Genomic DNA, 72089 nt, shown 5'->3' with positions numbered 1-72089 from the left:
TATAATTTGGCACATTTATCTATAGACCTAACTCCGTCACACATTCCAAATTTCATCAAAATTGGACAGATACAGCGTGTTTGGTGCATCAAATACTTCAAATCGGCCGAAAATATATATGGGAGCTATATCCAAATCGGAACCGATTTCGACATTATTTGGCACATTTATCTGTAGACCTAATTCCATCACACATTCCCAATTTTATCAAAATTGGACAGCTACAGCATGTTTGGAGCATCAAATACCTCAAATCGGACGAAAATATATATGGGAGCTATATCCAAATCTGAACCGATTTTCACAAAAAGCTATAGCGTTCTTTATTAGGCTAAAAAATGATCATCCCCAATTTTCAGCCAAATGGAACAATAAATGCGACCAATACGTTGCGAACTGACGGGCGGGCATGCATAAATTGACTCAGAAAGTGATTCTACGCATATCCCTAAAAGGAACTTATGGGTCTATCTCTTTTCCTTAGGCATGTTACATACAAATGCACTAACACATAATACCCATACCACAGGGTGGTGTAGGGTATAAAAAGCGTCAGTCAGCTTTGCCACACAATGAAAATAATTAAGGTTAAAATTTATCCGCGAATAGATTTCAAACTGTTTTTAAGCTTAAATGTTTGCGGAAGAGTTGCACCGAAAGTTGGAAGAAAATTACAATGTGCACAAATTATATCGAATCGGGAACTCCTTTTAAGAGCTATTTTAGTGGAGGGCCGTATGTTACTTACAGATTTAGGTTAATTATCTCAGGAAGTATGCACTTACCCCCGAAAAAATTTTACTGTCTGTGGTTTGTACTCGTAGTATTGGACTGATATAGCCCATATGGATGAGCAAAGCTTAGACCACTGTCAATCAATCCTTTCCTTTTCCTCCTTTCGAGTGGCTTTTTCGACTGTCCGTATGTGGTTAAATATGTACATAAAAATACATTTAAGGAAGTTCATCCTCCCTATGACATTCCCATGTAAAAAAATTTTTAAAATAGTTACTTCTGTCAAAATTTACTGAATAAAGTCATTACTTGGTAATTACTTTTTTTGCTCGGATGTTATTCATGGGGTACTTCTTTTTAAATGCATATATTGTGACCACTTAAATTAATTTTATGATAACTGCCACTTATATTGATAATTTTTACTCCTATATATATGAAGATTTGTCATGAGTAAATATAGATAACCGTTTTCTCTTTGCCCATCCCCTTAAGGGGTAATGGCCACATTTTTTTATTGACTCATTATAAGGGAAAGGGTATTATAAGTTTGTTTTGGTAAAAATTCATGTAATACCGCGAAATATTCGTCGGAGACCCCCAATGTGGTATACCAATCTTCATATCTCGACGAGATAAAGCGATTTTGAGATGTGTGTCCGTCCGTCCGTCTGTCCATTATAAATTGTAAACACGCTCCAGGCCGCAATTATGGACCGATCGTCACGAACTTTTGTACGGAGGTCGGGTTCAGATCAGAATAGATCCCTATTCTTATTGGTGATGATCGTGAAATATTTAGCGGGTGAAATGGACCAAAAACATAATATTTATCCAATTTTCTAGCGGCTCTGTAGGTCTCAATAATAGTCCGATCAACGCGTAATTTTAAATAAGGTAAGAGTATATCACAAAGGAGAAGCCTGCAATTTGAGATGGCGATCGGATAGTATTTAGAGGGTTAAATGGACCAAAACTTTGTTTGAAAATTGTGAAAATTTTTAATATACATCTTATATTTTAATTCCTGGAAGTGACATTCCGGATAAGTGAGATATACTTGAAAGTGGAACGCTTGACCTTTCAACTGATGCCAATTATATTGGTGTGCATGATCAGATAACAGAGTTACAGCCTTATATGTTCCGTTATTTGTTTGTAGTGTAATAATAAACTCGCTAGAAGTCGCAATTATACATCAATAGTCACGAAATTTTGCACCGGGTAAGAGTATAGGTCGAAAAAGATTACTACAATTTTGAATGATGATCTGATATTCTTTAGCGGGTGAAATGGACCATTACTTTTGTATGAAAAATATAAAAATTTTATTTTTGGTCGATATTCTAATTCCTTGAGGACATATATATTTCGCAAAGTAGCCTACATGTGGAAAAAAACTACTGTCCTTTCCTCTGATGTAAATTGCAATAAAGTGTTTGCTAGATAACGGGGCTACTGCCTAATATATGTATAATGGGTGCTGTGTACCAAACCACATTTTTCCCATGCTACATATTGTCTCTCCAAAAGTTTATGTAACACCACGAAATATTCGTCCTAGACCCCTTATTTGGTATGCCAAAATTCATATCTCGACGAGATAAAGCGATTTAGCGATGTGTGTCCGTCCATTAAAAATTGTAAACAAGCTTCAGGCCGCAATTATGGACCGATTGTAACGAATTTTTTTAGGAGGTTGGGTTCGGGCCAGAATAGAAATGATTAGTTTTTGGTGATGATCGTGAAATGTTCAGGGGATAAAATGTGGACCAAAAACAAAATTTTAACCATTTTTGTAGCGGCTCTGTAGGTCAAAATAATAACCCGCAAAATTTTAAACAAAGTTTGAGTTTATGATGAAGAAGAAGCGTACAAACCAACGTGAAGATCAGATAATACTTAGCAGGTTAAATGGACTGAAACTGGTGAAATTAGTAAAAATTTCAATAATGTAGCGGTTAAACAACGGAAGTAGTAGTACTACATAAGTGGGTTTCATTACATTTTAGTTTGTGTGAACTAAATTTTCCTTTCCTGCTACAAAAATGTCTTTGCCATGCTAGATAATTTTTTAGGTTTTGGTCATAAGGCTTATACATTACATCTCTGATATTTGATAATTAAATTTTCACAATCATTGAAAAGAATTTCCGTAGGGAGCGATTGTCCAGGGATAGTGGTATAGGGTATTCCATGGTCGGCTCGGTCCGACTATAGACTTTTCTTACTTGTTTTTTTGTAGTATGGAAGGAAAATGTGGTTCTGTACATACAAACCAAAATATGATGGAACCCAATTGTATGAGACATTAGTTCCGCTATATATTTGCTACATTATTGTAATTCGCGTCAAGAGTCTTGAGCTCTCCCTTTAATTTTTATCTATTTTTCCATATACATATAAGCTATTTTTTCCGAAACTCTTGTATACATAAATAATTTCCCACAACATCCCCGCAGGGATGAGGAATAGCTTTCTCATATCAGTGAGTGCACGCCGGTTCATATTGGCTGAATGATATGGGACATACTTTTTTATCGCCGCGTCCAATGGATCAGAAATCATTTTTCCTGACCAAAGCCCCAATTCTTGTCGTCACTGATTGTAAGGGCCTGTTCATGTATGTCGACAAGAAAATTAATGCGCAAGAAAAACTACCAAATTTGAGTGTGTTTTTCAACTTTGTTTTTTGTTTTGAAGCAAAAGCAAAGGCAATAATATTTCCAAAACTAAAGTTTGGGTTTGGCGAAAATGTGTGCGCATGAAACACATTTTCGTTTCGAAATACATAAACAGGGGGTTAATTTCAATCAGAGTTTCGGAGTCTGAGTCGAAAAAATAACTCGACTCCGGACAATTTTTTTTCTACATAACACTGTGTGTAATTTTTTGAGTCATGTTTTATTAACCATATTCTGACTCCACAGTGTGATAGAACACCAAAAATGGAAAGAACGTGTTTCGCCGTTTTTCCCTATCTCATCAACCTTCGCGGTTATAGGCCTACAAAGGTTTAAGGCTTTGATGTAAAAAGGGACATTTAGTCAGGACCATATCTTCCAAACCGTTAAGAAAATTTAATTCATCTCACAGGCAAATTGTAGCTCTTGTCTTAAAGAACAAAAATTGTGAACACATATAACCCAACAAACTTCATCTGCAAGGTCAAAATCGCCATGGTCAAATTTCTTTTAAAATGTTTCTCAAGTTTTGTTATACAGCTATCAAACCGATCAAATTTGAAGAAAACAACCAACTACAAAAATGTACCTCAGATCTCAATAAACATATTTCTAGAATATACGAACCCTGCAGGAACAGGTCATAATGGTCAAAATAGCAAAATAATTGTGATTTTTATCCTCCTTTCTCGGCTTCTGCTCCATAGATATTAAACCGTTGAAAATTCAAGAAAACAATCAACCGCAATAGTGTAGCAAAGGCTTCAATAAACAACTTTCTGGAATATGCGAAATGTCTATGAACAGTTCTTAATGGTAAAAATAGCAAAAATCTTTTGAAAATATCCAATTTTTATACTTTTTTCTCTGACTCTGGTCCAAAGAAACACAACCGCTCAAAAATTAAGGATACAGTCAGCTACAAAAATGTACCTTAGATTTCAACAAACTAGTTTCTAGAACAAATGAAGATTCTAGGAACGATTCTTCAAGCTCAAAATTAGATTATTTTAGATCATTCTTTCCTGTTCAGGGCCGTAAATAACAAACCTTTCAAATTTCCTATAACCGCGAAAGTTAATGAGATAGGGAAAACGGCGAGAAACGTGTCTTCTCATTTTTGGTGTTCTATCACACTGCGGTGTCAGAATATGGTTAATAATTTTCGTGTTGCACAGTGTAATACAAATATAACATTAAATTCAGGACACCAATTTTTTCCAAAATCATTATTAGTTTCAAAAGAAAGCTATAAGAAAAATTTAAGCAATCGGTATATTATACTAAGTTAGTGGCCGATTCAAAGAAAATTTACTATCTTTTGACTCTAGTCTTTTCATCTCTATTTTAATTACAAAATTCATGTAGAGAATATTTTTTGATCCAATTGATCCTTTAATTTTTTGCAAGCAAAAGTAAAGTTTTATGAGAATCTATTTATAAATGTACATATAACGTCTTCCATATATGCGTTGCGTTTTCATTGCCCTTTATCAGTTTCTCTCTCAAAAACCGTATTTTTATATATTTCATCACATTTCGTATAAGTTATTAACATATGTATGAAATTCGGACGGTTACTATTGGTATGACTTCTTACAACCTGTTTATACCCAAATACCTTTGGTCAGTTCCGCGATGAGGTGCGCAATGGCAATCAGCTATTTTCCCTCCTTCTTTAGATCGATACACAAAAGGTTTTTGCTTCAATGCAGATTTCCTTTATTGTTGACAAAAAAGTATTCCAATTAGGATATGGTGGTGGCGATAGGCACTGGCTTTTACACTTTTATTAAACTTTGTCACTGATTTGAGTCACATTAATTTTCACTTATTGTAATTGCTGCTGTTTTTGCCGGTTGATAGAAGGAAAAGAGAACGAATTGTTTTTCTATAAATGTCAAATTACATGACGACGGAGCTGATCGCTTTATGTAGTTGCCGCCGTCAGCTTTGATCGTAAGGAATATTTTAAGGGCGAAACACAACGATAGCTTTGCCTTTAGTGCTCGTCACCATATCGCCACCCCATTGCCCTATGGGCAATAAAAGTTAGGAGTATTTTAATTCAGTTAACATATGTGAAAGGCTATATAAAGTACATAAGAAAACTTAAACTTATTTCAAAGTATTATGATACTACATACTATACAAGGACTGGATTTCATGAAATGGTACGTTATAATATACTATGAGATAAAGTTAATTTTAAATTCAAATGTAGGTCTCATGTAGTAAACCAAGTCGATAGTAAGGGACTTAAAGAGAAAATAAGTTACGAATGATATTGAGAATAGTTGAGCATAAAATTAGTGTTAATATGAATGAATTCAATAAGGAACAATGTGTACTTCTAATTTATAAATGATGATAATACTTCAGGTTCCATTCGTTGTTAGTTCAAACAAATATTTTGCGACGGCGAGAGTTATACATAACATCTTCCTCTGTCTTCTTCCCCTCTCCGAAAAATACAGGACCAAATGTTGTATGGTGAATCAACGTCTGGCCGGCCCGGCCAATCACGTTACCGGTGAATACCTGGTGGGCTACATCGGCACCTAATATTAAATTATAAGGTTCAGGCTTATTCCAGCTAGGGTCCCCTTTTACACTTTTATTAAACTTTGTCACTGATTTGAGTCACATTAATTTTCACTTATTGTAATTGCTGCTGTTTTTGCCGGTTGATAGAAGGAAAAGAGAACGAATTGTTTTTCTATAAATGTCAAATTACATGACGACGGAGCTGATCGCTTTATGTAGTTGCCGCCGTCAGCTTTGATCGTAAGGAATATTTTAAGGGCGAAACACAACGATAGCTTTGCCTTTAGTGCTCGTCACCATATCGCCACCCCATTGCCCTATGGGCAATAAAAGTTAGGAGTATTTTAATTCAGTTAACATATGTGAAAGGCTATATAAAGTACATAAGAAAACTTAAACTTATTTCAAAGTATTATGATACTACATACTATACAAGGACTGGATTTCATGAAATGGTACGTTATAATATACTATGAGATAAAGTTAATTTTAAATTCAAATGTAGGTCTCATGTAGTAAACCAAGTCGATAGTAAGGGACTTAAAGAGAAAATAAGTTACGAATGATATTGAGAATAGTTGAGCATAAAAGTAGTGTTAATATGAATGAATTCAATAAGGAACAATGTGTACTTCTAATTTATAAATGATGATAATACTTCAGGTTCCATTCGTTGTTAGTTCAAACAAATATTTTGCGACGGCGAGAGTTATACATAACATCTTCCTCTGTCTTCTTCCCCTCTCCGAAAAATACAGGACCAAATGTTGTATGGTGAATCAACGTCTGGCCGGCCCGGCCAATCACGTTACCGGTGAATACCTGGTGGGCTACATCGGCACCTAATATTAAATAATAAGGTTCAGGCTTATTCCAGCTAGGGTCCCCAATAGTAGCACGACCTACAATGGGATGATCCCAGGTCCATATACTCTCGAGTGGGGCTGATGGTGTTTTGCCATACCGAGTATCTTCAACCACACATCTGACGTGCACCTGGTCGCGATCGAATATCCGATGTTGAAGTCGTATTGAGGTGTAGCCGCGCCGAATTTCGCATTGAAAATCTTTGGCTGCATCCATAGTAATGGCTGAGATCTTATGTGAGGGATCAATTACAACCCGAGCCATTTCACACCAGTCGGCTTTAGTGGGGTACAATCGTACCGTTGCGGTCATAGGAATGGTGGTCTCCTCGACATCTAAAACAGCGGGCAAAACTTGGACAGTCACGACGTCCATGGGACTGCGCCAAGCAATTTCTGCAGAGATCGAGCTGCTCTACCTTACGACGTCGTGCGCTTATGCATAAAGCGAGGAACCGGGTGCAGTCGCTTATGGAATGAAACCGAGTGCAGACGGGACACGGGTATTTTTCGTTGAATTTCGACATTCTGTGTGGAGAAAGAAAAATTAATTAACATGAGAGAAACAAGTTTTTCTAATGAGCTACAGAATAAATCTAAAATACGGTTTCTTGTGAGCCACGCGGAAGAAGTATCATTTTATGTACGGGACGAGTAATCAAGCCATTTTGAGTCTTAAGTTCAGCAACTCTCACTCGGTCGTCTGAGCCTCTGAATACTTTCACTACTCGGCCCAAACGCCACTCGTTGGGACACAAAGGCTCGTTTCTTATAACTACCAGGTCATTAAGTTGAAGATCAGGTTGCGGGTTCTTCCACTTATTACGCTTGTTTAATTCCCTTAAATACTCTTCTTTCCAACGTCTACAGAATTCCTGTTGTAAAGCCTTTAACTTTCGCCATCGGTTTATAAGGCTTTCGGCATGCATTAATTCTTCTGGTTCCGCTGGGACTAAAATGGGACCACCGATAAGGAAGTGGCCCGGCGTGAGAGCGGAGAGATCATCGACTTCATCAGACAAAGATGTTAAGGGCCTCGAATTCAAACATGCTTCTATTGTTACGAGAAGAGTGGAGAATTCTTCAAAAGTGTACTTCATCTGGCCACTGACCTTTTTCATGTGCATTTTAAAGCTTTTTACGCCGGCCTCCCACAGTCCACCCATATGTGGAGCCGAGGCCGGAATAAAGTGCCAGGATAACTTTTGGTGACCATATTTTAGAATTGCGCTGTCTTTTATTTCTTTCAACAGAGCCACAAAGTTTGAGTCAATTTGACGAGACGCACCAACGAAATTTCTACCGTTATCAGAGAACATCTGATTTGGACAACCGCGTCAGGACACGAAACGTGCCAAAGCAGCCATAAATGCTGGAGTGGAGAGATCACTCACAGCCTCTAAGTGGATCGCTTTAGTCGAAAAACAAACAAAGAGACACGCATAACCTTTTGTGATACGACAATATCTACCCGTGAAACTTTTTATTTCGAAAGGCCCGGCAAAATCGACCCCAGTATTGGTAAATGGCCTGCTGAAACTGGTTCTTTCCTCGGGCAAGGGTGCCATTATCTGGCCTTGAAACTTTTTCTTATACAAAATACATTCCTTGCAATTTCTGATATGAAATCTAACTAAATTCTTTGCACGCAAAATCCAACATTCAAGGCGAATGGTATTTAAAACCAATCTTGGGCCACCATGCATTACAAGTTTGTGAATAAAGTCAACATACATCCTCGCCAACCGGCTCTTATACGCCAATATAACTGGATGCCTTTCATTATAAGACAGACTAGTAGTGGAACCGAGTCGACCATTTGCTCTAATAACATTGTGTTTGTCTAGAAACGGACTGCGTGATATCAACGGGCTCGTAGATGGAAGCTTTAGATTATTTTTAAGACAATGGAACTCTTCAGGGAAATGACGAATCTGAGACAAGTGAAAGAGTCGACTTCTAGCGAAACTCAATTCATCGGCAGTTAAACGTTTTGATGCAACCTCAACTCCTCCTCCTTTCTTTAACCTATTAAAGTATCGAAAAATGTAGGCAATAACATGGATCGCCGTAGATAGAGAAGAATAGTTTTCCAGCATGTCATATGGAACATCGGGTTTGGAGGATTCATTAGGGGGTTTGGATCTAACAACATGAACTCTAACGGTTTTGGATTCTTCAGACGTTTCAAAGGGTTTGGAGGATACGGGCCACATAGATTTATCTTGAACTAGCCACTCAGGCCCATGCCACCATAAACTATTTTTCTCAAATTCCGAAGGAACCATCCCCCGGGTTGCTAGATCAGCAGGGTTATCTTGTGAAACTACATGGGACCAACTCTTATTACCAACCTTTTCCAATATACGAGCAACCCTATTTGCCACAAATGTCTTCCAGCAACATGGCGGCTTTTTGAGCCACGTTAAAACTATTGTTGAGTCAGACCACAAATGTAAATCGTAAGAACTAGGTTCAAAATTAGGCAACATACTTTCAATTAACTCTGCTAACAACGTAGCCCCACATAGTTCCAACCTTGGTAAAGATGGTTTCTTTATAGGAGCCACTTTCGTCTTTGCAACTAATAAATTAGAACTAACTGTATTTCCTTCTTGAATCCGTATATAAATCGCCGCTGCGTACGCTACCTCTGACGAGTCACAGAACCCATGATACTCAACTTTGCTTTGTGGAGTATAGCAAATCCAACGGGGAATTGAAATTCTGTCTACATCATTGTATTTTGTAATAAAATTCTTCCACTTTTGTAGGGCTATTGTCTTTATATTATCATCCCATTCTATCTTATCCAACCACATATCTTGCATAATGATCTTTGCTCTTATTATGACTGGGGCCAACCAACCCGCAGGATCAAAGAGCCTGGCTATTAGCGACAATACTTCTCGTTTTGTATAAGATTCTTTGCTAGCAATCTTCTCTGTGACAAAATAAAAAATGTCTTCTGAGGCATTCCAGCGTACTCCAAGAGTTTTTGCTGTACTTTTTTCATCGAGACACAAAAAATTTTCACTTAGGAGATGATTTACTGGCAAACCCTCTAGAATATTTGCAGAATTCGTAGTCCATTTTCTCAATTCGAAACCCGCTGTGTCGAGAATTCCTACTAATTGCTTGCGGGCCACTTTAGCTTCAGAGACACTATGAGCTCCTACCAATGCGTCATCTACATACATTGAATTTCGCAGAATACGAGCCCCAACTGGAAAATTGAATTCTTCGTCATCTGCTAGCTTTAACAATGTTCTGAGTGCTAAATATGGTGCACAGTTAACACCAAAAGTGACGGTTTTTAAAACATAATCCGCAATTTCTTCGTTCTCAGATTCTCGGTAGACTATTTTTTGATAGTTAGTATGTTTTGGGTTTATCAAAATTTGTCTGTACATCTTACTAATGTCTGCATTGAAAACAAATTTAAAGAACCTCCATTTCAATACTAGGACCACTAGATCTGTTTGAAGAATAGGACCTACATACAGCATATCATTCAAACTAACTTTATTGGAAGATGGGCTGGACGCGTTGAAAACTACTCTCAATTTCGTTGTTGTACTTTCAGGCTTAAACACGCCATGGTGAGGCAAATAGTATCCTGAGGCATTGACTTCTTCTTTTACTTTCTGCATGTGTCCCAAAGAGATATATTCTTTAATGACATCATCATATAACTTCTTATACTCGGGATTTTTTAACAAAGACTTCTCATTTCTCAGAAACTGACTAATTGCTATGAATCTATTGGGCCCCACATTGTCAACTTGGGATTTAAATGGCAAATCTACCACATATCGACCATTTGCATTTCTTTTAGTCGTAGAAGAATATATAGCCTCACACTTTTTGTCATCTTCTGATAACAGTCGCTTTTGGGACACTTCTTCTAATTCCCAGAACTTGGCTAATTGCTCGTCTATTGACATTTTCCCAGAGTAAGAAACTCTTGTATTAAAGGATTGAATTCTTTTATTAGTTGGACCCGTTACAATCCAACCAAATATTGTCTCCTGAGCCACAAGGGTATCAAATATTCCATGCCTTACTCCTCCTTTCAGTATGCTAGGGTACAAATCTCCACCTAATAATATATCGATCTGACCACTTTTATAAAAATCTGGATCTGCATACTCCAGTTTGGGTAGATTCGACATCACCTGCTCACAAAGAGAATGTGTGGGAATGTCCCCAGTTACATGAGACACAACTAAAGCTTCTACTTTCAGTGAAATATTGGGATTAATCTTCGAACTTATTTCAAAGGACGCCATCTTGTTTGTTCTACTGACAACTTCTCCTCCCAACCCTGTCACCTCAGCTGCTGTAGGGACAGTTGGTAATTTCAAAAGCCTTTGAATTCGTTCAGATATAAAAGACTCGTCAGAACATGGGTCTATCAGTGCTCGAACCCTATAAGTTGAGCCACAGTGACATATATTAACCCATGCAGTAGCTAACATTACCTTTTTTGTTGCTGTTGTATGATGATTTTGCACTGTCACAAGAGTGTTTCGTACTTCTGTGGACTGTATATTATCATTATTAGAAGAATTTGAATGACTTGAGACATGTGGTAGTATTTTCTGTTGATTCTGATTAATCTTCTTGACAAAATCTTTATGCAACAAAATGTGATGTTTTTTCTGGCACTTTGAGCAACCATTTGGACTTGTACAATTTACATACAAATGTCCTATCTTTAAACAATTGAAACAAAATTTAAACTTTCTGAGTGTTGATGCCCTTTCTTTTTGGTCCATTGCAAGAAACTTAATACAAGAACTGATGTGATGAGCTTCCCTACACAGTTTACATTGAGGAACATCAACTTTAGAATGATACGCTTTTTGACTTCTCACTTAAAACACTAGTTTGATGACTTCTATGAGAGACATTTCTTGAGCTATTGGGCCACTGAGCATTCGTGGTTATAATATCTGATACACTTTCTAAAGCGTGAAACCTATCAGTTAAAAACTCATTCATTTCTTTCCACGATGGGACTTCTGTTTTGCTTTTAACAGATTGCTCCCACGGGTTTAAGGTTTGTTCAGGAAGTCTAGAGGAGCACAGAAATACAAAAATTGGATCCCATGAGCCAATATCGATCTCATATAATTTCAAAATTGAAATGCAATTATTCACATCTCTCTGCAATCGTTTTACTTCAGCAGGACATTCAGATTGGCAAGATACCATGTTGAAAAGTTGCCTTAACTGACTATTAATTAAAACACGTTTGTTTTCGTACTGATTTTTTAAGTTTGCCCATGCGATCTCAAAGTTTTCCGCTGTTAGAGCAATATTTCTGTTAATCTCCCTAGCTTCGCCATCAGTTTTCTGAAACAGGTAAAATAATTTTTCAACAGCACTCAGTCCTGTGTTATTTATGAAGATAGCTGTGAACAGGTCTCTAAATGTGGGCCACGTAACATAGTCACCACTAAATATTCCTGTATCACATGGGGGTACATGCACTGAGATTCCCTGCTTTTGAGCCACTGGTGCTGTACTGGCCTCTCTATCTTTAATGGTTTTCTTCGCTGACGAAATAATGTTAACACATTTTATGTATGTTTTGTGAGCATGATTATATTTTGCATGTAACTTTTTCTTTTCTTTTTCCTTAGTTTCTCCTGAGTTAGATTCATAAGATGATTTAAACTTTACCCAAATCATTTCCAATTCATTTCGTTCACAATCCATTCCCTCGATAGTGTATTCCGAAAAGTCTACTTCTTTGAGTCTGGCTTCAAATCTAATTACTTCATCCACAATATCTTCAAGACACTCAGTACTCGTCATTTTAAATTATAATAGAAATGCAAAGCAGACAATAATTTTAAATGAATTCAAGCTAAAGACCTTTTTTACTAACGTCCAGCAAAATTTTCTACTTTCCACTTTGTTGCCAATTTTCTCACAAACGAACCACTTTTACTTGAATTGATTTGTATCGTATTAATTGTAACACTCTGTAGACTTAACTTCCAAGGAAATACCCACTGAAACACAATACAGTTTGCTGTCAACAAGACTTTTATATTTCGAAGCAATCAAATTATCACACTCAAGGGGAAAATATTCTCTTTTTTAATTAAAATTTTTCACCGAGATACAAAAACTTAGGAAGAGACACTGGCTCTATTTTCTGATAGTTGTAATGCTTCCTAGTTCCAATAAAGTTAAAAAACTCTTCTTAAATTGTAAAGTGTACTTTAAGAACCACAGAAATCTCGACGATTGTAAAGTTAAACTGCACACAATACGTTAATCAGTATAGACAAATGCCCATTATGAACAGAAGCAATGGTGTTTATTCTTAAAAACCCAAGGAGAATTAACATAACCTCCAGCTTGGTAGTAAACAATTAAACATACTTTGAAATAAGAGGAACTGTACGACTTGACTGCCAAACTTTAATTTTCACTAAGTCGTTCTTACTATTGGGCAACACAAACATCAACAATATTCCTTCTTTCAACTAAACCAGCACTTCATTACTTATTTCAGCCTCTTTAAGTTGAAAAATGTTAACCAATAAAAACCAGCAATAATTCTTTACAATAAGTCACAATCATTACAATTCAGCACTCATAATTTTATACACGCATTAAGAGACACCATCTGCCATGTACTTCTATTGCACAGTCTAAAATTTTTTCTTTAAAAAAAATTCTTTTTCTTTTCGCCAATTTACGAGCCACTCTAATATACTGGTACATAAACAAAAACAACCAACATTTCTTCTTATGTATGTTAAATAAAGATGGTGACACTTTCAGTTTATATGCTATTGTATATTATCTTTAACAAAGCACTCAATTGCATACGGTTTCTATTTACTTTCCATCAACCGTTTTGTATGTATGTACGTGTGTTGGATACTAAATTAACCTTGAAATTATGTCTTTTCTTTTACATCAACGTATGAGACACCCTTCTCGTGGGGAACACAGTTTATAGTTCAAGAAACACAGGGTAAAAATTGTATGAATACGCACCTTAAATTCTTCTGCCGGTGTTGTAGGCCGAGGACCAATGTTTATACCCAAATACCTTTGGTCAGTTCCGCGATGAGGTGCGCAATGGCAATCAGCTATTTTCCCTCCTTCTTTAGATCGATACACAAAAGGTTTTTGCTTCAATGCAGATTTCCTTTATTGTTGACAAAAAAGTATTCCAATTAGGATATGGTGGTGGCGATAGGCACTGGCTTTTACACTTTTATTAAACTTTGTCACTGATTTGAGTCACATTAATTTTCACTTATTGTAATTGCTGCTGTTTTTGCCGGTTGATAGAAGGAAAAGAGAACGAATTGTTTTTCTATAAATGTCAAATTACATGACGACAGAGCTGATCGCTTTATGTAGTTGCCGCCGTCAGCTTTGATCGTAAGGAATATTTTAAGGGCGAAACACAACGATAGCTTTGCCTTTAGTGCTCGTCACCACAACCTCATATCCATGTATCATATTTTGATGCGCTTTTACATAAAATTAGATAACATATTAATTATTAAGTGATTCTATAAAAATTTAGTAAGGACATAAAAATCTAGTAATTCGTTGATGGATTTCACATTTCAAAATTTATTTGTCCGTTTTTTCTGTTCACAATTTCTAATATTTTTTACAAAATCGTTATACGAAGGACTAGATTTTGATGCTTAAATAAGACAAGTGAGCAAAGGCTTAAGTCGGAAAGGGACTGACTATGTGATGACCTTCACCACTACCCCTGTGCATAAACTTTTAACTCGTAAACATTTCTTATAAGGAGATACTAAAGTGTTCACCTATCTGGCTTTTATACCAAACTAGCAGACCCCGGTCCGCGTTGCTGGCCCGTCGTAATGAGTTTTAATGACAACTTTTTATCGACTTTATGCTTGACAATTCAAAAATAGGTATTTTCTACCTCACTTATTCGGTCCATTGTCAAACCGAGAAGGATTTTAAATTTATCAACAGATTTTGTCTGTAACCTTTCTTTTCTGTTACGGACTTTGTCGGATTTTTCGGCAATTTGTGCATTTTAGGATTTAATATCGTCCATGTCCCTGTTTTTATCCTAAAGCGATCCAATTATAAAAGTTAAAAAAATGGTTAAATCGAATTCTCCCGCTTATTTAGACTTATATGTTTCAGCTTTTCATGGCTGATGGGCCGTTGAACCTCACCATTTAAGTACATATATAGTTTTTCTTGATCGGGGGCGCAACCACCATTGTCTCGAAAACTAATTTGCAACCTGATGCACTCATAACTTTGGCAAATATAGCGATTATAAAATAATAGACCCCGAAATTCGTCTACAAGTATATAGCATTTTGGACCACGGGACATTCCTGAACATTTTCTGAAAATTAGGTTCAGTAGTTTTGGAAAAATAATGTTTTGAAAAGAGTCGGCGTGGTCATCATCGGCGTGGTCATCAGATATAACATATTAAAAAAGTGGGCCTGGTCCGGTATATTGGCTCCAAATATGTACCTAGGGTGCACACAACTTCATTGCCTACCAAAATGTATGCTGAAACAGATATAATTATGAGTGTGGCTTATACATATAGCGTTTAACAGAAAGGCATGGGGAAGGTACCCCAGCTTTTCCGAAATTCATTAAATATACATAACAACGGCAAACATTGAGCTTTTGCTACAAATTTTATGGAAATCCCTTCAGTAGTATTGGAGTTATAACATATTAAAAAAACAGGCGTGGTCGGGCCTATAGGCCCCAAAGAAGTACCTAGATTGTATATTAATCCGTATATTTTTATTACGATACATAGATAATTTTTGCAAATATAAGGTTTTTTTAAATATCGCATAAGGGAAGTACCCCGCCCCCTAGGGAATTCAATAAAATATGTAACCTGTTTTCGGGGGCGTGGTAAACTTTTCTTTCCAAAAAACATAAGTTGCGATATGACAGCATTTGATTTTTATTCATAAAGGTAAGACGTTTTTTTAAATATGCCTCTTCAAAATTCAAGAAAATATGCCTGTAGATTCCCTGACATTTTCAGGAAAATCGGTTCAGTAGTTTTGTAGATGTAACATATTTTAAAAAGTGGGTATGGTCAAGTCTTTGGTTCCTAAAAAAGTAGGTAAGGTCGGAGACACAACCACAATTGTCTCGCAAATTAACTTCTAAATAGAAACATTCGTAATTATTGTAAATATAACATTTTTATATTTGTTGATATTTTTAGCTATTAGGCCTTTGATATTTCAGAGCAAATAAAACAGAAATTTATTGCTTTTTCATCCCGACGTTTCGTCGCTTATTTGGCGACTTTTTCAAGGGAATTCGTCTATTTAAAATAATAAAATTACAAATTACATTATATTACAAAAACACCAAGAAATTGTAAAGAGTTGTACTTACAATAATAATTCACTAGACGCGTTACATTAATTTTATATTGAATAAACATATAAGACAATTAACACGACTTAAAACTATTATTACAGCTCGATTACATTAGTACAATTCCATAACTCGCGCTTATGTTGTCCGTATCTTCTTTTAGGTTCATGGTTCTGTCAATGTTTTGTTGTATCCTTAAGCTTTCAATTAGTATTCTCTTTTTCTCCTTTGTTTCTTTGTCTAATATTTTGACATTGTCAAAGTCAAATGAGTGGCCGGTGTTCAGTCCGTGCTGTGCTAATGCTGTTGTTGCTTTTTGTTTTCCTATGTCCATTTTGTGCTCCCCCATTCTGATACTTAATGCTCTCTTCGTTGTCCCAATGTATATCTTGTTACATTTTTCCTTGATATCTCCTTTGCACTGAATTTGGTAGGGTATAGGGGAAGTACCTCGCCCTTTCCGAAATTCAACTGAATTTGTAGCCTATTTTAAGCGGGGGTCATCTCTGTACATGACAAAAGGAGAAATGACAAAAGGAAATATTTGGAGTTAATGGCTAGCGATGCAGAAGCAGCGGCAGGTGCAAATAATATGAAAGAATTGCATCAAATTATTAATCATATTTCCAATAAAACCGGAAGCCGATCCCATGCCATAAAAGACAAAAATGGTAATCTTTTGACAGACACTGCTGAACAAACACGCAGATGGAGACAACACTTTATGGAAATAAGTAACTGTGGAAACGCGAATAATGCAGAAGGTCCTATGTCGCCAATCGAGGACGCTATAGTGGATAATCGAATATCAACAGAACATCCGAGCGTAGAAGAGATCGCTAGTGTAATTACAAAGTTAAAAACTAACAAATCGCCAGGGGAAGATGGGATACCCCCGGAACTTCTACAGGCCAACCCAATCGCTTCGGCTGAATTATTATTCCCTCATATACTCGAGGCATGGTCCAACGAAACATTTCCCAGCCAGTGGACAAACGGCGCCATTATAAAACTGCACAAAAAAAATGATCGCAAAGACTGTAACAATTGGAGAGGCATCACGCTGCTTAATACAGTCTACAAAATAGTAGCCACAATCATAAACAACAGGCTACACTGGGTGGAAGAATCGCTACGCGACGAACAAGCTGGGTTCAGACCACATCGTAATTGTGTGGACCAGACAAATACATTGCGCATTATTATTGAACAGTCGGTTGAATGGAGATCCCCTCTTTATTTGGTATTCGTCGACTTCAAAAAAGCATTTGACTCTTTACGGCGAAGTGCAATTTGGTCGGCATTAAAGAAAAAGAGGGTACCACAGAAAATAATAAACATTATACAAGCTATGTATACAAACAATAAACTACATGTGCGTCACAACGGAACCACAAGTGATATATTTGAAACAAATACAGGTGTTAAACAAGGTTGTCCGTTATCCCCACTCCTATTCGCCGTAACATTGGATCAAATCATGCTACAACTTGAAACGAAGAAAAGGGGAATCGTCTGGAATTTGCACCGAAAATTAGAGGATCTTGACTTCGCAGATGACATCTGCTTATTATCGCACAAATTCACCGATATGCAAGAAAAACTCAATGAGCTCGTCGAACTGGCCAAAAATGTGGGTCTAGAAATCAACATAGACAAGACAAAAGCAATGCGAGTAAATAACACCACAAATATGCATATTCACATTGAAAACCAACAAATTGAATACGTATCGGTTTTTTGTTACCTTGGTAGCGTAATGGCAGAGGATGGAGGAATCGATGATGATTTAAAAAACCGACTCAACAAAGCGCGCGCCGCTTTCGGTCGGCTAAAGAAAATGTGGCGATCAACACAAATTTCAATGAAGACCAAATTACGAATTTTTAACGCGTGTGTAAAATCCACCCTACTTTATGGTAGCGAAACATGGAAGACTACGTCACATATAATCCAAAGACTTCAGACATTCGTGAACAGATGCCTTCGGATAATTTGTCGCATATTCTGGCCAAACCGAATCACAAACACTGATCTATGGATAATGACAAACGAGGAACCCATAATCCGCCAAATAACAAGAAGAAAATGGAAATGGATAGGCCATACACTACGGAAGCCACAGTACAGCATAGCTAGAATGGCCTTGGAATGGAACCCACAAGGTAGCAGACGTCCTGGGCGACCAAAAAACACGTGGCGAAGAACGGTCCTACATGAAATCGAAAAGCAAAATACAAACTTAGATAATTTAAAACATATTTGTAACGATAAAGTAAGATGGAATTCTTTTGTAGAAGCCCTATGTTCCCAAGTGGAATAAATAAAGGATAAAAAAAAAAAAAAAAAAAAAAAAATCTCTGTACATTCCCTGGCAATTTCAGTTCTTGTAGAAATGATAAAAATTTAAAATTGAAAAAAGTGGGCGTAAAAGTGGGCATGGTCAAATTTTCTTTGCATAAAAACCCAAGTCGAAAATAGGTCCAGCCATTCTCAACTGATGCCATTACCAACGAACGATAGTTGATTTTTATTTATAAAGATTTAAAAGTTTAGACAAATCGCGATTTTCGTGAAAATCCCTTCAGTAGTTTTGTAGATATAACCTAATTAGAAAGTGAGCGTGGTCGGATCTTAAGTCCCAAAATAAGTACGTAAGGGTTGAGACACAATCGCCATTGACTCGCAAATAAATTCCCAAACCGATACATTCGTATTTGTTGCAAATATTGCATTTTTACAAAAATAGAGCATAGGGGAGGTACCCGCCCGATCCGAAAGTCAAAAAATATGTAGCCTATTTTTATCGGGGACCAACCCTGTACATTCGCTGAAAGTTTCAGGAAAATCGATTCAGTAGTTTCGTAGATATAACATATTTAAAAAAGGGCGTTGTCCAGTCTTAATGCCCCAAATAAGTACGTAAGGTCGGAAACACAATCGCCATTGACTCGGAAATTAATTTTCAAAGCGATACAATTGTAATTGTTGCAAATATTGAATTTTTACAAAAATAGGGCATAGGGGAGGTACCCCACCCGATCCGAAATTCAACCAAATATGTAGCCTATTTCAACCGAGGGCCATCACTCTACGTTCCCTGAAAATTTCAGGAAAATCTATTGAGTAGTTTCGTAAATATAACATATTTATAAAAGTGGTCGGAAAAGAGGGCGTGTCCAATTTTTCTTTGCATAAAAACCTAAACTGGACTATGACTAACATTTCCACAAAAAATTATCCAAATCGCTCCAGCCGTTTTCAACTGATTCAATTACCAACAAACGACAATTGAGTTTTATATATAAAGATGACTTACCCCCTGTTTTTGTAAAAAAAATTTATTGTTCTCACACGAATTGTCAAATTTTGTAGATCGATTTACTCGCCTTAGGCCAAATGTGAAACGCTGATTTTTGAATGAGGAATTCTTTACTATATATAGTACACGCCTACGAAGAATTAGGTCTGTATGTCATCTAGGGGCTGAGCTATGGATGCTCAAATTATTACGAATATAGACGAACGAACATAAAATAGTTACAAAAACAGGGGGTTAAAGTAAACTGAACCAAAATAATTAATATTTAATTTTATATGTTACTACTGTCGACACCCACTTGGTACTGATTACCAGCTTTGCTGGTCTTTTTGATTCGCATTTTGCATGTCTTTAATACCTTAAATAGAAGCGTAGGTATTTGTCGTTAAAGTAAAAACTTCAAAATATTAAAATGGCGATAGCTTAGCGCCTTTTGCAATAACTCTGATATTTTACCATAAATACTACATTTTGTATTAATTTAAAGCTCAGATGGCTTAGTTTCGTTATAAAGCTCTCTCCTCCACCTCCGGGACCACCAACCCGATCAAATCTAGTTCCTGCAGGCAGACAAATTTATGTTAGAAATATGTTTGGATCCGGTTGTAAACACATATATGTTTGGATCCAAACATGATATATTTGGATCTAAACAAATATATGTTTGCAACATTTTGTAACATATCTCAATTTGGGTAAAACATATTTTTTATGTTAGAACAACTTTTTCATGGGTGGAGAGAGGATGTTTGTCAACGAGAGTAATAACAGTGCTCTCGCGGCTGCAGAATGCTGTTTTATAATAAAGAGTTGTGTGTATTGTATAATAGAAGACGTAGAAGCGAAGAAGGGGGCTTTGGTGCTTTGATGGCGTGTATGCGTCAAACTCGTATGTTTCTTGTTTTGGTGTTATTAACCAACGTAGCAGGCGAAGAGGATAAGAAGAAATGGTATGAATTATTTAGTTTTTCCTTTCTTCCGTGTTTCAGTTGCCAGCGCAGCGTCAAGACGGTAAAGTGAGTGAATAAATCAGTGTTTTGTGTTTTCCTAAAGAAATTGTGGTTTTAGTAAATTAAATGCCCAATACATTTTATAATTGAATCGAAAAGTTGAATGGAATTATTTTATTGGACAAGGAAGAAATCGCATTTAATATTGGTAAATACACATATATGTATATTTGACATATGGTATATCCATATTTATTTATTACATAATCATTTGATTCCAGATGCCGATTCCCCACTGATGATGTCAACTTTGAGTAAAATTTGTTTTTTTTTTCACAACTAAGGAGAAGCGTTCAACTACGTTTCTATATATATTTCTTTTTAAAAGTGTGACTATTTACAAATTATTTCAATCAGTTTTTCTTTTATTAAAGTGTGTTATGTATTTCTTTGGAATTTTGTATGTACCTATGTGTCTGTTGTTGTTGTGCCTTTCAATAAACAAAAACACCACCATTTGTGTGTATATTATAGAGATATCAAGTGAGTTCTTACTGAGAGCAAGAGAGCATACATTTCAAAGTGTTTTACATTGAAATTTACGCTTCCTTGCTCTCAGTAATCGCCCACTGGTGTATGTGTTTTTTTTTTGTGGCTTTTTGGTTTGTATTTGTTTGCACCCAAACATTTAAATTGTTTGCACCCAAACATATAATTTGTTTGCACCCAAACATATGTTATGTTTGGGACTGTTGCAAACATATATTTGTTTGCTGCAAAATATGTTTGGGACATATGTTAGAGAGGCCGTTTTTTCTGCGTGTGGAGCGGATCGATCTTTCTAGTTCCTTTTGCCAAAAGGAACTAGTTCCTTAATATAGTTCCATAGTTCTAAATAGTTCCGAGAGCGATACAGTTCAGTTAATCTTTCTCTTTCATCGTCCTTTCTGTTTCCTTCTTTCCAAATAGTTCCGAGAGCGATATAGTTCAATCAATCTCTTTCGTTCTTCGTACTTTTTATTTCCTTCGTTCCAAATAGTTCCGAAGTGGTTTAACGAATCTTTCTCTTTCTTTTTGTTTTCATCTTTTGGTGAATGAATTGACATAAAAGTAAATAAATTGCAGCGACGTAACGAGGATGTGATTTACGTTTATTGAAAGAAAGATCGAGGTGCGTGTGCAATTAAATAATGAAAATAAATTATACAAATGAATGGAATTATATGCACGGCTGGAACTATATGAACTAAAGGAACTATACAAATGAAAGAACCGGAACTAGTTCGTTTCGGAACTACACAACTCTAATAAACAGGGTTTCATAGACGGTCATTTGCCACAAAATTTCGTAATATTTTCCAAAAAAAAAAAAAAAAAAATAGAAAGCAAATTAAGTTATGCTCCTAAATATAAAAAATTTACCAAAAACTTTTCGTTATTTTCATGGCAAAAAATCATGAAAAATAGCTTTATTGGGCTTTTCAACTGGGATCGGCAATCGAAACAATCTAAAATATTGGCTTACGTGCAGTTTAAAACCCGAATATGACTTGCTTATAATTTTTACCACATTTAGTCCATATGATTTGTAACGGCCGCCCTGCAAAACCGAAAAAAAAACTTTCTAATTTGAATTTTGTAGCTATTTGTCAATGTAAGATTCAGGAGAAACAAAATAGATACCAATTTTACTTTATATTTATGTTCTGTAGTTGAGAATTATATTTATGAATGCCCGTTCTAAAGAATATGTTAGGACAAAACCTACAGATTAGACTAAATGGGCCAAAACGTAGGAAAAAATTAAAAATTTGTGCACATTTTTTTTTCATTTTTACTGGTATAGGAATTTATGCTTGGAGTCGATTCCGGAGTCTAAGCCGAAATAGTGCAAAAATATTGGTCTGAAGTTGCAATCGTGCCAAAAATACTTGGACTTCGAAACCCTGATTTCTATATGGAATTCGATAGTACTCAAGTTGAAACTAAGGAAATCAAAAAATTAGGTCAAAATATAGGAAAATGTGTACGTGGCGACACATTTCTGTCTTTTTACAATGTTTTATTTAACTTGTGTAATTACACGGGTAAAAATGTCATATATAAAGTTTTTGGATGAAATGGAAAAAAATTTAGGGTTTAAGAGTTCAAAAAAAGAAATTAAAATTTTTGGATCACCCTAATGTACATCCACCTCTGTTCCCGGAAGTCAGCTTCAGACCAAAATACACACCTATTGTTATTGGTGATGAACACCTATTGATATTGGATTGAACGTATATTGAAGTGTGCCAAAAAAAAAAATTTTTTTATCCGATATTTCAGTGGTTCTGTAGGTGGCAATTATAGTGTGATTGGCAATGATAGTGGTTTGGGTTTACGACAGGGAAGAAGCTTGCAATTAACCATGATGATGATATAAGATTTTGGGTAAAAAATGTATAAATTTTTTGGCATCGTGACTATACTTGGAAGATATGTTCCATCCAGGTAAGATGTATTTAGAAGAGGAACTCCTGACCTTTTCATTGATGCCAAGTATGTTGATGTACGTGGCCAGATAACAGAGTTATAGTACGGTTATACTACAGTTTTTGCCGGGTTAACCCACTTCATGAGGATTTATTTGACGTTTGCGCTATGTAATTGACATTTGAAACCCAAACCCACTGCGTCAATCCGGTTAAGTGTAACCGGGGTATTACAGCCTATTATATACAGGGATCCAGAGTTAAATTTTTTTGTAGTGTAATTTTAATGAACCTATAGGTCACATTTATAGTTCAATATTGAAAAATGTTGGCACGAGGTACGAGTTTTGGATAATGATAACAGAACTACTGTCTAACATTTATTCATTTATTCTTATGTTTTTTATTACAGTGTTTTATTTAACTTGTTTTATTTTTTTTAAGAATTACATTTACCTTCCATGTAGAGTTGTGCCAATCTAGTTCAATTGAACGACCTAGATCACTATCTAGTTCAATGGACTCCGGTCGTTTTTATGAAAAATATTGTGTATATGTAATTTCACACGGTAGTTTGTATGACGTTACTCATCCTTTTTTTGAACTAGGACAGTGAATCATGATAGAAAAGTTTTGAAATCATGATACAGAAATTCCCAGTTTTACCGTGTTTTATATCATGTCTATTTAGTTCAAATCTCGAAACTCATTTTTAACATAGTTGCAGTTGACCAATCGAACTTAAGCTTTGAACATTTTCAGATTTGGAAGACAATACATGAATATGAAACCAAACCAATATGTGTCCATTTTTTCCTATAACCCCCATATAACCGTAACCTCCGATTTCAGGTATTTCGAGGATTTTATCTTCATTATTAGCCTGACTTGGCTGTAACTAGGAATTTGGGGTTCCCAATCCCAACAAAATGTTCGATGCCAAAGATGCTATTCAATAATGGGTGCAAGTGAAATGGGATGTAATTTTTTCAGCATCTTCACTCATTCTTTTTACAAGAGCGTGACCCCCAAAAGATGCAATTCATTTTCAGATCCTAAGCATGTCATCTTTACTAACTCGATGGAATGGCATCTTCAACAATTCTTTGTCATGGCATCTATACCAATCATTTGGCATGCCATCTAAATCAATTCCCAAGAATAGCATTTTCACTAATCTTTGGCATGTCATTTTCACCAACCCTTTGGCATGTAATTTTCAAGTCTTGTTCGGAAAATGGAAAATGCTGTATTGAAAAATGATTTTCATTTTTTTTATTTTATTAATTCAAAGGAATTAATGAAATAACTATAATTTATTTATCATCATAATGTTTACATCTATAATTGCAGTTTGTTCTCGTTGTTGTAACAGTAGTTAATATGTTTGTATTCTCATTTTTCTGCTTAATCTGACTCTGGGTCTATCAGTCGAAAGAATGTGGCTATTTCGCTATTTATATGGTTTGTAACCACAAAGCTGCAAACTTAAGTTTCTTAGCAGGATTGGTAGGGCAATTGAAAAGGAGCAGTGTCTCGTGGGGGCCTGTGCTGTATGCTGGGCAGATGTTTTCAACGGTGTCATCAGTACTTGCCCTATAGGAATTTTGACGGCTGCACCATCCCGAGCGTATTGACCCAAAACTACTCTGGTTTGTCCTGACAGCTGGCGCTTCTCAGCTGCGATAGATGGTGGATGTTCTCCAAGGACCGCATTCACACGATAACTGTTTACTGCATCTGCGACTGCATTCGTGTGAATGCTACTTAAACCTGGTTGAAAGGCTTGTGGATCTAGAGGTTCTCTCTTGTAACGTTAGACGTCTCTTTCTAGATTATGAAGACCCCCTGGCTGCCTGGGTCTGTGGTCTGAATTTTGCTATCATCGACCATGACATTCAACTCTATTGTTCCCAACTCGGCCGCTCAGGTAGTGAACACCGTAGATTTATTGGCTGGTATTTGCATATTCCTCGCGTGGAAAAGATGGTAAAATCAGACAAAAAGGAGTTCAGTCTTTCACAAATGTCGTCAGGGAAGGCACCTGACGCCAAGATAGTTCAAGCATTCGCATACGTTACGATCTCAATGCCGTCTGCAGCGTTTGGAATTCAGAATAGGTTTTCTTCACTCTACGGGTCTTGGACTTCTTGATCCTAAATTCTACGTACTACTTTCATCCACACTTAAAATTTATTATCCAACGTTTCAAACTTGGACGGTGCGTAGTCTGCTCGATGACATCAAACAACGAGGGTGCTTGACAATATAAAAGGGCTAAATCAAGTGTCACTATCACGGTTTTATCGCACGGCTTGCTCTGAGTGAGTCCTCGGCTAATATGGAGATGGCCTTCAGCGCAGTTGTTGTGCTGCCCAGCAAAAAAAGTCATTACCAAGTAATGACTTTATTCAGTAAATTTTGGCAGTTGTAACTACTTACTAATTGGCCGTAAAAGTCATTATTTTTACATGGGGATGTCATAGGAAGGAAGTACTTCCTTAAATGTGAACTCAAAGTACATATTTAAGCACTTACCGGTAGTCGAAAAGGACGCTAAAAGCATATGTTCTATTTTTAGATCAATTGAGGTGAAAATATATTCAAATTCAACACTGCACACTTTTTGCTTTTTGTTTTCTCCTTTTCTTTTATTTCGGTTCCTTCTAGTTTCGAACACACGAACTTCTGATTTGTAGTCAAACACACTACACACTAGGCCACTCGTACAAATAGTAAGGGTTGTTTAAAAACATTCATGTACATCAACATTTCTTCGTAATTTTGTCAACAAAAAACTCCATGCTGACGGTGAGCTTTGAACACACAAACCTAGGATTTGTAGTCAGACACACTAGCCCTGTGCCACCGTACTTATTCGTTTGTAAGTAAGTAGTAAGTAAGGATGTAACTAGTTATATGTTAACTGTTATATATGTACTGTCTGATAATGCGGAGGGTAATGAGTACTTATTACCTGGTAATGCTGAAAGTAATGACATGTGCCTACCAAATTTTTGCTGGGTGCTTACGGATCCTATGCTATTGATCGGCAACTGGAAAATTTAACTTGACTTCTGGCCGTCCCAGCTGTTGCAGTCTAAACACTGCCGCTGCAAGCAACAGAGTTTACTTCCTCCGCAAGAGGTTTTGATTCATCTTACAAAAGGATTTTACTTCCCATCAGTGCAGTGCAGATTTCGACATTGACTCCAACTGCAGATTACTATTTCGTGAATTTTATTTTACAACGTTTTGGAAATGTTTGTTGTTTTGTAGGGATCTACAAATCGACTTGTTGAGCAGTGTTCTCTAGAGCAGGCAAGGAAACTTTAATAATTGGTCTGTTCCTTTACTTGTAAAAATGGTAATTGTTGCAAAAATGGTAAAAGTGGTGAACTGCTCTCATATAAATTGTATGCTTTTCAAAGTTAGGAAACACTTTGCGGGTAAAAACTGGTAACCTCAGGCACGTAAAGGAACACGACTAATACCAAAGAGTGCAGTCCGACTCTACTTTTAGCTTAATGATTGGGACTTCCTAGCATAATAAATCTTACATTGCTTTAAACGTACATATTTAGATAAATAAAAGAATATATACGTGTGTAAAAATAAAAACACAAAATTCATCTCTATTGGATCGATGGAATGGGTTCAAATGCTAAGGAAAAGATCGGATCTATCACGACTTCCTTTGAATTGGTTCAAATGCTAATGAAACGATCGGATCTTTCACGACTTCCTTCGAATGTGTTCAAATGCTGATGAAAAGATCGGATCTTTCACTACTTCATTTGAACCAATGCAAAAGATCCAGTGAAATCATGGCATCTCATGGAACCACTTCCATAAAATTTTGCTGGGAATGGTTTACCAACGTTCAACGTCCCCACCAAATATTATGGACATAGGTCTATGTTTTGGTATAGCCTCCATACAACGGTATCACCCGATTTCAGGCATTCTAAAGTTGTTATCTACTTTTTCGGCCAACATTGGTTGTAATTTGGTTATGGGGTTTTCAGTGGTCATACAAATTATATTTACTAAAAATTAAAAATAATTAAAAATTAAGTTACAATGTTATACTTATGCTCTACAAGGTAGAAAATAAGTTTTCGCTCAACATCAAGCAGTATATTCTCCTTGATGGAATCTCTCAAATAAACCGCTTGCATATAAATTAAAAATGATGACAAAATTAAATGGCAAGCGTTTTCTTTGAGTGATTACATCAGATTTCATAGATTTTGATGACCTTGATAACCCCACAAAATTGTATGATAACCGGTTCATTAGTTTTCGAGATAGAGTTGGCACCGATTTCAAAATGTCATTTCAAGAAAAACACGTTTTATGTTTCTATGTTGCATTCAAAACACAATAAATGTTTCCTTTCCAAAGCTCATATCTCAGGCAATATTGTTCGCATCGATTTGAAAATTTTACCACACATTCTATGCTACTTCCCCTTAAAAATAAACCAATACATTTTTTTGATTTTCTGAAATTTACAAGTTGAGGTCACCCCTTAATACAAATCTTAATTTTATTAAGAAATATGTATGTGTACAACAAATTCCGTGGAAAACTAGTCCCTAGGGGAAGTTATATGGGGTTAGGGTTATGACTTTTTTACCTTTTATTTCTAAAATGATTTTCTGTAGTGGGAATGAATGCAGTTTTGCCTATTAATGACTAAAATAACGTTCATTCCATTGAAATATAAACAAGTAGAAACGGCGTGTTATACCTCAGCAGCGAGTTGTATTGAAGTTAAATGGAACAAATAGTTTCCTTTCGTTTATGAAAATACTAAATACCAAATTCCAGCAAGTTCGGTAAAACAATGTGGCTAACTTTTAAAATACCGAAATTCGGGAGGTACCGTTCCATGGGAGCTATATTAAATCGTCAATATATGCCTACAAATTTCTGGCGGAAAGTTTTTAGACTCTAAGAATTTTCCGATATATCGGTAAAGCCTTCAAAATATCGAAAATCAAGAGGTACGCCCCTATAATTCTATAATAATTCTCTTCTGGAATATTTTATAACCCCATGGAAGACTAAATAACAAATTTCAGTCTTTCGGTGGGATATTGACGTCACAACCTTCACAATTACGAAAATCAGGAGGTATTGTTCTATGGGGGCTATATCGAAACGTGGACCTTTACCGACGAATTTCAGTCGGCAAGGCATATATTTTGGTGGGTTGCTGAGGCCACATCCTACAAAATACCGAAAATCGGGAGGTACCGTTCTATGGGGGCTATACGAAGGCGTGGATCTATACCGACAAATTTCATATGGAAAGTTTAATGCCCCAAATGAAAACCAAATGCCAAATTTCAGCCTTTTCGTTGGATTATTGTGGCCACAAACTTCAAAATACCGAAAATCGGGAGGTACCGTTCTATGGATGCTATATGAAGGCGTGGACCTACACCAACATATTTCTTGGGGACAGTTTTGTACCCCCAACGAAGACTGAGTACCAAATTTTAGCCATTTCGGTCGGACAATGAGGATAAAATCTTCAAAATACCGAAAATCGGGAGGTACCCTTCTATGAGGGCTATATCAATACGTGGACCGATATAACCCATTTGCAATACCAAACATCCTAGAAGTAATAGAATACAAAGCTCGAATTTAAAAATTGCGAGCTGTATCTTGATTTCTACAGACGGACATGGTTACATCGACTAAGAATTTTGATCAAGAATATATATGGTAATATTCAAAAAAGTTTTACAATCGTTGAAGTTGAGGTTCACCATTTAATAAGTCGCGAACTGTTAATAGATTTTATAAAATATGAATACATTTATATATATTGAAGTGTTTTAGCTACGATCTCATAATATGGACCATAACAAATAATTTTCGTGGAAGCTGCGCTGGTGGTAATATAAAAAAATGGGAAAAATGTGTTGAAGTTTGCAAGTTTTTTTGTGTTCTTTCTTGATTTCTGGCCAAACCACGGAAAATTCAAACCTATGCTCAAAGAAAGAACTAAAGAATACCCCTTAGGCAATATGGTTCTAGTGTATGACTTTTCGATATATACACTGTATCCCCCTAAAATCGATGCTGACATTTTGAAGTTTTGATTTCAGTGTTTTTCGAATTTTTCTTATAATTAGATGGTGCAACTAGATAATAATCGAAACTAGTTTATAGGATTGTAGAACTCGCGATTCCACGTCGTTCGATGTATATCTCATGAGTGTGCTCCGTACAGCTTCCTAGTAATAGAAGTCCAAAGGCGAAAATTTGGTCCGTAAATTTTCTGAAAAAACCTATTTTTTGGCTTTAAAATTTACAACTGTCGTACAGGTACCCCTGAACCCCGCGTGATTTTAGTTTTTTTACGTGCCGGATCTAATGAGCTCTTCCGCGGTCAAATCCATCCACTAAAACGCCGGATATAGATACCTTGAAAGTAGGAAAATCTGCAAAAATATATTTTGACAATTCCGCGAATTGAACCGCGATTTTCTTTGATTATTTTTACATAAATGTAATCCTTTATACGCGATTATTATATTTGCCAAAAAGGTGTGTCACAAATTACAAAGATTCGGGAGTAATATCCATATTTATCCCAAAATAGAATGTGGTGGCACATCCGCAGTTCTTGACGAATCTGTCTAAAATAATTTATATTGACGTATTTTTAATAAGGGGCCATTGAAATCGGATGCACCTTATAATCATATGTACATCGCGTAATTTTTGCCCACTTGAAGGTTTTTTGAATAGTAAGATGCAACTGATGGCACACTTTGGCCGCTGAATGAAACATGGGAAAATCCATGCATATTGATAGACATGGACTCCCTGTATCCGAAAAGCACATGCACCTCAACCGATTTAAACCAATTCGCGAATTATACGGTTTTTAATATCTATGTTTTTTCTTTGATTGTAATTTCTATATTACTCTCTACTTCTTATATCTATTGCTTATCACAGAAATCAAATATACTTTCACGATGACTAATTACTTTTTTCGTAGAAGTTCAAGCAAAATACTTCAGGATTTGGATCGAAATTTAGCGAAATAATAGAATAACTCCCAACATTTATTTTTCAAATTTTTCGTATTTAACCAAAAATAAATTTTTGAAATAATTTCCAACAATAAGTTTCCGTTCTTGGTTGTTGCTGTAATATGCAAGTTATAAACGCGATCTTTATAATTTTGGTCTCACATTTTTCTAGGCGTTGTCTAGATTCTGTACGTATTTTTAAATTATTTTTTTAGAGATTTTTTGGACTTTGATTTAGAATAAATAAAATTTTTCCAAGATTTCTTCAATATTTTTTGATTTACCGCGAAAATAAAAATAAATTTAGCAACTATTTTAGCATCTACGGATATATATCACATTCTGCTAACGATTCATATATATATGTTCTTATTACAACTCAATAGGAATTTTTAAATATTTTTTCTTTACAAGAGAGTAAAACCGCATATAACTTTTGAGTGCAGCATCCAATTTTGTGAACGCGAACAGATTTGAAACCACGATTTTTTTCTTAACCCATGTACCAAAAATGGCGGATGTGCTCGCCAAAAACGTTTTCATTTTTTTTTCTATGTAATTGTAAAGGAAATTTGAAATTTACCATATACTTTATAGGGTCTCCGATGAATATTTCGATGTGTTACAAACGGAATGACAAATTAATTAATACCCTTCATATTATGGTGGAGGGTATAAAGAAGTTCGCGCGCAAATGAAATGAAATTTTTTCTCAAAAATTAGTTCCTCTTACACGAATGAATAAAATAAAGCTTACTAATAATAACCCATTTAAATATTGAACCAGTAAGGAAAGGATCAAAGTCGGGCGGGCCGACTATATAATACCCTACACCACTGTGAATATGTAAAATATATATGGGAGCTAAATCCAAATCGGAACAGATTTCGATATAATTTTTATACCCTCCACCATAGGATGGGGGTTAGGCCGGGGCGATTTGTGTGGAAGGAAAAAAACCTTAATAGGCCCTCCGCGTTTCTGATTCCTGGGATTGAACTGAGAAAAAAGTCTAATGGACCATATGTCTTCGATGAAAATCGAGCCTCCCGATTTTGACTTTAAGTTTTTTATCTACGTTTTTTTGACATCTTGGCATATAACAGCCAAACCATTGAGATTTTCGAGCCAACACAAAGACAACAATTGTAGCCAAGACACCCAGATAACATTTTTTTCCGAATTCGTTTCGAATTCGGACAGAATTTCTGAAAAAATATCCGATTCTGTATGGACGTGGTCACCGAATTCGGAAAGAATTTATAAAGAAATTCTTAAAAAATATTATAGTTTCGCGACGAATTCCGCCCGTATTCGGAAGTAAGTTCTTGGAAAGTTCTGAGAAAAATTTAGATTTTCTGACAGAATTCGGTCCGAATTCGGAAGAAAATTCTGGAAAATTCGATGAAGAATTTAGATTTTTTTTTAAGAAAATCCGTCCGAATTCGGAAAGAAAATCTGGAAAAATTCGGAAAAAAGTTGAGATTTTCTGAAAAAATCGGAAACAATTCTGACGCTGACGCCACGTGTCGTACTGTACAGAACAAACCCTACTCAGAGACAATTTTCTTTCAATGTGCTATTTATGGAAGATTCTAATTTCAAACTTTCTAATGATTTTGCCTGTTGTTATCATTTTATGATTAACAGTAAACCAATATGCAGAAGTATACTTTCACATATATGTTGAAGCTATCAACACTAGCTTGAATTATTATATGTAGCATTTATATTAAAAAAATTTTAAAATTGTATATGCGAATTTTATGACCAGTCATATTGTTCTTCGACATCAAACGAAAAAATTCCCTTAGAAAATCCATTCGAAATCGGAACGAATTCGGAATGACGATTCTTAAGATTCTTTAGAAAATTTGCAGAGATTCTTAAAATAAACTTATAGAAAAACGGTCAAATTTCTAGGAAAATATTAGAGAAATCGGCCATAATTCTAAAAAATATTCTCAGAAAAAATCTGATATCAGAGCCCTCGGAAAAAAATGTTAGCTGGGCAGTAAATAAGAACTCTCTCATACATCGCAAAAGCATTGGAACGCTTTTTCAGACAGTTTTGGGCTTGAGAAGGTGCAAACTTTTCAGAAAATGTCGATAAATGACACTGTGCTACAAAAGTTGACCAGAAAAATATTCAAGCGTTCTGATGCCAAGTTCCATCGTGTTGCGATCCATGGAGAACGAAAATGCCTTTAGTTCGTTTGGGTCACTTCGTTTTATTTTTTTATAACGATAAAAGTAGTAAAAATCTGGGTTTCTTATATTTTCAAATTTAAACGGGCATATATTATTTTTTCCACAAAGTATATCTTTTGATCCTTCTTCCTTTTAAAGGGGTGAATAATATCTTTTGAATAAGCTATTATTGTTTTAAATCCGTTAACAAATGGCTAAGTTATAGTGGTTTATGTCTGAAAACCCCCACAAAAAACCTATATCTGAATTTCTCATAATTTTCAAAATTATAATGTTTTTTATTTATTTTGAAAATTGTGAGAAATTCAGTTATAGTTTTTTTGTGGGCTTTTTCAGACTTAAGCCACTATAACTTAGCGATTTGTTAACCGATTTAAAACAATAATAGTTTATTCACAAGATATTATTCACCCCTTTAAAAGAAGAAGGATCAAAAGAAATCCGTTGTGGAAAAAATGAGATATGCCCGTTTAAATTTTAAAATATAAGAAACCCAGATTTTCACTACTTTCACCGTTATAAAAAAATAAAACGAAGTGACCCAAATGAACTAAAGGCATTGTCGTTCTCCATGGATCCCAACACGATGGAATTTTGCATCAGAACGCTTGAATATTTTTCTGGTCAACTTTTGTAGCACAGTGCCATTTATCGACATTTTCCGAAAAGTTTGCATCTTCTCAAGACCAAAACTGCCTGAAAAAGCGTTCCAATGCTTTTGCGATGTATTAGAGAGTTCTTAATTATTGGCTTGGCATCTATGACCATTGTAGTTTCAGAATTCGCAAAAACTTCCCAGGTGTAAGCACCTACAATTTAAAATTGATTCAAGAGCACCGTGCAAATAATTGAAAAAGTATGCCCTCACACAATGACACCACTAAGAATGCAATACAAATATTTGGTGCTTATCGCTGCTTAATGGTGACCGTTGTTCGTGTGAGAGTCGGTGAGGAATGCTATTAATCAGTACACTAATTAAAATGTTCTTCACATCTCTTTACTACAAATAATTATTGACAGCATAACATTTTATTTGGTAACTTAAATATTTTATGGATTCTTGTATTATTAAGACCAAGACCACCTTTAGGAATATACATGGATGAGGGAACAAAAAAACTCTATAGAAATTAATTGTCAATCTCCAGTGAAACCTAGGTAGTTAAGTTTCTCCTTTTCTCAATAGTAAGTGGAGGATGATTAGCCAAATACAGGGACATATGATTGTGTACCACTAAATCTTCTAATTTGGCTGTGGTTGAAAATTTATAACGCTTGATTATTTTGGTCATTGCAATTCTAAGGGCGATTTCGGCATAACGAATTCCTAGAGAGAAGAAAATTAAAAAAGTTGTTTTCAATAATTTGATATGAAATTTGGCCAAAACTATTTTTATTATGCGTACCTATACAACTTCGCTTGCCTTTGGCAAATGGTATAAACGCATATGGGTGGCGTGCCTTGACGTTAACGGGGAGAAAATTGTCTGGATTAAATTTATCAGCTTGTGGACCCCATATGCCTTTACTACGATGTAATTCATAAATATCTATTCCCATTTCAAGGTATTTAGGTATAACGATGTCATTGCTCAATTTTAGGTTTCCATCAAAAGCTATGCGCCCAATAAATGGAATGGTAGGGAATAATCTCATTGTCTCCTTTATAAACATATCCAGGTAGGTAAGTTGCGTGATGTGTTCATAAGAAATATTAAACTCTCCGCTATCGTTGTCGGGAAATAGTTGACATATTTCAGCATATGCTTTGGCTTGATATTCAGGATGCATGGCTAACATAAGCATGGTAAAATATAATGTGGATGAAGTCGTTTCAAAGGACTGCAGGGAGAGAGAAAATATATTGATTTTGATTCAAATGTTTTATTAGTTATGTATTATTTTTACAAACAACATACCGCCGCGAATAAATGCATCATATTCGATATGGCAAGGTCTTCTTCAAGTTCATTAGATTCAATGGCTTCATTGAAATGATGGGCAACCGCAATACAATGGCTATCCACATACTCTGGATCATTTCGCAGACGCGTTGCGTAGTATTTGTAAGCCTGAAAAAAAAACAAACAAATTTAATTTTCCCAACCAGTTCATCCTGATTTTTATACCTTAATGTCTAAGTTTGGGCATAGTTGATCGATACCCAGCAAGAAAATCCCATAATCAAAAAAGGAATTTTTATAGTACTTTTTGGAAGTCGTAACGGCTTCCAGATCGATTTACTAACCAATTATTTTAACAAGTGCATGTCGCACCGAGGCATTGGAAACTGAGCATCCTGTGTCCCGTCCACAAGAAAGGAGATAAGACTGTATGCTCTAACTATAGGGGCATAAGGCTTCTCCCTATTGCCTACAAGATAGTGTCAGGGATATTGTGCGAACGACTAAAGCCCATGGTCAACGAAATAATTGGAACATACCAATGCGGCTTTAGACCATTGTAACTCAAATCTAAAAATACCATCATTTGTTCCGAACGTAGAAAACCAAAACAACTTTCGAATTTCCGCAATATTGTAAAAATCGTTAACAATACCGATTGTAGGAACAATCATAATCTAAATTTTTTACAAAACATATTGTCAGCCCTGAAAACCAGATACTAAATTTTTTGATTTGAGTATATATACTTCTCATATACACTTTCCACACAACTTTGATATAAATATCTCGTATAATATTACGAGCATTGATGAACGCAATACATGGTTTGCTACTTTAGCTGACAACAAAGCCAAACAAAAAGCCACAAGCAGCCACCACAACATAAGGAATAATTAAACACCATAACAAACATGAAAAGGAAAGAAGAATGAAGTAAAGAAGAAGAATGAAACAAAACAGAAACAAATAAAAACAAGAGTCGCATTGTTGGTATACATCAATGTCGTGCTTTGGTATTGTTAAAGTTACGAAGTTTTTTGGCAATTCACACACACACGACCCGAACACAACGAAAGAGCACACAAATGTTTTGATTTGTTTTTGTTTTGCAGCATGCGTGCATACAACGTTACTAACACACTGTCAAAAGTTGCAAATATTGAGAATTTTGTGTGCCCTCTTCTTGGTCGGCTATGGTATACATACACACAAAAACAAAGATAAAGGCAGCATGTCATACAAACACAACAACTCACCAAAATTTTTTTCAACACGGCATCGAATAGCGAGAGAAGAGAAAAATATTTTCGAAGAAAAGAGAGAAATATTGTTCAGTTGACACAAACTATTTTTGGATTTAACAAAAACGATTGTTGAATTCACAATACTACATAAGGAATCCAACAATATGTTAACAATACATATTTTGCTCTTGGAATATTGTTGGATCAAACATATTTTTTTCTCTGCGTGTACGAGAGGCAAACGTCAAAAGAAGTGTCACAATCTACACCAATTGCTTATACTGATGATATAGACATCATGGGACGACCAGTAAAAGAAGTAACCGATACCTTTATGAAGGTCGAAGGAGAATATGCTAAAGTGTGTCTGGCGGTAAACGGCGAGAAGACCAATATGATGGTGTCGACGCGCAATGCGTCCATTGAGATCGGACCAACTGTTGAAGTTGGTTCCTATAATTTTGAGGTAGTAAAAGACTTCGTATACATCGGCACCGCCGTAACACACAACAAACGACATCAGTTGTGAAATAAAAAGAAGAATTGTATTGGCCAACAGATGCTACTTTGGCTTAAGTAAGCACCTTAAAAACAAAGCCACAACTCGTCAAACAAAAATAACGCTATACAAAACACTGATACTACCCGTGCTGATGTATGGTTCCCAAGCCTGGGTACTTGCGCAAGCAGATAAGGCAGTGCTTGGTGTGTTTGAGAGAAAAATTCTTCGAAAGATCTACACGCAAAAAAACGGTCTCTCTAACATATGTCCCAAACATATTGTGCAGCAAACGTATATATGTTTGCAACAGTCCCAAACATAATATATGTTTGGGTCTGCAAACAAATATATGTTTGGGTGGAAACATATATATATATATTTGGGTGCAAACATATATATGTTTGGGTGCAAAGATATTTATGTTTGGGTGCAAAGATATATATGTTTGGGTGTTAACAAAGATATGTTTGGGTGCAAAAAAATACAAACCCAAAAGGCACAAAAAATGACAAACACATGCACCAGTGGGCGCTTACTGAGAGCAAGGGAGCGTAAAATTCAATGTAAAACACTTTAAAATGTGTGCTGACTTGCTCTCATTAAGAACTTACTGGCTATTTCTATAGTATACACACAAATGTTGAGGTTGTTTATTGAAAGGAAAAAGAACAACAAACACATAGGTACATACAAAATTCCAAAGAAATACATAACACACTTTAATAAAAGAAAAACTGATTAAAATAATTTGTAAATAGTCACACTTTTAAAAAGGAAAAATATATAGAAACGTAGTTGAACGCTTCTCCTTAGTTGTGAAATAAAACAAATTGTCCTCATAGTTGAAATCATCAGCGGGGAATCGGCACCTAGAATCAAATGATTATGTAATGTAATAAATAAATATGGATAAGCCATATTTAAAATATACATAAGTATGTATATAATTACCAATATTAAATGCGATTTCTTCCTTGTCCAATAAAATAATTCCATTCAACTTTCCGATTCAATTATAAAATGTATTGGGCATTTAATTTACTAAAAAGCACAATTTCTTTAAGAAACACAAAACACTGATTTATTCACTCACTTTACCGTCTTGACTCTACAAAGGCATCTAAAACACTGAAGAAAGAAAAAAATATAATTCATATCATTTCTTCTTTTCTTCTTCGCCTAAGTTGGTTAACAACAACAAAACAAGAAACACACGAGTTTGACGCATACATGCCACCAAAGCCCATTCGTCGCTTCTACGTCTTCTATTATAAAATACACACAACTCTTCATTATAAAACAGCATTCCGCAGCCGCGAGAGCACTGTTATTACTCTTGTTGACAAACATCCTCTCTCCACCCATGAAAAAAATGTTCTAACATAAAAAATATGTTTTACCCAAACATATCAAATTGAGATATGTTACAAAATGTTGCAAACATATATTTGTTTGGACCCAAACATATTATGTTTGCATAAAAACATATATTTGTTTGCAACCGGTCCCAAACATATATTTGTTTGGATCCAAACATATTTCTAACATAAATTTTTCTGCGTGTACGGACCGATCTGCGTTGACGGTGAATATCGACGTCGTATGAACCACGAGCTGTATCGAGATGCAGCGATTGCGTTGGCTAGGCCATATAATAAGAATGAGCGACGATGAACCCGCTAAAAAGGCGTATAAATTCTAGCCACATGGTGGTGCACGCAGAATTGGCAGGCCAAAGAATAGATGGCGCAAACAAGTGGATGAAGAGATGACAAGGCGCGGTATTCCAGAAAGCGAAACACTAAACAGACAGAGTTGGAGATCTTTTCTTAGTTCGGTCTATGGAACAAATGTTCTGTAATGGGCCAGCTAAGTAAATAAGTAAAAACACGTTGAAGCTGCCGAGTTTTTTACGTTGCTATTCGATTGCTAGTTAAACCATTCAAATTACGGACATCCGTCCAAAGTAAAAGTAGAAGAATATAAAATGAAGATTACACTTCTAATGTATCACTTTTCGAAATTTCCACTGCATCCACCTTTTATGGATGCTGACATTTTGAAGCCGGATTTTAAGTGTTTTCTGTATTTTTATTTAACTTGGACGCGCACTCGGGTATTTCAAAAAACCTATCACAGGATTAAAGTACTCGCGAATACGCATAATTTTGATATTGACTATGTAGCCCATACAGCATCACAGTAATCTACTGCCAAAAGCAAAATTTAGTGCGATAGTTTTTCTAAAAAACCTATTGTTTGGGTACAGTATTGTGCTGGTACCCCGCGATATTTTAGTTTTCCGGCGTCCGGATCATATAAATAATAGATTGTGAAATTCCATCTACTAGAAAAGCGGAAACGGCTACTGCAAAAATTTTAAAATTTGCCAAAATTTTTTCTAAAATTATCGCGGACTAATTCGAGTTTTATGTGGATCGTTTCCATTTCAATGAAGAAACTGACACATCACTCACGTTTGTGCGAAAACAGCGGTTTGAAAAATTTAGTGGCATGGGAGCAGCATCCGTTTTATCCCAAAATAACTATGTGATGCTACAACCATGGTTCTTGGAAAAGGTTTATATCCATGTATTTTTTGTAAAAGCGTTTTGAATTGACAAAGATAGCACATAAACGGATAAGCCGATCTCCGCATATTTTTGTGAGCGTTTTAAGAACACGAATTTAAAAAATGTTTCTTAATAAAAACTGCGAATACTCATGCTACGTGGCTATATATGTAGCGAAACATATTAGGCACAAAGTTGCTTTTGCAAGTGTGAATGAGGGTTGTGTTGAATCTATTGCTGTTGAGATAAAATTGCAGGGAAATAAGTTTTTGGTTGGGACTGTATATCTGCCTCATGGCGATTTTAATTCTTTTGAAAGAGACTCCTTAACGACAGAATTAACGAAGAATGTCGGTAGTTAACGATAATTTTCGGTAAGTGCTATTCTGTATACAAATTTTAACGATTTTTGTCGGTAAATTTTGTAAAAGCGTTTTGAATTGACAAAGATAGCACGTAAACGGATAAGCCGATCTCCGCATATTTTTGTGAGCGTTTTAAGAACACGAATTTAAAAAATGTTTCTTAATAAAAACTGCGAATTGTCAAAGTCAAAATTTCGATATTAACGAAAAAATAGACCGTTTTTGTCAATCGGGAACGACATTTTTTTTAACTTTGTCTCGCTTAATGACAAGCTTTTTATGTATTTAGTAAGCTCACCAAACCATATGAAGATCGGTCAATTCGTTTTCGGTCTATCGACTTCAAAAATGCCAATCCGAGAAACAGGCGTTTAAAGTTTCTATGCTGCATATAAATCACAATAAATTGCTCCCTTTCAAGGCCAATTTTGCCCCTATTCTGTTTTTTGCAGCATACTCTATACTACTTCTACTTCAAAATAAGCCAGTTAATTTTTTCCGATTTTTTGAAAGTGATAAGTAGAGGTAACCCCTAAAAAAGGTCACCAAAAACCACGTTGATTTCTTTTTTTATACCCTCCAGCATAGGATGGGGGGTATATTAAGTTTGTCATTCCGCTTGAAACTACTCGAAATAATCATTGTAGACACCACAAACTATATATATTCTTGATCAGCGTGCAATTCTACATCGATATAGCCATGTCTGTCCGTCTGTGGAAATCACTCTAGCTTCCGAACGGATTGAAGTAAATGGATGAAATTTTGGTAAAATCTATTACATGTATGCACGACTTTTGGAATTGAAAGCGGGCTATGTAGGTCCACGTTTTCGTATAGCCCCCATACAAAGTGAAGCGTGACGCGTCGTCGTTTTAAGGAAAATGTAGGATATTTGTCCCATTTGACCACAGAATTGGTTGCAATTTGGTATGTTGTGTCTCCAAGAGGCTAAAAAATATTTTTACCAAATTTTGTTTATGAATTGACGTTGGCAACTCTAACATGTGAAACATGTAAAAATTTGTTGATCGCGGGAAGTTGTAAAAAATAATAAATAATTAAAATTTTATAGAAGTTGGAGTAAAATATTTTGCACAAACTTATTCCGGATAATTTGCTTAGTTGGGGTTGGATGGAGTTCTGGTGAATTTTGTTTGCTGTATGCTGATTAAACAAAATTATTATTTTGCGAAAAGAAGAAGAAGAAGAAAGTTGATGTAGCTTGTATGCTGATTTATTTCGTACTGCTTCCAATTGAGTATACTTATATAAACGTTTAGAACCTGGTGTTGTTGATTCAATTCATCTGCTGTAATTTGCGTTTGTTTTGCTGTTTCTGTTGTCTTTTTGGTGACCGCTCCTCTGTTGGTGTCTTTTGCCTGCATACTTGCATCCAGAGTTGGATATTTTAAATTGTTAATATGCCACCTAAGAGAAAAAGTTATAAGTGCCCGAAGTGTAACTTGACTGGTACTGGCAGTAGTATTGGATGCAGTGTTTGTGATGATTTTTATCACATAAATTGTTTAAAAATCACCATAGGTCAGCATACATATGTTCCTGTATCGTAACAAGAACTTTTCATACAAATGCACGAAGTGTTTGAATGCTAAATCTAGTGCTAATTTAATTACAGAACCTGGCAACAAGAGTGTAAGCAGCGACAATGATTCTTCTGATTTAAACAGGGAACTTATGCGATGTTGCTCTGAATTTAATGCGTCTCCTGAACAACAACAAGAAAAGCACAAAGTTGAGCTGCAAGAACAAATTAAAGCTTTTGAGGTCAAAATGTGCAATATAATTGAAACTCTTCGCGCTGAGTTCAATGATAAAGTGCAGAAGATGGAACTTGAACTAAGCAATTCTTATGATCTCGTTAAGTATCTGGAAGAAAACTGTTCCAGTGGAATGCGGGATATACAGATACAATCTTACATATTGCAAAGTAGATTAAATAGGTCCAATATTGTTGTAAATGGGCTACCAAACGGCATAAAGGATTTAAGGCAACCTTTTTATAAAATTGCAGCTAAATGCGGAATTGAATTAAATCCGCTTGATATTCAGCATTGTTGCTATTTCCTTAATGGGAAATCAGTACTTGTCAAATTTAATTCGGTTTATACTCGGGACCTTCTTATGTCAAAATATCATAAACCAATCCCATCATGCTATCCGATATTCTGAATGTGAGTGTACAAACCCGGTTGTATCTTAACGACCATTTAAATGCTGCAAGTTCTAAACTGGTGTTCCTTTGTAAACAGCTTAAGCAGAGCAATGCAATCAAGGCCTTCAAACTTATTAATGGTGACAAACCTGTTGTGGAGGCAATTATGGCTGATGGTTCTGCGGCAACAATGGATGTTGTGGGTTGTGCCAGTCTATTGGATAATATTTCTAATTCCAATGTAACATGCAATAGATACTATTACCTATATATTATCAGTTTTTATATGCTATATATGATGGTATGTTTACACATGTATAATGCATATACGCATATATATATGTGTAGCAGTAGCTATTGTATGTAATCCAGAAATTAATTATTTATTTTCTTATCTTTGCAATTTTCCTTCGAAAATTATATAACCAATTTCATGATTTATTTGCCTGATATCGTTAATGTTAACAGTTTTCTGTCCACTTATTTGAGCAATAAGTGAGGTAACTTAAATATGGTCATTTTAACTGCCAAAGTTTTACTATAGGCAGTTCTTCCGGTAAAATTAATGAAATTAGAAACATTTTAGAGGGTAATTATTTGGATGTGGTGGGTGTAAGCGAGACTTGGCTTAAGCCACATATGGCTTATAATATTGCCGATCTGCCGGGATACTCATGCTACGTGGCTATATATGTAGCGAAACATATTAGGCACAAAGTTGCTTTTCCAAGTGTGAATGAGGGTTGTGTTGAATCTATTGCTGTTGCGATAAAATTGCAGGGAAATAAGTTTTTGGTTGGGACTGTATATCTGCCTCATGGCGATTTTAATTCTTTTGAAAGAGACTTGTCAGATCTGGTTGTTAGGTATGAGAATGTTATACTGATGGGTGACTTCAATAATAACTTGTATGATCTTCGGAAAGCCTTCAATGTTAGAGCAATATGCAACAACATGAATCTTACTCCTGTGCACAATTCTATTCCCACACACTACGATCTTCATCATGAATCAAGTTCTTTAATCGACTATTTTTTAGTGTCGATGTCAAATTCATTGAGATTTTCTAGTCAATTCCAGCGTTCGGGAATATCACATCACTCATTTATATTCATTTCGATGGATGTTGAATGTAATGTTGTACCGCAGTATTATGAATATAGCATTTCCAAATTAAATGAAACCTTTTCCAAATTGAATGAAACTTTTTCCAAATTGAATGAAACCTTTTCCAAATTAAATGAAACCTTTTCCAAATTAAATGAAACCTTTTCCAAATCAAATGAAACCTTTTCCAAATTAAATGAAACCTTTTCCAAATCAAATGAAACCTTTTCCAAATTGAATGAAACCTTTATTTTTATTGAAAGAAAAAAAGCCAGAATATTTTGACAATGCATTGTCAAAAATTTGGTAGGCACATGTCATTACTTTCTGCATTACCAGGTAATGAGTACTCATTACCCTCCGCATTATCAGACAGTACATATATAACAGTTAACATATAACTAGTTACATCCTTACTTACTACTTACTTACAAACGAATAAGTACGGTGGCACAGGGCTAGTGTGTCTGACTACAAATCCTAGGTTTGTGTGTTCAAAGCTCACCGTCAGCATGGAGTTTTTTGTTGACAAAATTACGAAGAAATGTTGATGTACATGAATGTTTTTAAACAACCCTTACTATTTGTACGAGTGGCCTAGTGTGTAGTGTGTTTGACTACAAATCAGAAGTTCGTGTGTTCGAAACTAGAAGGAACCGAAATAAAAGAAAAGGAGAAAACAAAAAGCAAAAAGTGTGCAGTGTTGAATTTGAATATATTTTCACCTCAATTGATCTAAAAATAGAACATATGCTTTTAGCGTCCTTTTCGACTACGGGTAAGTGCGTAAATATGTACTTTGAGTTCACATTTAAGGAAGTACTTCCTTCCTATGACATCCCCATGTAAAAATAATGACTTTTACGGCCAATTAGTAAGTAGTTACAACTGCCAAAATTTACTGAATAAAGTCATTACTTGGTAATGACTTTTTTTGCTGGGTGGAAAGAAATAAAAAATTATATAGGTTTTCAACGATTTTTTACTTAAATTCTAATTTTAAGTAATGACATAAAAGTTTAACTCGCTGCATGTTTTGCTTCCTTGAACATAAACATTTCATAATTTTTGGGCATCAATTAAGGTTATAGCGAAATAATCCTAGAGAGAGAATTTAGGTTTAACAAATTCCTAATAACACTGTGACACAAAATGGAGGTGAAAATCTTGGGCAGAGATAATTCCTTTTGGGGATGAAAGCCCTTGGTGACTATATTAAGAATCCCGAAGGACAGATCCGCCGTGAGTCGAAGTTCCGAGTTATGGCGTGATTAAGTTTCTGCTGAAGACCATATAAGGCATCTGAAATTAACATTATTGGCTTGTTCCCGTACTTTATAAAGTGGTAAAAGTCGTAAAAGTTGTAAAAGTCGTAAACGATTTTCATATAAATTTTGTGTACGGGAACGCAAAATGTGTAAAAGTGGTAAAAATTGTAAAAACTTTTTAGTTCTGGAACAGAGCTTATATCTTTGTTAACAGTTGTTTTAGCTTATTTATGAAATGACTTGACTTCAGACAAATCGAATGAGGATTATTTTCGTAGAGCATTTCGACCTTCTAACTCGCTTCCTTCAATGTCCTTTTCGTCCCTTATTTCAAGAACCGCTATAAAAGTACCACATGACGACGTTTTTCAGCTTCGAAATGTTCTTCAAAAATGTCGCTCAGAAAATCTTATGTACGACCCTGATTGACAACTAATCGATTTTTTCGCGTTTTCGTGGTCTGTTGTTTTAGCTGTTCGATACAATGCTCAATCACGTCAATGGTATTACGATCTATCCTATCGCGTAGTACGACTTTGGCACACAATTTTATTTTTGAAAGTTTTTTTTAGGATATTTTTTATGCAATAACTTAATAAGTAAACGAATACACATAATGATAGAATTAAACCGGTGTAATTTTAAATTTTTAATGCCATATTCAGCGGCGACCTGACTTAACGCCCAAGGACATAACGCCCAAAATTAATTTTGGGCGTTATGTCCGCCCCGACCCCGGACTTAACCCCAAAATAAAATTGGGTGTTATGTCCGCCCTAACTCCGGACATAAGGCCCAAAAATAATCGGACACAACGCCCAAAATATAATGTTGAGTTTTTTAATATTTTAATGATTATTATTTGTAATGCAGGGCCGGTTTCAATTGCTGTGTTCCAAAACCTACAATAAATTATTATTTTGAACATTCTGTCTAATTTTATTATAAAAAAAAATTTTAAAAATTTCAAAATGGTAGACTCTTTCAGGTTATATTATGGTTAAGTAGATTTTAAAAATGATTTGATTGATTCCTAAAATAGCAAACATCTACTGAATATTTTAAACTAGTTGGACGCATAAGGAGCTCTGAAAAATCAAAATCTCCTCAGGAATTTATTAGCACTTTTCCAAATAACGAACACTGACAAAACGGAATGTTTAACAGCGTGTTGAGTGACTTATTTCTTATTGTGAATTAGAAACTGAGTCATAGATAAAACCTAAAGATGTTGAAAGCGATCGAGCAAAAGTCGAAAACGGTATATTTTATAAAAAATCGCGCGCGCGATTTCTTATAAAATATACCGTTTTCGATCGCTTTCGTAAATTGTTAAGTGTTAATATGTATTTAAAATTGTTTCCTCATTGAAAATAAAATTGAGTCATAGTCATAAAACCTAAAGATGTTGAAAGCGATCGAGCAAATGTCGAAAACGGTATATTTTATAAAAAATCTCGCGCGCGATTTCTTATAAAATATACCGTTTTCGACTTTTGCTCGATCGCTTTCAACATTTTATAAAAAATCGCGCGCGCGATTTCTTATAAAATATACCGTTTTCGACTTTTGCTCGATCGCTTTCGTAAGTTGTTAGGTTAAATGTTTAAAATTGTTTCCTCATTGAAAATAAAATTGAGTCATAGAGCAAACCTGAATATGCTGGAAGCGATATAGCAAAAGTCAAAAACCGTATATTTAAAAAAAAAACGCGCGCGCGATTTCTTGTAAAATATACATACCGTTTTTTGACTTTTGCTCCATCGCTTCCAGCATATTCAGGTTTGAATTTTGATTTTGATTTTCTATGACTCAATGTTTTATTTATGGCGTTGTAGATGTGTAGATGTAGTAAGAAAAATCTTTTATACGGAATATGTTTTTAAAAAATAAAATTGCAGATTTGCAAAATTGTGCATGCTTGTAAATCTTGTTTCGAGAAAACTCAAGTAAATCACAGTACTGTAATGTTGGGTCCATTTGTCCACAAATTGTTGGAAAATCCGTAAACATTTAAATATGATTTCAGTAAGCTTATTTTTTATTTATTACATACATATATAAAACAACTTTATTTCTAAATAAATCTGAATTTTACTTATGAAGTGGGAAAATCATGAATTTCGGAAAACGGACATAAAGCCCAATGGGCCTTATGTCCGCTATGGGGGCGGACTTAACGCCCAATTTTATTTTGGGCGTTAAGTCCGGGGTCAAGGAGGACATAACGCCCAAAATTGATTTTGGGCGTTATGTCCGTTGGGCGTTAAGTCAGGTCGCCATATTCAGCAATGTTGAACCCAATAGTAAAGGCATTTTCAAAAATAAAATTGTGTACCAGAGTGGTACTACGCGATCTGACAATAGATCGTAATATCGTTGACGTGATTGAGCATAGTTACCAACATATCAATAAACAGGACTGCTCCAATTATGTAATGAGTATGTCCATTGAAAATTCCACAAGCAGCAAATCGTAAACCACTTCACTATGTAATACAATTAGCCCCTGTTATTATTAGTAATTTTTTAACCGTTAATTCTCTCTTTAGCATTATTTAGCTATAACCTTAATTGATGCCCAAAACTTATGAAATGTTTAAGTTCAAGGATGCAAAACATTCAGGGAGGTGCACTTTTATGTCATTACTAAGGATTAGAATTTAAGTAAAAAATCGTTGAAAACCCATATAATTTTTTATTTCCTTCTCTTTCCAAAATATTCTCGCTTTTTTCTTTTAATAAAAATAAAGGTTTCATTTAATTTGGAAAAGGTTTCATTTGATTTGGAAATGGTTTCATTTGATTTGGAAAAGGTTTCATTTAATTTAGAAAAGGTTTCATATAATTTGGAAAAGGTTTCATTCAATTTGGAAAAGGTTTCATTTAATTTGGAAATGCTATATATAGACTATTCTGCTGTAACGGCAGACACTTTGGATAGTGCTTTGGAATTGTGTGATTTTTCTGAGCTTTATTGTACAAATGATGTGAATCAGCAACTAAATGTGTTATATACAAATTTATATGAAATACATTGTTGTTTTCCCGCTCGGAGGAGGCGGTGTGTTAATGGTCGGAAAGATGATTGGTTTAAAACCCCTGAAATAAAGTATTGGCTTTCTGTGAGAGATTTGTCTTGGAGGGCTTATCTTCATAATCCAAATGATGCTAACTGGCTAATATTTTGCAGAAATCGTAGTAAATCAAAGCGTGTGATACGTAAAATCAAAGCATCATTTCATCATAAGGTATTCAATGGTAAAACGACTAAAGAGATTTGGTCTCTTTTGAACAGTTATGGCATTGGAAAAAATAGGGATGTTATTGATGTTGAAGTTGATCAGTTAAATAATTTGTTTGCTTCTTTCCAAAATGTTGACAATAATAATTCGCCGGCTATTCTTAACTCCTGGGGTAGATTATCCTTTAGATCAGTTAGCCTTGATGAAATGATGGATTGTTTTTCTTTGATAAAATCAAATGCAGTAGGTTATGACGGTTTAACTCTAAAGTTCCTTAAAATATTGTTACCCTTAACAGGAAACCATGTTCTTTACATTGTTAATACCATTCCCAGCAAAATTTTATGGAAGTGGTTCCATGAGATGCCATGATTTCACTGGATCTTTTGCATTGGTTCAAATGAAGTCGTGATAGATCCGATCTTTTCTTCAGCATTTGAACGAATTCCACGAATGATAAATCAACTCGTGAAAGATTTAAACCCATTCAGAGGAAGTCGCGAAAGATCCGATATTTTCATCGGTATTTGAACCCATTCCATGGATCCAATTGAGATGAAGTTTATTTTTAGGTATATTTTCTTTTATTTATTACACTGTGCAACAAAATGGATGTGAAAATCTGGGGCACGGAAAATTCCTCTTGGGGAAGGATGGCCTTGATGAGTATATTAAGAACCCCGAAGGACAGATCCGCCGTGAGTCGAACTTCCATGGCGTGATGAATTTTTTGCTAGAGGTCCTGTAAGGCATCAGGAATTAGCGTTGTATCTTTGTTCACTGATGTTTTAGCTCTTAAAATAAAGGACAGAAAGGACATTGAAGGAAGCGAGTTAGAAGGTCGAAGTGCTCCACGAAAATAATCCTCATTCGATTTGACTAAAGACATATTATCTCAAAAATAAGCTAAAACAACAGTGAACAAAGATATAACGCTAGTTCCTGATGTCTTACAGCGTCTCTAGCAAAAACTTCCTCACGCCATAATGCGGAAGTTCGACTCATGGCGGATCTGTCCTTCGGGGTTCTTAATATACTTACCAATGGCTTTCATCCCCAAAGAGATTGGTCCATGCCCCAAAATGTCTGTTCACAGTGTTATTTATAGGAAGTCCCCAATATGGAGCCAAAAAATAGAATCGTACTGCACTCTTTGATACTAAAAGAGTTTCCTTGACTGTGCTAGGATCTTATTTGTAAATACATAAGTATATTTTATAAATGGTTTTAATTAGTAGTATGTCCTTATGCATCTCTTGCAAATTTTTGCTTGAATCCTATTTCAAGTACATAAATATATGCAAAATCTGTCGAATTGGTTAAGATGTCATGCCAAAGGGTTTGTGAAAATGTTATTCAAGGAATTGGTTAAGATGTCATGCCAAAGAATTGGTTAAAATGCCATTCCACGGGGTTAGTGAAGATGACATACTTAGGATCTGAAAAGGAATTGCATCTTTTGGGGGTCACGCTCTTGTAAAAAGAATGAATGAAGATGCTAAAAAAATGACATTCCATATCACTTGTACCCATTCTTGAATAGCTTCTTTGGCATCGAACATTTTGCTGGGATTATTATGACCTCTGTGTTTCCTTCGCTGTGGAAAATAGCTAAAGTGATTCCTATTCGTAAGTCTGATGCAGCTAATGACTTTCGACCTATATCAATCATGCCTATACTTTCGAAAATGGCAGAGCACATATTAAAAAAGCAAATTTTGTGTCACATATCTTTTCCTTCTCTATTACATAATTCTCAATCTGGGTTTAGGCTTAATAGGAGTACAACGTCTCTATTAGTGGGCCTAACTGACAAGATTCGGCATATTACAAGTAACAATGGTTGTTGTGTTCTTGTATCTATTGATTTGGAGAAAGCCTTTGACAGGATTAGCCATGAACTATTGGTTTTTAAACTATCCCATAATTTTGCGTTTTCAATTACATCCTGTGCACTAATGGAATCGTATCTTGGCTGTAGATATCAATATGTTTATGCCGGTGGTAATCATTCAAGTTTGTTGCCTGTTGTGAGTGGTGTCCCACAAGGGTCAGTGCTAGGCCCATTATTGTTTATCATGTTTCTGAATGATTTTTTTGCTACAGTTGCTTCTGAAAATTGCCTTCCTTTTGCTTTTGCGGATGATATCCAGCTATTGCTTAAGTGTGATGTTGCTTTCCCTGATGTCATGCAAAGTGTTGTAAATCATGTTAGTTCAACAGTAGCTAATTGAATGTTTACAAATAAGTTATCTATCTATGCTAACAAAACGAAGGCTATGTCCTTTGGTTTTCCTGTCTATTCTGAAATAGAAGTCCGACATAATAATATACAAATTGAATTTGTTGATTGTATAAAATGCCTTGGTGTGATTGTTGATAATGCGCTGACTTTTGAAGTTCATATCAATTCATTGGTTTCCAAAATTAACTTTATGTTAAGGAAGCTTTATAGCACCGAATTATGTCTTTCGAATGATATTAAAAAATACATTGTAAAAGCATTGATAATGCCAAGTATTTTCAGGAACATTTGGTTATGTACTTAAGAAGCTTCAAATTGCCTTTAATAGAGTAGTAAGATTTGTCTATTCGCTTAAAAGATTGCAGCATGTCACTCCTTTTGTTATTGATTTTTTAGGTTGCAAATTTCGTGATTTTATTAAATTACGAATGTTCCTTCTCTTTAAGATGCAGTCGCCACTTTACTTCGTAAATTTATTCAGTTTAACAAGATCATATCGGAACCCCCAAATTCGCATTCCTTTGCTCACACCTCCATTAGAGAGATCGTTTCTTGTTCGAGTAGCTAGAGTATATAATGTATTGCCACTAGCCTTAAAAGTGTTTGGTCTTTCATTAGTTGTATTCCGCAGGAAAATGTTGGAGTATTTTGTTTCACGTTACTTCCAATTTTGATCTATTTATATTAATTTTTATATTATCCGCTTATTGCTCAAGTGCTTTAAATATTTTTTTTCCTATGCTGCATACATGAGAATTTGAATGAATTTGAAATAGTCACTGTGTCGTATTTTGCTTGAAATATTTAGGCACATCACTGAGTGGTTCATTTCATATTCAGATGTAAATGTAGTTTTTATTGGATTAGTTCAAATTCTTACTTTGCATTTAATGATCTTTTCATAAAATATTTGTTTTTGAAATTCTCATTAAAAAAAGAAAAAAAAAATAAATAAATAAAAAATTTAATATTATTTATACATTGCTCTTATTATAAATGCTGTATTTCTTTTGGAGTAGTTTAAAATCCTTTCAATTCTTGGAGTATCAAAATTCAATTAATGAAATGTTTTTTTAATTAATTCTCTTTCGAGTTGAGCTGTTAGGCCTTTAGAGATACATTGAAAAATTAGGAGTCTACCGAAGTCCCACGAATCCAACCATTACACTACGTTTCACGGGTGGTATAGCCGATCTTCAGGTGTATTAGGATGTTGTTGTGGCAGACGAAGGCAAAGCTTGGAAACTAGTATATATATCGCACTTCATTAGATAAATGTATATGCGAAATTATGTCAGTTAATTGAAACTCCAAACTTTTCCTATAGTCTTGCTTGGTAATCCCATTTTTTAATGTTCACAAGTACTACGGTAAGTTTTATTCCTACATCATTAGTAATTGCTCTTCTATATCAGAAGATTTTATTTTTTTGATTTGATCATCAATTATTGTCTACTAAAGTTTTGACAAGTTGATGGTGGCTTAGAACGCTAAGACGCCGGCAACATTGACACTCAGTTGTCGGAGACCCAGGTTCGAATCCCAGCCTGGCTCATGCTGAAATTATTTTTTTATTATTTTTGCCTTATTAAGGCGAAGGCCTTAAGTTTGGTGGTAGTCGGATAATATTCAGGAGTCGGAATAAGCAAGAAAGCTTATGTGGAGAAACGTCAAGGTTTTTTTTCGTATGCGAATATTTCCGCCTCTGGTAGTAGTACATATTCCAAAAGGAAAGCCCGCCAATGAAAGAAGAAAATATCTCCTTTATATTGATGCAAAGTATGTTGGTGTAAGTGGGCAAACAACCGAGATATCGCAAGAGGCAGTAATATATCCAATCTTTCCATTTTTTGTAATCACGCTACATGTTAGAATTTTGATCGGATATTCATGAAATTCTGGGGCTAAATGGGGCCCCACAGATGAAGAAGCCTATTGCTTTTGGTGATAGTCAGATAATATTTAGGGGTCGGAATGGGGAAAAACTCATGTGGAGACAAACTTCAATTCTTTGTGGATATATCGGCTTCTAGTAGGGGTATTCCAACGGCAAAGCCTGTCGATGGAAGAAGAAAATATTACTTTTACATTGGTGTAAAGTGAGTTGGTGAAGGTGGTCAAACAAGGGAGATACAACAACAGTCAGTAATGCATCCAATTCTTCCTTTTTTTGCAATCACGAAATTTTGATCGGATGGTCACGAAATTTTGGTTGCTTATGGGGGTCCCAGAGAGAAAGAGGCATATGATGTTTGGTGGTAGTCGGATTATATTCCCAAAAAGAAATGTTTACCAGTGAAAAGCTTATGCACAGGGGTAGTGGTGTAGGGTATCACATGGTCGGCCCCGTCCTGACTATAGCCTTTGCTCACTTGTTTATACATAGTAATTATTTTTTTTTATACCCTCCACCATAGGATGGGGGTATATTAAGTTTGTCACTACGTTTGTAACTACTCGAAATAATCTTTGTAGACCCCACAAAGTATATATATTCTTGATCAGCGTGCAATTCTACATCGATATAGCCATGTCCGTCCGTCTGTCCGTCTGTCTGTCTGTCCGTCTGTCCGTCTGTGGAAATCACTCTAGCGTCCGAACGGATTGACGTAGGTTGATGAAATTTTGGGAAAATATGTTATATTTACGTAGGACTTTTGGTATTGAAAGCGGGCTATGTAGGTCCACGCTTTCGTATAGCCCCCATACAAAATGACGCGTGACGCGTCGTCGTTTTAAGGAATTTTTAAGATATTTGGCCCATTTTACCACCGAATTGGTTGTAATTTGATACTTTGTGTCTCCAGAGGGCAGAAAATATTCCTACCAAAGTTGGGTTATATAGGTCCACGTTTTGGTATAGCCCCCATATAAGGCCCAATATAAAGTACGCGTCATTTTAATATATTTTGAATGTATTTGACCCATTTGACCACAGAATTGGTTGTAATTTGATATTTTGTGTCTCCAGAGGCCAGAAAACATTCCTACCAAAGTTGGGTTATATAGGTCCACGTTTTGGTATAGTCCCCACATAAGACCCCTTATAAAGTACGCGTCATTTTAATATATTTTGAATGTATTAGACCCATTTGACCAAAGAATCGGTTGTAACTTTGTATTTTGTGTTTCCAGAGGCTAAGAAACATTTCTACCATAAAATGTTTATATAGGTCCACGTGTTGATATAGCCCCCATAATACAATATCTCCCGATTTTCGATATTTGGAACGTTTTAGCCTCATTATCACACCGATATGGCTGAAATTTGGTATTTAGTCTTCTTTAGGCGTAATAAAACTTTCCCCCAGAAATTTGTAGGTATAGGTCCACGCCATCATATAGCCCCCATAGAACGGTACCTTCCGAATTTAGGTATTTTGAAGGTTGTGGCCACATTAATTCACCGAAATGGCTGAAATTTGTGGTGGAGGGTATAAAAAGTTCGGCCCGACCGAACTTAACGCTTTTCTCACTTGTTGAGTAGTTCTAATATCCCTCCCTAGGTATATTTAAGCTATTTTATATAATACTAGCTGACCCGGTCCGCGTTGCTGGCCCGTTGTTTGGGTTCTCTGTGTAAACTTTAGTTATCTGTCCAGTATTGATGTCAATGTTTTGACATAAACTCCATGTAATGGTATCTCCCAAATTTAAGATATAAAATCTCTTTTATTATACCCTTCACCATAAATGGACAGTTTAAAGCGCTTTGTGACCCACATATAATGGTCGGTGCAGGTCAATTAACATTGCTATATATTGGTTTGTTGGTCTCGGTTGGGGTCATAAATATTACTGCAGAGAATTGTCAGTATAGGTCCACGTTTTGATATACATAGCTCCCATAGAACGGTACCGGCTGATTTTCACTATTTTTTTAGGATTTAACATCATTATCACACCAAAATGGCTGTAATCTGGTTTAAATATAATTTAAAGATGAGAGCATAAATATTCGGATCGACCGAAAGACACGCCTTTTTCTTTGCGCTCGGTATGCAACAGCTATAGGTTCACGTTTTGATATATCTCCCAAAAAAACAGTACCTCCCGATTTTCGATAGTTCGGAGATATAGCCACTGTTGGGGGTCGTAAACAGTCTTGCAGAAAATTTTCAGTATACGTCCTCGTTTTGATATGCATAGGTCCCATAGAACGCTGGCGACTAATTTTCGCTATTTTTGGTGGATTTAACCTCATTCAGCCCGATCGAACGTAACGCCGTTTTTCTTCGCGCTCTATTTTACCACTATTGCATGGTAAAATACCCCTCAGCGAAATGTATGTTCCTTAGGTATATGTATGGCACCATTTATATAATTCATAAAAAATTACTTCTATAAACTATAAACTGAAATCAATGCTCATGAAGTTTCACTTCCCACATTTTGAGATTTTATCCGTAATTGTAATATTTTCAAACATCGGACACTATCGCGGTATTCTGATTGTAATGATGATATTGTTTTGTATATCAATAACTTTGTCTGATGTCCAATCATTTTTTTGGAATTTCGGTCTAGTGACATCTCAAGTTATCGGGATTTCACTGTATTCCAAAATGTGGAGTTGATCGAGCTATCCCACTTATTGTTAAGTGTTCAGGGTTTGTAGCGTTTTTTATGCACACTTACAAAATTATGTATATTATCTGAAATAATAAATGTTTGAACATTTTGTGATGACCATGATATTTCACTTCCGCGAAGACCATTCAGGGTCAAGACAGTATTACAATAGTATTGCAAACAATCTGTAAACAATACGTTCAAAAATATCATTGACTTCAGATTTTTTTTTAAATTTTGAAGGAGAACCTCCGGTCACTACCTCCGGCCACTACCACTTGTTCACTTGTTGTGTCACGCTTACTAAAATTATGTATATTGATTGAAATAATACATTTTTGAAAACTTTGTGATGACCGCGATTTCAGATTTTATTAAAAACATTGTAGGGGAGGACCACCGGTCACTACTCTTAGTCGTATAAAAACAGCTTACAAACGTTCTAATTAATTGAAATAATACATTTTTGAACATTTTGGGATGATATTTTCGTCGCGATATTTCACTTCCGCGACGACCATTCAGGGTCAAGACAGTAATTACCATAGCATTGCAAAAAAAAAACAATATATTAAAAAGTATATTGAATTTCGCGGTTTTCTTAAAAAAATGTGGGGAGGACCACCGGTCACTACACTTAGCGGGTTAAATAAATAGATTACGACCTATTCTCAGACCTAAAAACTTCACATACAAAATTTTATAAGATTTCCCAATCGATTTTTCGGAATTGCTTTATCGTGACATCTCAAGTTATCGGGATTTTACTGTATTCCAAAATATGGCGTTGACCGCGTTATCCCACACATAGAAGCCAGTGTTATAGCGGTTTTATAGTCACGCTTACTAAAATTTGCTATACTATCTGAAATAGTACATTTTTGAATAATTTAGGATGACCGCGATATTTCACTTCCGCGACGACCATTTAAGAAAATATATAGCCTATTTTCACCACCGGTGTTCCCAGTACATTATCGGAAATTTTCCAAAAAATCCATTCAGCCGTTTTTGAGTCTTTTCGTTTTTGAATAATTTGGAATGACCGCGATATTTCACTTCCGCGACGACCATTCAAGAAAACATATAGCCTATTTTCACCACCGGTGTTCCCTGTACATTATCTGAAATTTTCAAGAAAATCTGTTCAGCCGTTTTTGAGTCTATTCGGAACATACAAACATACAAACATAGTAACATACACACATTGTCTTTTGTATATTAGATTAAATTGAACATTATACTGTAGTATACAGCCTTAAGGTCGAAAGACTGGGCATAATGAAATTCAAAATAAATAAATAAATAAATATAGGTCCACGTTATGGTATAGCCCTGATATAAGGTCCCATATGTAGTACACGTCACTTTAAGATATTTTGAATGTATTAGTCCCATTTGAGCACCGAATTGGTGGAAATTTGGTATTTTGTGTCTCCAGAGGCTAAAACATATTTCTACCAAAGTTTGTTTATATAAATCCACGTTTTGGTAGAGCCCCCATATAACGCCCCATATATAGTACGCGTCACTTTAAGATATTTTGAATGCATTAGTCCCATTTGACCACAGAATCGGTTGTCAGTTTGTATTTTGTGTTTCCACAGGCTAAGAAATATTTCTACAATTAAATGTTTATATAGGTCAAGGTTTTGATAAAGACCCCATAGGACGATATCTCCCGATTTTCGGTATTTTGAAGCTTTTAGCCTCATTATCGCAGAGAAATGGCTGAAATTTGGTGTATAAAACTTTCCCCCGGAAATTTGTAGGTATAGGTCCATGCCTTCATATAGCCCCCATAGGACGGTACCTCCCGATTTCGGTATTTTGAAGCTTGTGACCTCAATATTCCACCGAAATGGCTGAAATTTGGTAGTTGGTCTTCATTTGGGGTACAAAACATTCCATATGAAATTTGTCGGTATAGGTCTACGCCTTCATATAGCCCCCATAGAACGGTACCTCCCGATTTTCGGTATTTTGAAGGTTGTGGCCTTAATATTCCACCGAAATTACTGAAATTTGGTGGTTAGTCTTCACTTGGGGTATAAAACATTCCGTATGAAATTTGTCGGTATAGGTCACACGCCCTCACATGTTTTTATATACCCCCTATAGAAGGATCCCTCCCAATTTTCGGTGTTTTGAAAGTTTTAGCCAAAATACTCAATGGGAGTAACTGACATTTGGTATTTAGTCTTCGCTTCCTCCAGAAATTTATCGGTACAAAAATTAAAAAATTATTTGCTGTTGCACGTATTATTGACCCATTGCCTATTATTGACTATAATAACTTTTATTTATAAAATTATATATGATATAAAGTGATATATACCTAGCAAAATGTTCGATGACTTTTATTTTCATTTTAACAATTACTTTTGCAAGTAAACAATTATTCGGGTACATGATTATTTGATGATTTATTGTGCGTGTACTTATCATATTATTTAAACTCATGACAATATTATGACAAATATCGGATCTTTCACCACTTCATTTGCACTCATGAAAATTCGATGAGAAAGATCGGATCTTTCACGATTCCAATTGCATTCATGAAAATTCAATGAAAAGTATCGGATTTTTCACCACCACATTGAACTCATGACAATTCGATGAAAACGATCGGATTTCTCATGAGTTCATTGGAACTCATGCAAAAGAACCTGTGAAATCATGATTTCACATGGAACCACTTCCATTTAATTTTGCTGGGTATGTAATGATATGATGATAATTTTAGTGAGAAATAGAAGAAAATAGAAACAATTTCAAATGACTCTGTGCGTGAGCTTTTTATCAAATCACCTTATAATTAAGATTTTGTCTAATCTTATGTGAAAACTCATCACAATATGATACAGGGATACGAAGTTGTATAATGTCATAACCCTAATGTACATATGTATTTCAGAAGGACATTTCAATGCAACTATTTCATACTTACCTCGGCAATTAACCGCCTCATTAAAGTCATTGTTTGCCTTGCTTCTTTATATATTGTTTTATCGGCTAATTCTAGAATTTGTTTGATTCGATAAAAAACATTAAATGATGTATCAGACACATACGCCAGTAATCTATAAAAAAATATTATTTAAAAGCTCATTTTATTGTGATTGTTTCTGGCGACATTTATTTCATGTTCTTACCCCGATATTTGTTTGGCAAACTGTTTCAAATCCAATGACTTATTTTTATCAAAGTCTCGTCCTAACATGGTCTCTACAAACAAAAGTACTGAATTTAGAACCACTCTTGTGAAATTTACAACTCATAACTATCTTACCGCCTGAAATACGTATAGTGTATTCACGACAAAATACCAAAATGTCATACGAATTTTCCATAACATGGCATTTATCCATTTCAGCAAATAATTTAGTCATCTTTTTTTGAAAGATGGGCATAAATTCAATCATTTTAGGCAATTTAAATGCAACATCCAATAGCCTTCTATGCGGCTGCCATTTGTTAACTATATATAGAAATAAGTAAAATAATATTATAATGTCAAATGTTTTAATGTAAACTGTCCAAATGCATACCCTCCGATTTTTTTTTAATTAATCCAATAACCGTAAATATGAAATTTTAGCGTTAACAAATACCCCCGACCGATTTTTATTTATTATTTCCACTGTAAGTGTTATGGAAATGTGATCCGATTTTCACCTTTGTGTAGAACTCATTTTTAGTCATTACAATGAACTGGTAAATTTTTTCATCGAAACGAAGAAAATTGCGGCCTGTGGCATTTGTTAACGTAAACCGATCGTTATAATATGTCATATTTAACGTTTCTGGAAAAAATTGGAGTGTATGCATTTCAATAATTTTTTTTGGGACAATCTAATGTGTGTGTGCAATGCAGTGACACCCACTCAAAATGATGAAAATAAAAAATATAAACGTAGAAAAACCTCTAAACGTGTTAAGACACTTGGTAATATTTTTAATAGGTTTTTGTGCTGCATTGTTTTCGCACTATTCCTTTTAATTTTATTATTGTTTATATTTTTTAAATTTATATAAGTTCATTTGAGTGTCACCCACTGTATGTACCAGTCATTGAACGCAATTTACCTCTCGTTGTCACAATTCCATTGCCGAAAATATGTCTAAATCCATTATACACTTTTCCCTTATTTGATGCTACTTTTGAAGTTAGAATATCTTTAATGATTTCAGGATCGATGGTTACGTATGTAGGAAAAGGTCCAAGATATCTTATATGATTTGGGCCAAGTTTTTGGCAGTAATCTTGGAAATTCTTTATAATGGCTAAAGAAATGAAGATTAAGAATTAGAAAATCATTAGAGTTTTTCATCGTGAATTCCAGAGAAATTTTGTATACTAAAAATGGACTGTAAAAAGGATATATTCAAACAAAGCTTGCTAATTTTAATTGTTTCTCTTTCGTGTCGACCTAAGAGGTACATTTAAAAAATATGAGTCTACCGATGTCCCACACATCAGCCATACGCAACGCGTTTCTGATCATCAGCCATATAAGATGTTATTTTTACAGCCTGTTCCTGCATGTCGAAACGAGTAAAATATCGATTTAACGCCAGATATGTTGATTTTCATCCACGACTTGGCTTGAAATAACTCGCACTAAAAAAAGAATTGGATTGATTCTATGAAGCTCGTCGAAGGGAGTTGTATTGTTTGGGCTTGAATGGCAACAATGGATGTTGAAATTTTTGTTTTTAGGAAAGAAAATATGATCAAGACATTGTTAGCAATATTTCTAAAAACCATTTTCAAAGAAAAGTGTAAAAAAATTTTGTTCTATGCCCTGATTTTTTTCTCTATCAGAGCAACGCCATTAATGACCAGTATAATATAGAACAACAAGCATGACTAATACGGGACTTTCCATATATCATTAGATTGTTTTTACGTACTCTGGACATAACCCTTCATGATTTTTCATAGTCATTGGTTGGAAAATAACTTCAAAGACTAGAAATTTTTAGCCAAATTGCCTACAAAGTAACAATAATTGCGATCAGGCCAAAATTACGTCAGGAACATTATTCTTTCTGTCGGAATGATAAAACTACCAAAAACGATAGGGAACCAATTATTCTAACATTCTGATTACTAAAATGGTACAAAATGCCAGCAATATGGTAATTAATAGATTTGGGTAATCTAGTTCCTAGTTCCTTGTACTAGTTCCAAAACGTATGAGTAACATCATGAAATGTAACGTGTGATATTAAATATACGCAGCTTGTTCAAAGAAAAAATGTGGGCCATTGGGACTGCGAAGTGAACGAAATAGTTCCTTTGGCACAACTTTAGTAATTAATAATCGATTGTGGTGCATCAATTCAAAAAAAAAAAAATTATTTAAAAAAATTAATTTTCAGTATTTTATTTAGAAATGCACTTAAAACTAGAAAATAATTTATCGCTTAGCCTTAAAAAATATATTCTTTCTCATGGTGGAATCGCTCAAATAAAACGCTTGCCATTTAATTTTGCCATCATTTTTTAATTTAAATACAAGACAAATTATTTTCTAGTTTTAAGTGCATTTCTAACAAACTTAATTTTTTAAAAATATTTTTTATTTTTAACTTTTTAGTAAAAACATTTTTTTGGCCACTGAGAACAAAATTATAGTCAATTTAGGAAAATTTAGATAAAAACTTTAAAATGCCTTAAATCGTGTAGTACCTTTATATAAAGGCTATACCAAAACCTGGGGTTATGTCCATAATTTTTGGTGGAGAAGTTTCTGTACCATTGGGGACTCCAAATGCCAAGTTACAGCCAATTTGGCCTCAAAAAAATGAAGATAAAATCCTCATAATACTTGAATTTGGGTGGTGTCGTTGTAAGGGGGCTATACCAAAACCTGGACCTATGTTCACAATTTTTGGTGGGGAAATGTCTGTATCATTGCAAATGCCAAATGGCATGGCAGCTAATTCGGGCAAAAATTAAGATAAAATCTCCAAAGTACCTGGAATCGGGTGGTACCGCTATATGGGGGCTGTAGGAAAAATGCATGTATTGTCATCCAAATCTGAAAAGTGTGCAAAGTTTCAGTTCGATTGGTCAACTGCAACTGTGTGGTAAATGAGTTACCAGAGTTAAAATGCAAGTTAAATAAAACACCGTTAAAACACTGTAAAATGAACCAATCTTTGTTTTAATTTCATATTCATGTATTGTCATTCAAATCTGAAAAGTGTACAAAGTTTTAGTGCGATTGGTCAACTGCACCTGTGTCAAAATTGAGTTACCAGATTTGAAATGCAATTTAAATAAAACACAGAAAAAACACAGTAAATATGGTAAAAATGGACCAATATTGGTTTTGATTTCATATTCATTTATTGTCATCCAAATCTGAAAAGTGTGCAAAGTTTTAGTGCGATTGGTCAACTGCAACTGTGTCAAAATTGAGTTACCAGATTTGAACTAAACGGACCAAAGCAAGTTAAATAAAACACTGTAAAAATCTAAAATTTCCATCAGTCCTTGGGACCCAATGTTTATACTATATAATGCCCTTTTGACACTGAAGTTTCGGTGGAGAATATAACAACCAGAATGGAACTAATTCCCAAACGTAAGGGATTTAAAACTAAATATGAACGAAAATATTGAAATTATTCTCAAAATTTTTTGAAAGTGTGCTAATTATGTGTCAAGTCAATCTAGGACATTGTTTCTAAAATTTCCATCAGTCCTTGGGACCCAATGTTTATACTATATAATGCCCTTTTGACACTGAAGTTTTGGTGGAGAGTATAACAACCAGACTGGATCTTATTCCCAAACGGAAGGGATTTAAAACTAAATATGAACGAAAATATTGAAATTATTCACAACATTTTTAATTTTTTGAAAGTGTGCTAATTATGTGTCAAGTCAATCTAGGACATTGTTTTTATTTTTGGGGGTTATTCAAATTAACTGTTATGTGTCCGTTTCTATATTTCGTTGTGTGTGTGTTTTTTTTGCATACTACTGAGAATATATTACTACAAATATTTTATTAACCCTTTGAACCCCGAATTTTTTTCGTAGGGAAAGAAATATTTTTCATATTTATCAAAATAGTTGCAAAAATTAGTCCTCTGCGAAAAAAATTCTTTTAAATTCATAGTGATTAGGGAGTTACGAAATGTTGCCTGTGGCCAACGTTGGGCCATTGTGGTTATAAAAATTAACAAAGTTTGTTTCTTAAGTCTTTGTATTATCGTTATATTTTTTTATTATGCATGATGTGGAAAAGCATAAACTGATGAATTTGTTTAATACTGGAGAAAATGGAATGGAAAATTGGTCTATATTTATCATTTATAGGCTAGGCAATTTTGACGTATATGGTGGATTTCATATATTTTTAAATGCTCATATTGACATTTTACAGAGTAGAAGCGTTTGAAAAAAGTTTTCTATTTTGTAGACTCTAAACCTGATAATATTGACCTTCATCAAATACATAAAATTATCGATATTTGAACAGATATTCCCTTGATATCTTACAATTTCGTAATATGTAATATGTATATTCACAAACAAATGTCCCAATCTCCTCTTAATTCAACTCCAATCTTCGAATAATAGTATAAATACAAGATTTTTCACTAGCCCGAATGTCCCAATGGCCCTTTGTATCAGAGGTCCGCAATATGCCACTCGCTTAAAATGCACATTCACTATTTCGTGCCTTTTTCATTGCTTGCTATTGACATCACTTTTTTTTTTGCTATTGCTTGTTTTGTCTTTTCTTTCGTGAGAGTGTGCAATTGGCACACTCTCTCCAAATGAAAGCAGTGACAGTCACCACACTAAAAGAGCTCATTGCCTTTTTGTTTTGATATTGCATTCGTTCAAGCACGCTGCAGTAAAATAAGCAGTAAATATTTCTAGTCGGATTTAGATGTTAATATACAAATAAAAATGAATATTGAGACGATAAAGTCCAATTTACATATGCACATTAAATGATTTCGTTTTACGAAATCCTAGAATCAAATGAAGTGTATTTACATCTGTTTTTTTGCGTCATTTGCTTACACACACAATCGCACATACACACTTATACAATAACACAAACACACGCACACAATATATTTATTCTGAAAAATAGGAATTTCACAACACAAATGTGTATCAAATAACTTAAATTAATTCCATAAACAAAAAAACATAATTTTTGCAAGTTTTTTAACCATTTATTTTCACTTTTGTCATCGTTTGAGTATTTTTGTTTTTCTACAACACACACAAATAAACAAAGACATCATAAAACAGTTGCATTTTTTGGTAGTTTATGACGAAAAAGCAGGGTTGCGTATAATAGTATGGTGTTTTCGTGCGTTGTTTAGAATAAATGACGCAGCTATCGTCATTTATTTTTGTATGGCAAATGACGCAAAATGTTGCCTGTTTTAGCAAATAAATGACGAATCAGCTCTAAATGACGAATAAGTTGCTAATGTAAATTGGACATAAAAAGAAATATTAACAATGGTGTTTATCGTATTGTTAAAGAAACTAATAAAAGAAGCAAAATTTGGAAAATGTATTCATTTATTCAAACAGAAAATGATACAATAATTGAAAATGTTGTTATTTGTGTACACTGTAAACGGATTTTAAAATATAATGGAAGGCAGACATCAAACCTAGTTCGCCACAAATGCTACGTTCGACAACAACGAAATTCTCCTTTAAACGTCGCTACCAACGAAGATAAAGATAAATTCTTGGTGGCATGTTCGCAATGGGTTATTGAGGATTGTCGTCCGTTTTCAACAACATCGGTTTAGATACAACTAATTTTGAATGCCTTTTTAGGCAAAATAAATTATGGTAGTGGGGTGTGCTCATTATGTGACCAACACTGTATATTTAGGAGCTATATCCAAATCTGTACCGATTTCGATATAATTTGGCACTGAATTTAGTCACAAATTCTAAAATTCATCAAAATGGAACGTATATTGCGTGTTTGGTGTAGCAAATACGTGAAATCGGCCGAAAATATATATGGTTGCTATATCCAAATCTGAACCGATTTTCACCAAAATCAATAGGGCTAAAAACGATATTTGCCAATTTTCAGCTGAATCGTACAACAAATGCGACCTGTACGTCGCAATCGGACAGATTGGCGGACATGTATAAATCGACTCAGAAAGTGATTCTGAGTATATGCCTAGAAGAAACTATATTTATACACTACACCACATTGTGGTGAGGGGCATTATAACTTTGTGCATTTGTATGTAACATGCAAAAAGAATCACCTTCTGAGTCTATTTGTCCATGTCCATCCGCAACGTACAAATCGCATTTATTATCCGATTCAGCTGAAAATTGGGGAAGATATAGCTCCCATACAGGGACGTACGCAGGGGGGGCCCTGAGGGCTTTTTCCGTTGAGTATATCTCAAAAACCAATTAGAAAAATTTTTTACAGCCTTAATCAAAATTTTATTTTCCTATTCCCACAACATCCCCGAAGGGACAAGGGAGACTTCCCTCATATCAATGAGTGCACGCCGATTCATATTGGCTCAATGATATGAGACCTACTTTTTATTGCCGAGTCCGAACGGCGTGTCTTACGACACCACTGGTAGTAGGAGAAGTATATGGTAAATTTCAAATATCTTTTTTAATAACATTGAGAAAAAAATTAAATTTTTTTGCGAGCACATCCGCGATTTTTTGTACTTAGGTTAAGAAAAAAATGGTGGTTTCAAATATGTTCGCGTTCACAAAATTGGATGCTGCACCCAAAAGTTATGGGGGGTTTTGTTCCCTTATAAAGAAACAAGTAAAAAAGCGTTAAGTTCGGCCGGGCCGAACTTTTCATACCCTCCACCATAAAATATTCTGAACTAAAATGGAATAATTAGTTTTCATTCCTGTCCCCAACTTTAAGTGGGTACGTTAAAATGTCAGATAATGTACATAAAATGTTTCATTCGGTAGGCCCTTTTTTATGGTGCCTATATGTAACTATGTATGTTGACAATTTTTGGTGGGCTAGAAATTGGGAGGTACCGTTATATAGGGGTTATAATAAAACATGGACCTATGTTGACAGTTTTTAATGGGAGCCTTTAATGTCAAATAACTCCTAATTCGGTTAAAAATTGTAGCTAGAATCTTCAAAATACCGAAAATCGGTACATAACGTGGGAACTTCAAATGTCATTATCAGCTAGTTCGGAGGTATGTGGGCTATACGAAAATATGAACTTTTTGTGAACAATTTTTGTTGGCTTTTAAATTTCAAATTACAGAAAGTTCGTCCAAAAAATAAAGCTAAGGTACGGAAAATCGGGAGGTTTGTTTTGGGGCTATACCAAAACATGGACCTACGTTCGGTTAAACATTTTAAGTAAAATCCTCAAAGTACCGAAAATGGTGAAGTATCGTTATATTGGGGCTATGTTGAAAATTTTTGATGCAGATGTGTGGTGACCACTACAACCTTCAAATGTCAAATTACAGTTAGTTCGGTTAAAAATTTTAGCTAAAATTGCCAATTACTGAAAATTAAGAGGTACCGTTATATGGGAGCTATATCCGAACATGGACCTATGTTGAACATTTTTTATGGAGAGTTGTTGTGACCACTAAGAACTTCAAATGTCAAATTACTGCTTGTTCGGTTTAATATTGTAGTTAAAATCATCAAATTACTGAAAATCGGGAGGTACTTTTATATGGGAGCATTATCAATACATCGATCTTTCTTGACAATTCTTGGTGGAGAGGTGTGGTGACCACTAAGAATTTCAAATGTCAAATGTTCAAATTACAGATAATTCGGTTAAAACTTGTAGGTAAAATTCTCAAAATACCGAAAATCCGTTACATGGGGATACCGGAATCTGTTATACCAAGGTACCGTTATATGGGTCTATTCCAAAACATGGACCTATGTCCACAAGTTTTGTTATATAAGTTTAGTGACGCTTAAGAGCCCTAAATGTCAAATTAGAGCTAAAGTCTGAAAATGTAGCTAAAAACGTCAAAATAACGTAAATCGGGGGGTACCGTTATATGGGGGCTATACCAAAACGTGGACCTATGTCCACAACTTTTGTTATATAAGTTTATTGACACTTAAGAACCCTAAATGTTAAATTATACCTACATCGGTCTGAAAATGTAGCTAAAAGCTTCAAAATACCGTAAATCGGGGGTACCGTTATATGGGGGCTATACCAAAACGTGGACCTATGTCCACAAGTTTTGTTATATAAGTTAAGTGACGCTTAAGAGCACTAAATGTCAAATTAGAGCTAAATCGGTCTGAAAATGTAGCTAAAAACGTCAAAATATCGTAAATCGGGGGGTACCGTTATATGGGGGCTATACCAAAACGTGGACCTATGTCCACAACTTTTGTTATGTAAGTTTATTGACACTTCAGAACCCTAAATGTCAAATAATAGCTAAATCGTTTTGAAAATGTTGCTAAAAACGGCAAAATTCCGTAAATCGGGGGGTACCGTTATATGGGGGCTATACCAAAACGTGGACCTATGTCCACAAGTTTTGTTATATAAGTTTATTGACACTTAAGAACCCTAAGTGTCAAATTATAGCTACATCGGTCTGAAAATGTAGCTAAAAACGTCAAAATACCGTAAATTGGAGGGTACCGTTATATGGGGGCTATACCAAAACGTGGACCTATGTCCACAAGTTTTGTTATATAAGTTAAGTGACGCTTAAGAGCACTAAATGTCAAATTAGAGCTAAATCGGTCTGAAAATGTAGCTAAAAACGTCAAAATATCGTAAATCGGGGGGTACCGTTATATGGGGGCTATACCAAAACGTGGACCTATGTCCACAACTTTTGTTATGTAAGTTTATTGACACTTCAGAACCCTAAATGTCAAATAATAGCTAAATCGTTTTGAAAATGTTGCTAAAAACGGCAAAATTCCGTAAATCGGGGGGTACCGTTATATGGGGGCTATACCAAAACGTGGACCTATGTCCACAAGTTTTGTTATATAACTTTATTGACACTTCAGAACCCTAAATGTCAAATAATAGCTAAATCGTTTTGAAAATGTTGCTAAAAACGGCAAAATTCCGTAAATCGGGGGGTACCGTTATATGGGGGCTATACCAAAACGTGGACCTATGTCCACAAGTTTTGTTATATAAGTTTACTGACACTTAAGAACCCTTAATGTCAAATTATAGCTAAATTGGTCTGAAAATGTAGCTAAAAACGTCAAAATACCGTAAATCGGGGGGTACCGTTATATGGGGGCTATACCAAAACGTGGACCGATATAGCCCATCATCGAACTTGACCTGCCTGCAAACAAAAGACGCATTTTCCCAAAATTTCAGCGTCCTAGCTCCATTTTTGTGGATGCTAGAGTGATTACCACAGACGGACGGACGGACGGACGGACGTGCACAGATCGACTTAGAATTTTACACAGATCAAGAATATATATGGGGATTTCTGAGTGAAATCGGACACTTTTTCAAGATGAGGTTTTTGATTTCCTTTATTTTTTGCTGTGGCGATGCTGCTGATTAACAACACATTTTAGTATATTTTCAATTTTTTTTTGACTAACGGTTCCAGAGATATCGCGCCTTGAAAAAGTCAAATTCTGTAAAAACTACATGCAAAGAAATACTCATAACTTCTTTAATATTGGTCCAAATGGGACCATCTTTTTTTGATTTGTTTGTTTTTTTTATCAGCTATCGAAAAAAATATTTATAAGAAAAATGCACAGTGGGCTTTAATGCAATTTTCGGGATTTGATATTTAAAATCAATTTTTAAAAATGATTGCACCCTTCGATTTTTTCAAAAAAATTGTATGTTAAACTACGTTCAATTACAAAAATTTTAAGCCCTACGTGGTAATGGGATTCGGACGATTACTATTTTTTCCGAATTTATTAAAATTTATCAATACAATTTTTCCTTTATACTTTTGTCCAAAATTTATTATTTTATAAAAAAAATTAAAAGTTTCATTTATAAATATTTGTTTTGATTTTATATTTATGAATTTATCTCAAACATCTTAAAAACTGCGTCATTTTTCGATTTTGAAAATGCATCAGCGAAAATTCCATTAAAGCCCACCGTACATTTTTTTCTATTTTTTATGATAAATATATAGTATGTAATGATAAATATGTACTCTTAGCTTCAAAAATACAGGAAATACAAATTTTGAATTTTGGTAGTAAGGAAAAATTTTATTGACAAATTTTAAAAAATTCAGAAAAAATAGTAATCGTCCGAATCCCATTACCACATAGGGCTTAAAATTTTTGTAATTGAACGTAGTTTAACATAAAATTTTTTTGAAAAAATCGAAGGGTGCAATCATGTTTGAAAATTGATTTTAAATATTAAATCCCGAAAATTGCATTGAAGCCTACTGTGCATATTTCTTTTAAATATCTCTTTCGATAGCTGATAAAAAAACAAACAAATCAAAAAAAATGTTGGTCCCATTTGGACCAATATTAAAGAAGTTATGAGCATTTATTTGAACATAGTTCTTTAAAAATGCGATAATTTCAATAAGCGATATATCTGTACCGTTGGTCAAAAAATAATTTTAAAATATACTAAAATGTTCTGTTGGCTAGGAGCATAAATTGAACCAAAAACAATTGAAATCAAAAATTACTTTTCTCCGAACTGTCCGATTTCACTTGGAATTCCCCATATACTTTATAGGGTCGCAAATGAGTATTTCAATGCGTTACAAACGGAAAAACAAACTTAATATACCCTCCATACTATGGTGGAGGGTATAAAAATATTTAAAAATTCCCTTTGGGTTTTAATAAGAAAATCGTTAACAGAATGCTATATTTATCCGCTGATGTAAGAATATTTCTAAATTTGTTTTTATTTTCGCGGGAAATCAACAAATAATGAAAAAATCTTAGCGTAAATTTAATTTATTCTAACTCAGAGTCCATATAAATCTCAAAAAATAAATTTAAAATATCTACAGCATCTAGACAACGCATAGAAATATGTGAGACCAAAATTATAAAGATTGGGTTCATAACATACATATTACAGCAACAACAAAAGACAAAAACTTATTGTGGGAATATTATTTCAAAAATATATTTTTTGATTTAATACGAAAAATTGGAGAAACATTTTTAGGATTTATTCTACCATTTCGCCAAATTTCCATACAAAACCTGAAGTATTTTGCTAAAACTTCTTCGAGGAAAATAGTTTGTCATCGTGAAAGTATATTTGCTTAGAATGATAAGCAATAGAGTTAAGAAGTACAGAGTAATATTGAAATCATAACCAAAGAAAAAACACAAACGTTAAAAAGCGTGTAATTGCTTTTCGGATACAGGGAGTCCATGTCTGTCAATATGCATGGATGTTCCCATGTTTTATTCAGCGGCTAAAGTGTGCCATCAGTTGCATCTTACTATTCAAAAAACCTTCAAGTGGGCAAAAATTACGCGATGTGCATATGATTATAAGGTGCATCCGATTTGAATGGCCGCCTATTAAAAATACGTCAATATAAATTATCTTAGACAGAATCGACAAGAACTGCGGAAGTACCACCACATTCTATTTTGGGATAAATAGGGATAAAGGTATCTATATCCGGCGTTTTAGTGGATGGATTCGAACGCTTATTAGATCCGGCACTTAAAAAAACTGAAATCACGCGGAGTTCAGGGGTACCTGTACGACAGTTGTAAATTTTAAAGCCAAAAATAGGTTTTATCAGAAAATTTACGCACCAAATTTTCGCTTTTGGACTCCTATTATTAGGAAGCTTTACGGAGCACACTCATGAGATATACATCGAACGACGTGGAATCGCGAGTTCTACAATCCTATAACCAGTTTGTATTATTATCTAGTTGCACCCTCTAATTATAAGAAAAATTCGAAAAACACTGAAATCAAAACTTCAAAATGTCAGCATCGATTTTAGGGATTTAGGGGATGCAGTGCATATATAGAAAAGTCATACCCTAGAACCATGTTGCCCAAGGGGCAATCTTTAGTTCTTTCTTTGAGCACAGATTTGAGTTTTGCGTGGTTTGGCCAGAAATCAAGAAAAAAGATAAAAAAACTTGTTTACTTCAACACATTTTTCGCATTTTTTATATTACCACCAACGCAGCTTCCATGAAAATTATTTGTTATGGTCCATATTATGAGATCGTGGCTAAAACACTTCAATTAATATAAATATATTCGTATTTTATAAAATATATTAACAGTTCGCGATTTATTAAATGGCGAACCTCAACTTCAACGATTGTAAAAATTTTTTTAATATTACCATATATAGTAGGAGAAAATAATGGAAAAACATTTATTGTTGTGCATCATAAAGTGATAAAATTTGCTAAAAATAGCATACTCATCTGAATTTTTTCCTATCAGTAACAGTAGCTAAAACATCCGAAAACGAAATTAAAGCTCAAACATTGGTTATATGGTATTACAATTTTCTGTAATTTGTATTGTATGTTGTAACCTCAGCCGTTAGCCTAACAATCAAAAATTTACCTCACCGAAATAATGGTCTTAGACAATCACATGTTTGGACGAAATCCGCTTCAAACAATTTGGAGTCGATTTAGACCAGTTCGTTTGTCTGTCTGGCTCGAGCGCATTATATCTCGCAATATTCTCGCACTTCCCCCACAAGATTTCAAAATGTTTCCCAAAATCATGCGCACAATAACTCTCGAAAGCCCAATCAAATATGAATTAAAATGATTCACTCCTTCAGGTACTACCAACACAAAATTTCAATTATCCGATTTGACCGGAACTTTGAATACCCTAAAATTACTTCCAGACGTACATATATCATATATCAAGTACCGGGATCTATTTGGGACAACATCTTCGGATAGATCCCTCACAAAAGGGCTGTTCGAGGAGCCATTGCACATTTTGACCAATGGTACTGCTTGCGGTCTTGTTTACAGCGATATTCTATTTTTCATGGATAAGTCCATGGTTTTGTCAGGAATGATCCAAAAGCTCTTAATCTTAGGGTGATCAACTAAAATTACGGTTTGACACCATAACTGTTAAAAGGAATGCTTCCAAAATTAGGTCCACTTCCAAAATGGACTATATCGGTCGCTTCTTTCAGGTATCCTCTGTACAAAAGTGCAAAACTTTTGCGCTTTCATCGAAGTCAAAATTATGAGCACAACATAAGCATTTATTCGCAACTGTTTATATTCTCCAAACACTGTCTATTTATATTCGATATATTCGCGAATGCAATCCTTGTATTCAAACGGAGATCTGTTTTCACCACCTTTTGCATGGATGTTCTCCAACCAAAAGTTTTTCCAAATCCATACTTTCGCGAATTATTGAAAGTCTTTCGAAATCAATTCTCTGTGGGATTTAGAACACAAAATGCCAAATAAGAACTAATGTGGTTCTAGGATATACCAAAACGTAAAACTATAGGGGTAATATTCATTTGAATGATTTTTTTAGTTATTGTTTAAATTCTGATGGAGAATTTGGTAAACAACTTTTGTATGGGGACTATATCGAACGTGGTCTGACATGGTTCATTTTCAATTCTAAACATCCAACTCTGTTCCAAATTTCAATTTTGTATCAATATTGGATATACATAAAACCAATTAAAAACCTTCAAAATTGCTTTACGAAACGCTACACAACATTTTTAACTTTCATGATTTTTGGTCATGTTGGCCCCCCCGAAATGAAATCCTGAGTACGTCCCTGCTCCCATATATATATTTGCCCGATTTCAGGTATTTCGTGCACCGACCTCGCTATGTATGTATGTCCAATTTTCATGAAATTTTGAATGCACCAAACACCAGAATTCTGTCCAATTTTGATGAAATTAGAAAATTTTCACGGACTTATAACTAGGAATAAGTTTGCCAAATTATATTGAAATCGTTTCAGATTTGGGTGTACCTCCCATATATATTTTCGCCCGATTTTAGGTATTTGGTGCACCAACCTCGCCTTGTGCATTTGTCCAATTTTGATGAAATTTCTAGGTCAAGAAAAAGTTTATCAAATTATTGCAATCGGTTCAGATTTGGATATAGGCCCTTTATATATTTTCTCACAATTTAAGTTATTTGGTGCAGCCAGCAACACGCAAAATCTGTCCAATTTTGGTGCAATTTGGAATTTATCGATTTGCCGAAGTCGAACTAGAAATAAGTTTGCCAAATTATATTGTAATCGGTTCAGATTTGGATATAGCTCCCATATATATTTTAAGCCAAACACAAAATTGGACAGACATTTTGATGAAAATTGGAAAATGTGACGCAAATTAGTCTCGATTATAATGAAATCGTGGCTGTAGGCCAACATTCTGCAGCCCTTTACTCGGGAGCAAGCAAAGAGAGCTTCCCTCTCCACTCACTAATTGAAAAACCATGCACTAACAACAATGTTTGCTAAAGTTGTTGTTGTTGTGTGATGATTGCTGCTGTAAGCAGGCCCCGACTTTTATCCTTTCCTTACTGGTTTATACTTAGAAATAAAAGCAAAAAACAATGGGGAGCGGAAATCCATTCTTAGTTCGGCTTAGAGGACAAATGGTCTGCAGAAGGCGACATAAGTAAATATATTTAGACCTAAAACCCCTAAATCGCATTTTGATTTTATAATCCCATCTAAATAAGTTGGATAAATTTAGATTTTTCTTGATAAGGTTTAATTGTTGTCCTAATTAATGTTCTAAAATGGAGGGTTAATAATGAACAATAAAACAAAAAAAAAAAAAAACAAAAGAAGTTCGAAATGCCGAAAGTTGTCTAGCCACATCTAATATGACTGATGATGTTAACCTAGCCAGTTAACGAAACAATAATCGCATAGAGGTTCATGTATGGGACTTCGCTAGATACTACGTTCCAATGAAAACTCCTTGGGTCATATAGCTTAATTAGTTATATTAATTAAAAATGACCTTCTCTTGTATAAGGCAAATATTAAATGTGTACTTTTGAATGTACTAAACAGATAATAAAAATGGCTTAATATGTATAACGAATTTGACTTGAATACATACTTGCCGGGGTCAGTATAGGTCCAAATCCCAATATCAGCTGTAATTTGTGTGCTCCAACTTTTGTGCCAATTTGAATTATTCTCCGTTCACTCCAACGATGCCACACCCATAGCAATATAACACTTATAATCACAATAATCAATACGAGATGCATTATTGTAAATCTTAAACTTAAATGGGTCATTTTGAGTTTTGACCGCTGACTTTATAGACTTTACTTCAGCAATCTTTTACACAGTTGTGTTCATCACAATAGCAAATGTAAACGAAAAACCCAACGACTTGTAAAATAAATTAGTCACTAAAGAAACACTTATTGCCATAAATATTTAAGTATGGCCTGTTAATTGTCTAAAGCATGTTTCGTAATTCTTATCACCGATTGTGATATTTTTGTCTATTCTGAAATACTGGCTGACTACATTACTGTCAAATGCTAATAACATTTCTTGATATGAAATTCTCAAGTTATCACATACATACTAATAAATGTATTCTTAATTTCGAGTTCTATAATTTATAA

At 34.8% G+C, this 72089-nt stretch overlaps 1 protein-coding gene across 1 annotated transcript; it reads right to left on the bottom strand.

Moving 5' to 3' along the window:
- Positions 1-33248: 33248 nt before the first annotated feature.
- Positions 33249-71765, bottom strand: LOC141397970 (probable cytochrome P450 313a4). Its single transcript, XM_073975013.1, has 8 exons — positions 71567-71765; positions 57553-57750; positions 56756-56944; positions 56619-56691; positions 56414-56546; positions 34176-34328; positions 33663-34098; positions 33249-33583 (listed from the first exon to the last, which is right to left on the bottom strand). The coding sequence occupies exons 1-8, from the start codon at positions 71748-71750 to the stop codon at positions 33411-33413; spliced, it is 1539 nt and encodes a 512-aa protein (XP_073831114.1). The 5' UTR covers positions 71751-71765; the 3' UTR covers positions 33249-33410.
- Positions 71766-72089: the final 324 nt, after the last annotated feature.

The sequence above is a fragment of the Musca autumnalis genome, unplaced genomic scaffold, assembly GCF_047663935.1.
Source record: "Musca autumnalis isolate F117 unplaced genomic scaffold, ASM4766393v1 scaffold_3, whole genome shotgun sequence".
Taxonomy (NCBI): domain Eukaryota; kingdom Metazoa; phylum Arthropoda; class Insecta; order Diptera; family Muscidae; genus Musca; species Musca autumnalis.
The sequence above is the reverse complement of the archived record's forward strand: the minus strand, read 5'-3'. Positions and strand labels throughout refer to the sequence as shown.

What these genes read in the sequence shown, in the direction of transcription:
- LOC141397970 (XM_073975013.1), bottom strand. Translation starts at nt 71,750, where the DNA reads ATGACCCATTTAAGTTTAAGATTTACAATAATGCATCTCGTATTGATT. An exon ending in TGGAATTGTGACAACGAGAG is followed by an intron (nt 56,945 to 57,552) that starts GTAAATTGCGTT and finishes TTCTATATATAG; the next exon opens with TTAACAAATGGCAGCCGCAT. An exon ending in TGAGGCGGTTAATTGCCGAG is followed by an intron (nt 34,329 to 56,413) that starts GTAAGTATGAAA and finishes TTTTTTTTTCAG; the next exon opens with GCTTACAAATACTACGCAAC.